Source organism: Mesoplodon mirus (genome assembly GCF_964341445.2).
Source record: "Mesoplodon mirus genome assembly, chromosome: 2".
Lineage (NCBI taxonomy): Eukaryota > Metazoa > Chordata > Mammalia > Artiodactyla > Ziphiidae > Mesoplodon > Mesoplodon mirus.
In genome coordinates this window covers 196,032,973-196,105,061 of record NC_138977.1, presented here as the reverse complement: position 1 = coordinate 196,105,061, position 72,089 = coordinate 196,032,973, and the positions used below count along the sequence as shown (strand labels likewise).

Below are 72,089 nucleotides of genomic sequence, written 5' to 3'. Positions count from 1 at the left end.
AGATTTTTAATCACAGTTTCAATTTCATTACTTGTGGTTTGTCTGTTCATATTTTCTATTTCTTCCTGGTTCAGTCTTGGAAGGCTATACCTTCCTAAGAATTTGTCCATTTCTTCCAAGTTGTCCATTTTATTGGCACAGAGTTGCTTGTAGTAGTCTCTTAGGATGCTTTGTATTTCTGCGGTGTCTGTTGTAACTTCTCCTTTTTCATTTCTAATTTTATTGATTTGAGTCTTCTCCCTCTTTTTCTTGATGAGTCTGGCTAGTGTTTTATCAATTTTGTTTACCTTCTCAAAGAACCAGCTTTTAGTTTTATTGATCTTTGCTATTGTTTTGTTTCTATTGCATTTATTTCTGCTCTGATCTTTATGATTTCTTTCCTTCTGCTAACTTTGGGTTTTGTTTGTTGTTCTTTTTCTAGGGCCTTTAGGTGTAAGGTTAGATTGTTTATTTGAGATTTTACTTGTTTCTTGAGGTAGGCATGTATACCTATAAACTTCCCTCTTAGAACTGCTTTTGCTGCATTCCATAGGTTTTGGATCGTCGTGTTTTCATTGTCATTTGTCTCTAGGTATTTTTTGATTTCCTCTTTGATTTCTTCAGTGATCTCTTGGTTATTTAGTAACGTATTGTTTAGCCTCCCTGTGTTTGTGTTTTTTACGTTTTTTCCCCTGTAATTCATTTCTAATCTCATAGCATTGTGGTCAGAAAAGATGCTTGATTTCAATTTTCTTAAATTTACTGAGGCTTGATTTGTGACCCAAGATGTGACCTATCCTGGAAACGTTCCATGCGCACCTGAGAAGTGTAATCTGTTTTTGGATGGAATGTCCTATAAATATCAATTAAATCTATCTGGTCTATTGTGTCATTAAAAGCTTCTGTTTCCTTATTTATTTTCATTTTGGATGATCTGTCCATTGATGTAAGTGAGGTTTTAATGTCCCCCACTGTTATTGTGTTACTGTCAATTTCCTCTTTTATAGCTGTTAGCAGTTGCCTTATGTATTGAGGTGCTCCTATGTGGGGTGCATATATAATTATAATTGTTATATCTAATTCTTGGATTGATACCTTGATCATTATGTAGTGTCCTTCCTTGTCTCCTGTAACATTTATTTTAAAGTCTATTTTATCTGATATGAGTATTGCTACTCCATCTTTCTTTTGATTTCCATTTGCATGGAATATCTTTTTCCATCCCTTCACTTTCAGTCAGTATCTTTTTCTGGTTTTGGCATCAGGGTGATGGTGGCCTCATAGGATGAGTTTGGGAGCTCACGCCAAGGAGTGCTTCCCAGAACTTCTGCTGCCAGTGTCCTTGTCCCCACGGTGAGCCACAGCCACACCTCGCCTCTGCAGGAGACCCTCCAACACTAGCAGGTAGGTCTGGTTCAGTCTCCTCTGGGGTCACTGCTGCTTTACGTGGGTCCCGATATGCACACTACTTTGTGTGTGCCCTCCAACTGTGGAGTCTCTGTTTCCCCCAGTCCTGTCAAAGTCCTGCAATCAAATCCCACTAGCCTTGAAAGTCTGATTCTCTAGGAATTCCTCCTCCTGTTGCTGGATCCCCAGGTTGGGAAGCCTGATGTGGGGCTCAGAACCTTCACTCCAGTGGGTGGACTTCTGTGGTATAATTGTTCTCCAGTCTGTGAGTCACCCACCCAGCAGTTATGGGATTTGATTTTACTGTGATTGCGCCCCTCCTACTGTCTCATTGTGGCTTCTCCTTTGTCTTTGGATGTGGGTATCTTTTTTGGTGAGTTCCAGTGTCTTCCTGTCAATGATTGTCCAGCAGCTAGTTGTGATTCTGTTTTTCTCACAAGAGGGAGTGAGAGCACATCCTTCTACTCCACCATATTGGTTCAGGGCCTTGCAGGCTGAAGCGTAAGGAGGGGCTGAATTTCCTAAAGCACAGGCTGGTGGAGGCTCTTTGGGCTGAGCAGGAGCTGGAGCTGGAGCTGCAGCCAGAGTGGGAGCTGGATCCCGCGCTGGAGACTGTAGCCAGGGCGAGAATATCTGTTTCTGGTGTTGCAGCTGCCCAGGAACTTCTCCGAATTTGCACTAGGTTATTTCAAACTCCATAAATTAAAACTGTTTTGATTACATTTTAATCATCCAATATTGTATTTTAAATAAGTCAAAGACACTTTTTCATACAAAGGATAGAAAATAAGCCCATTATTTATCTTTATAGAAACTTCAAGCAAGTATTATTAGGTTCATGAATTCATGGTCTATTCCCATTGATAAAAAGAAAAATCAGAGTGATTCTAAAAGTGTAGCCTGATTTTGTTTTTGCTCTTCTAATTCTGAGTTATCCAACCAAGTGATTTATAATTCAGTGAGAAATTAACAACAGCCATTTAAAATAATATTTTTAATAAAACCTACGAAATGGTTTTTACCAGTTTCTCTTCTTTCTCTTCCTCTTTGGGGGAAAAAGTACCAAGTGAGATCTGCCACTGATGCTTCTATTGAACCAAAGCCACTTGCTCCAGCATATAATTTGCCACGCAAGGTACAGTAGCAAGGTTTTCAATTTCCTTCAAAACAAAAGCTTTTCAGTACGGAGATTAGGTTAAACCTAACAGGATATCAGATCAAATTCTTTTTTTTTTTTTTTTTTGGCTGCATTGGGTCTTCGTTTCTGCACATGGGCTTTCTCTAGTTGCGGTGAGGGGGTGCTACTCTTCGTTGCAGCGCGCAGACTTCTCATTGCGGTGGCTTCTCTTGTTGCAGAGCATGAGCTCTAGGCACACAGCCTTCAGTAGTTGTAGTACGCGGGCTCAGTAGTTGTGGCTTGAGGGCTCTAGAGCACAGGCTAAGTAGTTGTGGCTCACAGGCTTAGTTGCTCCGTGGCATTTGGGAACTTCCTGGACCAGGGATCAAACCCGTGTCCCCTGCATTGGCAGGCAAATTCTTAACCAGGGAAGTCCCAGATCAAATTCTTATATGCTCAGGACTTTTCAAGTACACATTGAGGAAGTATCTTTGAAGGCACGGGTGGTGACCATAAAAACTGAGAAAGACTCAGCTGGTAAGGGGCTGGAAGAAATAATAAGTAAACATATAACAATTTTGTTTAAAAAGAGTGAAATGGGAACAAAACAGGCACACATTTGAAAAGGAAACCTCTCTTGAAATCAGTCCCACTATTTATCTAACAAGTTAGAAGTTGTTAACAGGAAAGTACACTGGTTCTGCTCCCACCTAGGATGTAGAAAGCTGAAAAGACCATCGTTGCCATTCTAACAAGAAAAAACTAGACAAACCACACAATCATAGCTTTTCTGAACCAATCAGAGAGCTGTCTTAGGACAGCCAAGCAATCTGAGGAAAGAGAGGACTTCCCAGTGAGAGACAGGGATGAGCAGTAGCTGACCTGGGAGGAGGAGACACCAGATACCGTGCAAGCAGGTAAGAAGAATTCAGCTAAAATATTTAACAAATTGCCAAAGGTTTAGTGTGAGCTAGCACGAAAGTATAGAACCCCTGGGAGCTGCAGACACAATGGGAATTGGCACACACTAACAGGCTCTTCACAGACTTTACCAGGTGCTCAAGAAAAACAGAAGCCCAGGCAGGAGACCAGAGAAAGCTGCCATTTTTGATGCATGCTTGGAAAAGAGAGCAGCCACCACTACAAAAAAAGGCATGAAGCTCTGCCCAGACCCTTCTTCCTTACAGACCAAAGCCATAGGGAGAAGGGTAGAAAAACTTGTGGCTCCCAGGGAACAGGTGAAAACCACTGTGACTGAGATCAAGGTAAAAAAACAAACAAAACCCCTCTACTTCTAGGGGAGGAGCAGGAAACTCTCTCCTGCAAAGAACCTGCCAAAATTACTGGCAGAGTTTTGCTACCCCAGGGAGGGACAGGATCACTGAGAAAGCCTAAATCCCCTACCCAGGACACAGGGCCTGCTAGGACTAAAGCTGGACCTGGGCAGCAGAAAACCCTCCCCAATCCCCCACTCCAGGACAGCAAGACCCAAGAACGAGGGAAGGGAACAGCAGCTTTCCCATGGCGTAAGGGCAAAAGTGTGCTCAGAGACCCTTCCCCAGTTCAGGCACACAGGGAAGGCTGAAAGCTGAGGATGGAGTAGGAACACTGAAAAAGCCCTCTAGCAACCTAGCTCCTACCCTAATCCAACTACTGAAAACCAAAGTTAAAGAGAAAAATTTGAAGGCAGCCAGAGAAAGAAGACATTAAATGCAGAAGAACAAAGATAAGAATTACACACCAGGCTTATTAGACACTGTGCAAACCAGAGGACAATGGAGCAACATTTTTAAAGTACTGAGAGAAAATACCTGTCAACCCAGGATTCTACACCCAATGAAATATCTTTCAAAAATGAAGAAATTTTTAGGAAACAAAAATGACAGAATTCATTACCAGCAGGCCTGTACTATAAGAAATATTAAAGGAAGCTCTACAAGCAAGAGGAGTATATCAGAGAATCTGGTATCATACACAAAGAAATAGATCTACAAAACTAAATGAAGATCTCTGGAAATGGTTAAAATAAAAATAAATAGAAAGACATTCTTTCTCTTATTTTTAATCTCTCCAAAAGATCTTTGTCTTTCAAAAAGAAATATAGTACTGGTGTATTGTGGTTTTATTGCAAATATGAAAGTAAAATGAAAACCACAGAGAAGATGAGAGAGAATAATTAGAAGTGTGCTGTTGTTAGGTTCTAAAGCTACATATGACTCAGTATAATTTTTTTTGAAGGCAGACTGTGATTAATTCTATATATATATATATATGTATATATATATATATATATATATATATATATATATATATATAAAGCCTTTGGACAAAAACTAAACAAAAAACTTTTTTTGGGGGGGGGCTTCCCTGGTGGCGCAGTGGTTGAGAGTCCGCCTGCCGATGCAGGGGATACGGGTTCGTGCCCCGGTCTGGGAGGATCCCACGTGCCGCGGAGCGGCTGGGCCCATGAGCCATGGCTGCTGAGCCTGCGCGTCCGGAGCCTGTGCTCCGCAACGGGAGGGGCCACAACAGTGGGAGGCCCGCATACCATAAAAAAAAAAAACAAAAAAAAACTTTTTTTTATTTGGCTGCACTGGGTCTTTAGCTGCAGCATGTGGGATCTTTGGTTGCAGCATGTGGGATCTAATTCCCTGACCAGGGATTAAACCTGGGCCCCCTGCATTGGGAGCATGGAGTCTTAACTGCTGGACCACCAGAGAAGTCCCTAAACAAAATATTTAATGGAGATTAAATGGATTCATAAAAACATTCAATTAATTCTAAAGGAGGAAGAAAAAGAGAAAAAAAGAAAAGAACAAAAGAAATGCAAATCAAAACTACAATGAGGTATCACCTCAGAGTGGTCAGAATGGCATCATAAAAAGTCTACAAATAATAAATGCTGGAGAGGATGTGGAGAAAAAGGAACCTTCCTACACTGTTGGTGGGAATGTAAATTGGTAGAGTCATTATGGAGAACAGTATGGAGGTTCCTTTAAAGACTAAATATAGAGCTACCATATGATCCTGCAATCCCACTCTTGGGCATATATCCAGAGAAAACCATAATTTGAAAAGATACATGCACCCCAGTGTTCATTGCAGCACTATTTACAATAGCCAGAACATGGAAGCAACCTAAATGTTTATCAACAGATGAATGAATAAAGAAGATGTGGTATATTTATACAGTGGAATATTACTCAGCCCTAAAACAGAATAATAAAATGCCATTTGCAGCAACATGGATGGACCTAGAGATTATCATACTAAGTGAAGTAAGCCAGACAGAGAAAGACAAATATATGATATTGCTTATATGTGGAATCTAAAAAAAAATAAAAATAAAAATGAACTTATATACAAAACAGAAACAGACCCATAGAAAACAGACATAGAAAACAAACTTATGGTTACCAAAGGGGAAAGTGGGGAGGAATAAATTAGGAGTTTGGGATTAACATATACACACTACTATATATAAAATAGATAACGAACAAGGACCTACTGTATAACTCAGGGAATTATACTCAATATTTTGTAATAAGCTGAAAGGAAAATGAATCCGAAAAAAATATATGTTTGTATAACTGAATCACTTTGCTGTACACTTGAAACTAACACAACATTGTAAGTTAACTATACTTCAATTTTTTTAAAAAAGAAACCATAAAAAAAGATAAGAAATAAAAAAATTAATTTTTACTGCTAAAAAAACAAAAAGGAACAAAGAACAGAGGGAACAAATAGAAAACTAGCAAGATTATATATTTAAACCCAATAATCACATTAAATATAAGTAGTCCAAATAAATGAATTAAAACATTGTCAGACTGTATAAAGAGCAATTATCTATAAAAAGCTCACTACAAATAGAAAAGATAGACAATTAAAAGAAAAAGAATGGAAAAAGATATATAGGCATACCTCATTTTATTACACTTCACAGATATTGCATTTTTTCCAAATTGAAAGTTCATGGTAAACCCCACATCGAGCAAATCTATTGGCATCCTTTTTCCAACAGCATTTGCTCACTTCATGTCTCTGTCACATTTCGGTAATTCTCTCAGTATTTTAAGCTTCTTCATTATTATTGTTATATTTGTTATGGTGATCTGTGATCAGTGATCTTTGAAGTTGCTATTGTAATTGTTTTGGAGTGCCACAAAACATGCCCATGTAAGATGGCAAAATTAATTGATAAATGTTGCGTGTGTTGACTGCTCCACCCACCAGCCATTCCCCCATCTCTCTCCCTCTCCTTGGGCTCCCCTGTTCCCTGAGACACAACAACATTGAAATTGTTAGACTGACTAATAATCCTACAATGACCTCTAAGTGTTCAAGTGAATAAAAGAGTTGCACATCTCTCACTTTAAATCAAAAGCTAGAAATGATTAAGCCTAGTGAGGAAGGCATGTCGAAAGCTGAGAGAGGCCAAAAGCTAGGCCTCTTGCACCAAACGGCCAAATAGCCAAGTTGTGGATGCAAAGTAAAAGTTCTTGAAGGAAATTGAAAGTGCTACTCCAGTGAACACACAAATGATAAGAAAGAGAAACAGCCTTATTGCTGATATGGAGAAAGTTTTAGTGATCTGGATAGAAGATCAAACCAGCCACAACAGTCACTTCAGCCAAACTTAATTCAGAGCAAGGGCCTAATTCTTTTCAATTCTATGAAGGCTGAGAGAGGTGAGGAAGCTGCAGACGAAAAGCGTGAAGCTAGCAGAGTTTGGTTCATGAGGTTTAAGAAAAGAAGCTGTCTCTACAACATAAACATGCAAGGTGAAACAGCAAGTGCTGATGCAGAAGCTGCTGCAAGTTACCCAGAAGATCGAGCTAAGATAATGAATGAAGGTGGCAACACTAAACAGATGCAATGTAGATGAAACAGCCTTCTGTTGGAAGAAGATGCCAGCTAGGACTTTCATAGCTAGAGAGGAGAAGTCAATGCTTGGCTTCAAAGCTTCAAAAGACGGGCTGATTCTCTTGTTTAGGGCTAATGCAGCTGGTGAAGACATGAAGCCAATGCTCATTTACTATTCCAAAATCCCTAGGGCTTTTAAGAATTATGCTAAATCTATTCTGCCTGTGCTCTACAAATGAAACAACAAAGGCTGGATGACAGTGTGTCATTTTACAACATGATTTACTAAATATTTTAAGCCTACTGTTTGAGAGCTTTGAGAAAATTGACTTCAATTTTGAAAGAAGTACTTCTGTGGGTGAAATGCTATCAAACAGCATTGCATGCTACAGAGAACTAGTTCCTGAAAGAGTCAATAGATGTGGCAAACTTCACTGTTGTCTTATTTTAAGAAATTGCGACAGCCACCGCAGCCTTCAGCAAAGACCACCCTGAACAGTCAGCATCCACCAACATCGAGGTGATACCCTCCACCAGCAAAATGATTATGACTCTCTGAAGGCCCAGATAATGATTAGCATTTTTTAGCAATAAAGTATTTTAAAATTAAGGTTGTACATTATTATTATTATTTATTTATTTTTGGCTGCATTGAGTCTTCGTTGCTGCACGCAGGCTATCTCTAGTTGCGGCGAGCAGGGGCTGCTCTTCACTGCGGTGCGGGACCTTCTCATTTGCGGTGGCTTCTCTTGTTGCGAAGCATGAGCTCTAGGCGCATGGGCTTCAGTAGTTGCAGGACATGGGCTCAGTAGTTGCAGAATGCAGGCTCTAGGACATGTGGGCTTCAGTAGTTGTGGCACACGGGCTTAGCTGCTCCACGGCATGTGGGATCTTCCTGGATCAGGGATCGAACCCATGTCCCCTGCACTGGCAGGCGGATTCTTAACCACTGCGCCACCAGGGAAATCCCTTTTTTTTTAGACATATGCTAATACACATTTAACTCACTACAGTCTATAGTGTAAACATAACTTTTATATGCACTGGGAAACCAAAATATTTGTGTGACTTGCTTTATTATATTCACTTTGTTGTGGTGGCCTGGAACTGATTCCACAGGCTTTCCAAGGTATGCCTGTATCATGCAAACACTAAGAAAGAGAAAGCTGGAGTTGTAAATCAACTATACCTCAATTTTAAAATTAATTTTTTAAAAAGGAAATTAAAAAAAGAGAAAGCTGTGGTATCTACATTAATATAACAGTTAACATTAGAATAAGGAATGTCACAACGGATAAAAAAGGGACAATACTGATAAAGGGGTCGATTCATCAAGAAGTATAACAATTCTAAGGATGTACATCACAACACAGGTGCTAGAAATGGAAAGAACTGAAAGGAGAAATTTAAAAACTCACAGTTGTAGTTAAAGACTTCAATTTTTTTTTTTTCTTTTGCCACACCGCACGGCTTGTGGGATCTTAGTTCCCCAACCAGGGATCAAACGCAGGCCCTCAGCAATGGAAGTATGGAGTCTTAACCAGTGGACTGCCATGGAATTCTCAAGACTTCAACATTTTAATTAATAGAACAACTACACAGAAAAATCAGTAAGATTACAGAAGACCTGACCACCTTATCAATCAACTTGGTCTGACATTTACAGAAAAGTCCATCCAATGATAAAATAGATTCAAGTTTAACATTTTACTTAGACTTTACTTATCAAAGTCTAATATTAGAACCTTTACTACCTCCCAGATAATCAAAGAATCTTTGAATCCTTTAGCTCCTCTTAACCTTCTTCCATCTTTTTTTTTTTTAATATTTATTTATTTATTTTGGCTGCTCTGGGTCTTAGTTCAGGCACACAGGATCTTCGTTGTGGCATACAGATTTCTTAGTTGTGGCATGCAGGCTTCTTAGTTGAGGCATGTGAACTCTTAGTTGCAGCATGCGGGATATAGTCCCCCAACCAGGGATCAAACCCCAGCCCCCTACATTGGGAGTATGGAGTCTTACCCACTGGACCACTAGGGAAATCCCATCCTTCTTCCATGTTATGTGCTATTCTTGAGGGTTTTAACTCCATATATATTTTAGACCCTATAAAACATTGATATTGTTTTATAGTGGTTATTTACCTTTCTGATGCATTTATATTTTCCGTTGTTCTTTATTCTTTCCTGCATCTCTGAGATGCCATTTGGTATCATTTTCTTTTCGCTTAAAGTACACTCTTTAGTGTTTCCTTTAGTGCCAGTTTTTTTTTTTTTTTTTTTTTTTTTTTTTTTTTTTTTTCCGTACGCGGGCCTCTCACTGTTGTGGCCTCTCCCGTTGCGGAGCACAGGCTCCGGATGCGCAGGCTCAGCGGCCATGGCTCACGGGCCCAGCCGCTCCGCGGCATATGGGATCCTCCCAGACCGGGGCACGAACCCGCGTCCCCTGCATCGGCAGGCGGACTCTCAACCACTGCGCCACCAGGGAGGCCCTAGTGCCAGTTTGTTGATGACAAAAATCAATTTTCATTTCTTAGACACATAAGATGATTTTAATGAACCATCATTCCTGAAAAATATTTTCATTAGGTATAGAGTTCTGTGATGGCAATCAGTTATTTTGTTTCAGCAGTTTAATTATCTCTATTGTTTTTACTTATTTCATTTAACCTTTTAGCAGTTTGCCTATGGTGTACCTAGGTGTGATTTTGCATTTATCCTGCTCAGGAATTATAGGGCTTCAGTCCCATTCTCTCTTTTTCCTTATGAGGCACTAATTATATGGATGTTAGATCTCTTCACCACATCCTGTTTCTTTCATATTTCTCATCCTTTTGTCTTGCTATGCTTCAGTGTAACAATTTTCTTCTAACCTATCATCCACTTTTTGAAACTCTTTTTAACTATCTATTCAGCAACTAAACCCATCCCCTGTATTCATAATTTATTGTATATTTCAGTTCTAGAATTTCCATCTGATTCTCTTTTTTTAATTTTAAAAGATCCTGTTTGGGAATTCCACATTTTGTTTGGGAATTACATAAAATTAAACATTTAAAGAATTTCGGTAATTCCCTGGCAGTCCAGTGGTTAAGACTCGGCGCTTTCACTGCCGTAGCCTGGGTTCAATCCCTGGTCGGGGAACTAAGATCCTGCAAGCTGCATGGTGTGGTCAAAAATAAATAAATAAAAGATTTTGTTTGGCAACTCAATTAGCTGTAAATTCTATAATTTGTTTCTGTTGTCTTTTCTGTGGGTTTTTGGTCTGTCTCTTGTTATACTAGGTTATTTTTTTAAATTAATTAATTTATTTATTTATGGCTGCATTTGGTCTTCATTGCTGCGCGCATTTTCTCTAGTTGCAGTGAGTGGGAGCTACTCTTCGTTGCAGTGCGTGGGTTTCTCATTGTGGTGGCTTCTCTTGTTGCAGAGCATGGGCTCTAGGCACTTGGGCTTCAGTAGTTGTGGCACGCAGGCTTAGTTGCTCCACAGCATGTGGAATCTTCCCAGAGCAGGGATCGAACGCGTGTCCCCTGCATTGGCAGAATTCTTAACCACTGTGCCACCAGGGAAGTCCCTAAAATAAATCATTTTAAAGTACATAATTCTGTGGCACTTTGTGTATTCACAACGTTGTACAACCACCACATCTATCTAGTGCCAAAACATTTCCAACATCCCAAAAGAGAACTCGATATTCATTAAGCAGTAATGCCCTTTCCCTCAACTCAAAATAGCCTTGGCAACCACCAATCTGTTTCTATGAATTTACCTATTCTGGATATTTCATACAAATGTAAACATACAATATATGAATTTATACATCTGATTTTTTTCACATAGCATTATATTTTCAAGATTTATCCACACAGTAGCATGTATCAGTGCTTCATTCTTTTTTATGGCTGAGTAATAATCCATTATATGTATATAACACATATTTATCCATTCATATGTTGATGGACACTTGGATTATTTATACCATTTAGCTCATAGTGCTATCATGAACATTTGTGTACAAATTTGTGTGGATAAATTTTTTCTTTTCTCTTGGGTAGATACCTAGGAGTAGAGTTGCTGGGTGAAATGGTAATTCTACATTTAACTTGTTTATGAACCACCAAACTTTTTAAACAGTGGCTGAACCACTTTACATTCCCACAAGCAATATATGAGGGTTCCCATTGAACATCTTCACCATGACTTGTTATTTTCTGTTTTTACTATAGCTATCCTTGTGGATGTAAGGTGATATCTCATTGTGGTTTTGATTTGCATTTTCCTGAAGACTACACTCTTGCTGCTTTCAAGATTCTGTCTTCAGTTTTAACAGTTTGATTGTCTTGTGATCTCTGAGTTCATCCTGTTTGGATTTATTGAGCATCTTGGATGTGTAGATTTGAGTGTTTTAACAAATCTGAGAAGTTTTCAGCCATTATTTCTTCAAGTATTGTCTGCCTCTTTCTTTCTCTCCTATTCTTTTGGTACTCTCTTTTTGTAAATATTGGTGTGCTTCATTGTGCTCCACATGTCTCTTAAGTTCTACTTTTTCCTTCATTGTTTTCCCTTTTTGCTTCTTCAATTGGACAATTTCAATTGACCTAGCTTCAAGTTCACTGGCTTTCTATTGCCTGATCATATCTACTATTGGAAGCCTCTAGTGATTTTTTTCATTTCAGTTATCTTACTTTCCAGCTCTAAATTTGTATGGTTCCTTTTTATGGTTTCTTCATGGATATCCTCTATTCGTTGAGACATTTTCCTAATGGATTCCTTTAGCTCTTTGAGCATATATGAGACAGTTGATTTAAAGTCCAAAATTTGTGCTCCCTCTGGGATGGTTTATGTTCATTTCTTCTGTGAATGAGCCATACTTTCTTTGCATAATTCCTAGTTTTTGTTGAAAACTGAACATTTGAATATTATAATAGGGTAACTTTGGAAATCAGATTCTTCATGCTTCCGGGTTTGTTTTTCTTCCTTGCTGTGGGCTGTAGCAATTTATTTAGTGACTTTTCTAGACTATTTTTTTGTAAAGTCTCAATTCTTTGACTTACGTAGTCTCTAAAGACTATTTTTTTGCTTGTGTTCAGCTAGTGTGTTGACAGATTTCCTTGAATGCTAGTAGCCAAAAAATAAATACATAAAACAAGAATTAAAAGAATAAAAAGGAAAAAAAAAATCCTCCCAGTCTTTGTAGGTTGGCTGTGTTGGAGCACTCCTTTAAGTGCTTAGCTAGGTCATTTTAAATCTGCTTAGCCTTCACTTCCTGCTTGTGCTGAGCCTAGAGTTCAGCCAGCAGTGAACACTTAGGTCTTCTCAGGTCTTTTCTAAGCATGCAACTTGGCCTAACTGATGGCTTTCTCAGTTCCCTAGTATACACTGTTGTTTTCGAGTAGCCTAATTTCCCTAGGAAATTCTCTCCCATTTTTTCCTCTCAGGCTTTAGGCACTCCTTTATTTACCTCCACTGTAATCCTTTGCCAAAGGTGGCAGCAGGTTGTTCATCTGCCTTACAGTATTTTTGAGAAATACCTGCCATTTTTCCACCCTGAGTTCTGAGTTAGATGAAACAAAGGAAAGTGCCTTGCTTCAGTCCTTCAGGTTGGCTTAGACAGGTTTCAACAAACAACTTTCTGAGATTAAGATCTCCTCTGCTCCTTCAAGACCAGGGAACAGGGTCTCACTCTGAGAACGATGGGCTTCTGCATGTCTTCAAGACCACCACAGAGCTGGGAAGGGGAATGGAACAAGGGCAAGTAAAACACCAAAAAGCTTTCCTAGTTTTTTTTAAGTTGTTTTGTTCTTGATTCAACATTTGCTTCCAAGTTCTGACAAAATTGTTTCTGAATGTTTTTGCCTCTGAGGAGGAACGGGTCCTTGAAGCTACCTACTCTGTTTTTGCTGAGGGTTATTTTTTGAGTCCTTGACATTGTATATTAAAATTTACAGAGCTAATTTAAGGCTCTGGATGTTAAAATTCTCCAGATTTATTTTTGCTTCTGTCAGGCGGTTCAACCAGTTGCATTAGCATTCCTAGATAACTTTAAAACTTAGGGAATGAGATGACTTAAAGCTGGACTTCAGGCCCTGTGAGGCCCAATCTGTTTCTCATTAATCTTACACTAAATCATAGCCCCTTTGAGTGCAACTGAAAGCCGGGATGTTTACCAAGGCCCTTCTTCCTTGCTGGTACTTCTGTAGAAGTTTATTTTAGGAATTTTAATACAACTGGCTTAACTCTGTAAACATACCCATTGCCAAATAAGAAGTAATGAGACAAATAAGTTAATGTAGAAACCACATTTATTAATCATGGATTTACTGAGGGTAGCTTATTTTTTTAGATATTATCCATAGTTTATGTTGACATCTGATTTTGCAGAGAAATTATATGATCATTTTTATTAAGATAATTAGTACTCTGCAAGGCAAACTTATTTCCTTGAAGTAGCACATTTTCTAATTCTCCAACAGGGTTTGGTTTTACTTAGCTATCAGAATCAAATCTGAATTTATACACTTAAACTTGATGTGTGCACAAAATTTATTCTTCACATATATTCCTTCTAAGTGCTCTGGTTCTTCATGCTGAAACATCCCAACTTCCAGAAATTTGGCTGCCAGATCAAAATTGTCAGGGCCCTTCTAATAAGGGTTAAGATTTCAATAGCGAAAAATATATACACACATATTTTATTATATACAAAGAACAACAAAAAGTTTCACCAGGTAAACAAAAGAATATAAATGATAGTCATAATTAATAGCTTCAAAAAGCGCTTAAACACTTTGACCTTTTGCACAAGATACAGGCTTCAAAATAGGGTCACACAGCCGTTAATCAGAACTCCAGGTAGTTCTCTCATAATAGCAATCTATATTCTGGAGAAGATGGCTTTTTATGAACTCTGTGGGGACTAATGTGTTAGGCCTCATAAAGGAATGAAATGCTTTCATATCCAGGAGGAAACAAATTAAAATATTGAAGGAAGGGATACTTCTAGGGTTGTGTTTATTGTTGACAGCAATTTTAGAGATAACCACAGAAAAGTGTAAAAGATATCTAGGTAAAATTCTGGCTATCTCATAATAATAATGGATACCATTTTGTAGCTCTACAAATGGTTTGGTAACAAAAAAAAGGGAGAAAGTTTGCTGAGAAGGCAGAATGAAACAGTCTAGGGAAGGAGGTAAGCAAATATAAACATAATTCAATCATACCAAGAAAAGAAAGGATAAGGTCCTTCCTAAAACCATGCGCTGCTGATATTTACCTATATAAGTTCAAGCCTAAAAGAACACTGCAGCTTCTATATATCTGCTATTTAGTAATATACTAGAAAAATATTTTTCATTTGTTATGAAAGAGCTATTTTATATCAAAAGCTAGAAATACATATTTACTCAATGCAAATCCCAAATGAAACCCAACTTAATATACAGTAAACTATAGCAATGACAGAAAAAATGGGTAGATAATAAATTCAACTAAATTTACAGTACTGCCTTGACATTTTCTACTCATTTTTAATCTATACACAAGGCTCAACTTCTGGGGTTACAGGTTTTATTTTTCATTTTTCTTAGAAAGTAAAATTACCTGTCCTCAAGTTAACTAAAAATTGTTCTGGGCTCGTAGAGGTAATCTGCTCTTCATAACAGATTGCTCTGTAGTTTCTTCTACTTTAGACCTCTCCAGCGGATTAATGCCTCTGTTTTCTTTATCTTTTCCGTGTGATTTTTTATGCTGTGGATTTAAGGGGGAAAATTAAGTCAATATAAAGTAACATCTGATACATATTAATCATATTCTATTTTCAAAGTTCTCTGGTTTATAGGCAAGAAATTAGGTGTGGAAAACTTTAGAAAACACTCAGCACAAATTTGAGCCAACAATTTGGCAAGTAGAAATGAATGCCTTCTTCATTTTATCACCAAGAGGGGGTGAAAGAAGTATTAATTTTCTGTATGATTTTCCAAGGAATAATTACATATTTTACTGTAGGGCAGTGGTTCTCAGTAGGGAGATTTTGCACCCCAGGGGACATTTGGTACTGTCTGGAGACATTTTTGGTTGTTAAAACTAGGGGATTGCTACTGGCTTCTAGTGGACAAAAGCCAGGGAAGCTGCTAAACATAATACATAGGACAGGTCACCACAACAAAGAATTATCCAGCTCAAAATGTCAATAGTGTGGCTGCTAGAAATCTTGCTCTAGGGAAACAAAGATTTGTTATTGTACAAAATTGGCAATTCTGGGAATTCTCTGGTGGTCCAGTGGTTAGGAGTCTGTGCTTTCACTGTTGAGGACCTCGGTTCAATCCCTGGTCAGGGAACTAAGATCCTACAAGAGGTGCACTGCAGGTGGAAAAAAAAAAAAAAAAAAAGGCAATTCTATTTTAAGCACAGAATCTGATATACAGGCTACCTCAAGGCACTTTTTATTTAAGTTGTATCTTATCTTTTAAAAAACTTATTTCATATTCCTCATTTGGAAATATTTCATTGGAATCCTTATACTTGCCTGACGACTTTCATTGTAGACCCACTCATCAATTCTTAGACAAATCATAAACCAACTTTAAAGTTTTTAACCCAGAAAATTTCCCCATATCAGACTGCTATCAGAGTAAAAATAATTCCTGGACTTCAGCTAAAGGTCTAAAATCCAATCCCAAGTCTTTTCTGATATTATAGGAACTTCTTTGCCATAGCTGAACCACTAAGCCTGGTCTTCAAACACCATAAACTTTAATAATGAAAGGATTTCCAAACAGGGATTAAGTAGTCACTAAGGTTCTCTTCTCTTTAACTTTCCCCCTTTTCTTAACTTTATAAGATAGAAGAGAGGGTCAATAAATAGAAAGAAATATATCTAGAGTTTTCTAATAGTAAAGAATGAAGCAAAAGGTAGGAAGACTTTGGAGATAAAACTGCCTTGATGCAGACAGAGAGGAATTTAATAAAATCTGAGCTAGAAGTTTTAACAGCTTAAATCAGGGATGGAGAATCTTTAGATCTTGGTGGAAAGACCTGCAGGTCTATTAAAGACAGGTACAAGCATATACATATCAGAAGCAGTACTTCAACTATAAAATGTAGACATCAATGTCCTATGTAAGTAAGGAAATCCTTACCTCACAGACTGTCTAGGCTCATGACTTCAAATTAGAGGGAAAGATGTAGATAGTTTACAGTGCCATACTCCCAACAGTGATGAAAAGGTGATAGGAGAGGGCATGGGATTTAAACACACAAGATCAAGACAGGAGACTACATGGGGGAATAGTGAATAGGAGAAAAGCCTCAAGTTGGAGAATCAGTCATTTAACAGAGAGGCATTCGGTCTCTCAATCTTTTAAACTTCTTAGCCTTCAAAGTCTGATCATAGACAGAGACAGGCTACAGGATTTCCATGTCAAAGTTGGAGGGAAGAGAGAAATGACTGTTTTTAGTATCATTCTGAGAATGTAGGAGGCAGAAAAGGGATAAATATAACAGCAGAATATTACCAGCTAAGGATGGGATTAAGTCATATTTTGCCTTTATTTATCCTACCAAAAACCCCTAATCGATTATCATACTTGTGTAAATAATTTAAATCAGAAAAGTTAACAAGCCATCCCAAAGGAATGACTAAAATATTTTTTCTATTCCACCCACCAAGAGTAATGTCTTTATATTGAATAGCAAATGACTGACTTACATCAGATGTGGAAGGGTTATCTGATAGGATATAATCAGGTACCTGGAAAAATGGAACCCCACCACTTGATGAACAATCCAAACTAGTGTCTACAGATGGCTCTTGACTTAGAGGTTCTTCAACAGTATGCACCAGAACCGCCTTTTCTTCATCCAAGTCCTAAAATAAGAAGCTGATGAGTGATTAAGTCCCAGGGCTTAAAAACCTTCACACAAGTAAAGGCAGTTTTCTTCTTTGAAAATAACACAATGTCCATTACATAAAAGTTAAACCTCAACAAAATCAGTAGGAAGTCTACAAAGTAATGAAAATAATTCCTATTATGTTTTCATATAGAGAAGTACCTATAATAAAATGTTAAATATGGTAATCTCAGAATAAAGAGATTACAGTTTATTTTTTATCTTCTTTGTTACTTTCCAATTTCCCAACTTTTCTATAATTACTATAGTTAAGGGCACAAATTGTGGAGCTAGGTTCTAATTCCAGCTCCATCCTTGTGACTTAGGACAAGGTAATTCTTAGTTTCCTCACCTGTTAAAATGGGGATAGTACTAGCATTCACCTTATAGAGTTATTGAGACAATTAACTGAGTAAATATATATATAAAGTGTTTAGAACAGTGTCGGGCACATAATCAGCATAACATAAACATTGTCTATTATAATTATCTATAAGTCTAATCATAAAAAATGGCCCAAATAAAAGAAGCAGGCTTAGCAGTCAACTATCCTTAATGAGACAGGGTAGGACTGAAGGGCAAAGGATAAAATTCTTCTCGTGAAGAAGAAGACATCAAGAGTTTATGGGAGGGACTTCCCTGGTGGTGCAGTGGATAAGACTCCATGCTCCCAATGCAGGGGGCCAGGGTTCGACCCCTGGTCAGGGAACTAGATCCCACATGCATGCTGCATCTAAGGAGCCCACGAGCCGCAACTAAGGAGGCTGCCTGCCACAGCTAAGACCTAGCACAACCTAAATAAATATATATATATTTTTTAAAGAGTTCATGGGAGAGTTCTAAAATTATGATGCCTAAAATAAATTTTACCTGACTGGTCTCTTCTTTGTTGTTTTCTGAACAGTTTAGCATCATTAACAGCTCAGGCTGTTTCCTTTTCAACTGATCAAGGAGCTGTTCACGTGGCTGAGTTCTCACCAGTGTTGATGGGTATAAATAATTTTTCCTCTGTGGTGTCATACCTTTAGTGGACATAATATAAGTGGTAAAAATTGAAGTGTGGGATATGAGTAAGGTACTTTTTTTAATGCTAGAACTTATACCTCCCAATAAGTCTTTGTCTTCCAAAAATAGAACCACTGCCACATATGAGAATCAGTCTTGCTATCTGTCAGGCATATGTTGCTTAAAATATTTCCTAACTTGACAGCTGATCTTAAATAGACTCAACCATTTTCAAGATTCCACCTACACCAAAACATGAAATTTTCCATCTCTGAGCATGTATAGAAGAGGTATTGTAGGCTCTAAAAGGATTCAGAGTGTTCTGAGGAATGGCAGCATGATCAGTTTGACAGGGATAATCATTTCACTAAATTTGGTGGTAGCTAAATATTAACCAGTTAATTTCTTTATAATAACTCATGCTCTCATAATTTACACAGGCACTTGCCTTTTCACTTAATGTTTATATTCCTAATTTCATTGAAAAGTGGACAATAAATATCAAGAGTCTTGGGGAAAAAATAAATTGACATCCTTTAGTGCCATCCTCTTTTATAATTGCTAAAAAAAAAAAAAAAAAAAAAAGCTTTAAAGTGTAATTTACACACCACAAAATCCACTCAGTGATTTTTACTAAACTTACAGGGTGTGCAACCCCTACCACAATCTAATGAATAACTCAATTACTCATCCTGTGTGAAACAGTTTGTTACACCTTCTTTCATGAAGGCATCCCTGAATCATTACACCTACACTGATCCTTGCCATCTTTGACCTCCCAAAACGGTAATTCCTAAATGCCAATCTAACAGTCATGACAAAATGAGAGGTACACATAAGAAAATGCACAATGTGGTAAGCTCTGCATTAAACTAGATTTATTTAATTACATTCCTCCACTATTTTTGGTGTTAAAATGTCCTTTTATAAACAGTGCTAGCTAGATGGTTTTCTTTTTATTTGCTTTTAAAATGTGCTCTCTTAACCAAAGCCAGTTCCCTGAATGTTTGTAAATTTTTACTGAATTATGATGCCCAAGTGTCTGGGAGTATATGTCATGTGCATCATTTAATGCTTGATCAAAGCTATTTTGGGGTTCTAATTTTTCCACATTTGAGTTGATCAGAGTGAGATGGCAAATTCCTATCAGGCAATGGCAGGACCTAGCTTTTCTGAACATCTAGCACTGTATACAGTTGAATTCAACTTCAAAAAATTTAACAATTCCATTTCCCTTTTAAAGTACCTGTTGGGATATCCAGTTTCAGATCCTGTTGCAGAAAGCAATTAAGCTTAGTCAAACCAATTTTTACGGTTTTATTAAGTTCTTGACTTTGTGTCATTAATTCTTCTTCATCAGTAGTTATCTGACCAAGAAGAATGTTATGCTGGTTCTCATTAGCTGCTTTATGTCCAATTAATTTTTCAGTAATCTCTGAACTTGAAGCCTCACAACCTTGTTGTACAACCTGTAAATGATGCAAATAAGACTTCATTATTAAAATCAAAGTTGTCAGTGCTTTATGCAATATTTAACTTCTCCTTACCTTGAAATTTTCCATGATAAAAGTTTTAGAAACTGCAAAAGTAGAAATAATAATAATAACCCCCTTATATTCACTCCCCAGCCTCAACATTTATTACTATATGGGATATATAGATCAAACAAGATTGGCCTGCTCTCCACCAGGATTATTTTGAAGCAAATCCTACACCATTTCATCCATTTACTTCAGCATACTTCTCTAAGAGTTAAGAGCTTCTTAAGACCACTCTCACTTCTACAAAATTTAACATTGATTTCTTTATATCAAACGTCTAGTCAGTGTTCAAATTTTACCAATTGTCTGTTTTTCAGACTTGTTTTGTTTGAATCAGAATTCATCATTATATTTGGTTGATATGTCTTAATTGACTATATAATTTATCATCCAAACTGAGATATTCTCAGAGTAAAAAGGGCCATTAATAGTAATAACCCCAGTGCAATAGATATAAACAAGGACTATCCCAGGAAAACCGAGGCTTAAGGCCCTCTAGTCTTAACTCTCTCTTGATATAAGTTATCCTTCCTCATACTTTTCTCCTTGAAAAAAATTTTCATTGAAGAAACCAGGTCTTTGTGCTCTACTGAATATCTCAATTTCTGGATTTTGTCGATTGCACCTCTAAGCTGTTATTTTCACATGTTCATTTGTCCTCTGTATTTTCTACAAATTATTTAGATCTAAAGGCTTGATCTAAATAAGGTTTTAACTTTTGGGCAAGAATATTTCATAGGTAGTACTCAAAGCACATAATGCCTGGTCGTGTCTCTCACATTAGGATTAATCAGTGTGGGGAACTCCCTGGTGGTCCAGTGGTTATAGGACTCCACGCTTTCACTACCGAGGCCCTGGGTCGGGGAACTAAAATCCCACAAGCCACGTGGCACAGCCAAAAAAGAAGACTAATCCATGTGTTAGAGTGTGGTCACCCTCTTAATTATAAACATCTCCTTCAGCTTTTGATCAAATGGTGTAAGCAGTCATTAATGTCCACAGGGATTATTTCACTAAGGGTTGCAAAACTGTGATATCCCAATTCTGTCATTTCTTCTGCATTTTATTAGCTGGGATTCTTCTTTGAAACAGTTTTCTTCATCCATTACCCTGCTGAACCAAGATAGAGTTCTTTCAGGAAAGACAGATGGATGCTCAATTGTTTCCCTTTATTTACCACTTCTCAGAATCATTTCTTGCTTCCCTAGCGTGATCCAAAGTAGACTAATGAAATTTTTATGAATTCATCAATTTTAACATATTTGACGTATCTTAATCTATTGTAGCAATTACTCTTTTTGATGCTCAAATTGTACCACCTTTAAACAGGGTAGTGTCATCAAGTTGGCTCCTAAGTCTTTTTGACACAGCCCCACTACTCTTTAACAGCTTCCTTACTTTCTGATATGACAAGATCTGTAGGCTCATCTGGTACACTTCCTGCTCCAAACCTGAAACTACCTATTTCTCCACTAGTCATGGTTCCTTTTAGTGAAAATAGCTTATATAGCTTAAAATACTTAAGTTCTTTTACCTAATTCCTGAGAATATTAGTAAAATCCTTTTATTGCATAGAAGAAAAACCAAGCCACAAAGGGCTCATGCAAATGTTAAGTTCAAGCAAACCCACAAATCTATCAGATATCTTCTGAGTAACCAGAACAATATCCTAAATAATTAAAGCAATAACAGGTTTGAATGTACCCAGAGAAAAGTAAAAAGCATACATAAGTGAAAAGTATTATATATCAAAAGATGGGGTGCTCTTAACTGAAAGAACTAACGAGTCAAAAACCACAGATAGATATAGGACAGATCAGATAAATGTTAAATAATTTGAAGATCTAGGAAACATATGTTAAACAAGATCACATATAAGCATACCAACTGTTACACTTAAAATTTTAAGTCATTAATTATATTTTAAGGGCTTCCCTGGTGGCGCAGTGGTTAAGAATCCGCCTGCCAATGCAGGGGACACGGGTTTGAGCCCTGGGCCAGGAAGATCCCACATGTCGTGGAGCAACTAAGCCCTTGCGCCACAACTACTGAGCCTGCGCTCTAGAGCCCGCGAGCCACAACTACTGAAGCCCACGCTCTGCAACAAGAGACGCCACCACAATGAGAAGCCTGCGCACCGCAACAAAGAGTAGCCCCCACTTGCCGCAACTAGAGAAAGCCTGCACGCAGCATTGAAGACTCAATGCAGCCAAAAAAAAAAAAAAAAAAAAAAACTTATACTTTAAAATATCATGTGTTTTGAAACCAATTCTTAGCCAAGAATATTTAATATTCTGATTATCACTATTCTCCCCAAAGGAGAGAATATAGTGTTATATTCTATTCTATATTCTATTCTATTATATATAGCGTTATATTCCAGTTATAAAGTTATTACCTTCCATAAATTCTGAAGTTCCTCTTCCCTTTTATTTAAGCAAGATACCCACTGTTCAGAAAAATAAAGTGTGCTTGTGTTCAGAGCCTCACATCTCTGTTCAGTCTCTTGAGATATTATTTCAAGGTTGCTACTGAGTTTATCACAGTGCTTCTCAGACTCTTCAACCAGTTTTGTACCTTCCTGGTTAAAATGTCTGAGTTCCGCTGACAAGTCATCAAAATCAGCGCCAAATTTTTCACTGTGAGAAGTTGTTTTGCTGATTATATCTTTAGATTTCCTATAGGAAAAGAGAATAACACTGTTAACTTGAAAAACTAAGACTCAAAGGATATATAACTTGCCCAAGATCACACAGCTCAAAAATGGCATTCAAACCTAAGCAGTCTAATTCCAGAGCCCAAGCCCTTAATTGTCATTTCACAGCAGACTGACATCACATCTACAACTAAATGACCTTTGAAAATATCTCTTTTCTTATAAAACCTTTTCCAGATATGACACTGTACTTTGTACCTCTTAGAATAGTAACTATATGGTTATTAAAATGAACTCTGCCCATGTGTTTTACTCCTCCTACTAGATTATGTTACTTAAGGACACCTCCTACAGCCTCTAGCCTCTAGTTTAACTAGTCCCTAAACTGTCCATAATCAGTTAGTTATTCTGTTCTTACGCAGTTTTGCCTTGCCTATGATACAAAATAAATCATAAATATTATAAATATTATAAAACAAAGTCAACTATAAAGCTATCTAATAATTAAAAGACAATTATATTGGGGTGAGACAAACTACACATAGCACACATAGTACAATGTAACATAACCCTGATACAAAACTAATATCAAAATATACATGTAAAAGTCACTGATGGGGCTTCCCTGGTGGCGCAGTGGTTGAGAGTCCGCCTGCCGATGCAGGGGACGCGGGTTCGTGCCCCGGTCCGGGAAGATCCCACATGCCGCACAGCGGCTGGGCCCGTGAGCCATGGCCGCTGAGCCTGTGCATCTGGAGCCTGTGCTCCACAATGGTAGAGGCCACAACAGAGAGAGGCACGTGTACCGCAAAAAAAAAAAAAAAAATCATTGATGGCTTCCTTCTCTCAGTAAAGTTCCCTGTAATAGCATTCAAAGTCATCTCACAGGAGCAGAGTTAAACTTTGGGGAATGAGGGTTACCCTCTACTACCACTAGATGGTCCACCATGTGAGCAAATCATATGAGGAAGCAAATGTGCTGAAAAAATCAACTACAAATTAAGTGAAAATAATTGAAAAAGGAAAAGAAAATTAAGTGGTAAGCTTGGAGGCTATCAACACAAATCTATCCCCTCAAGGAATCAAAACCTACTGGGAATAAACAGTGGGGAAACACTATCTAGATTCAGAATCTAGAAAGAAGAATTCAGAGTGGAAACATGATATAATGAATAGGACCAACAATAGGATTGAAAAACATATGATAGGAGTTAGGTAGTAGGATAGGTGATAGCCAGAATTCTAGAGCAGAATCATTCAGTAGAAATATAATGTGAGCCACATATGTAATTTAAAAATTTCTAGAAGCCATACTGAAAAAGAAAATAGATAATCAGAGTAACAATGTATTGGGTAAATATAGCATATGTAGAAGTAAAATACATGAAAACAATGCATAAGAGACCAGAAGGAGGAATTGGGAATATACTGTTAAGGTCCTTTAATTACACATGAAACAGCAAATTATTTGAAGGTGGATTAAAATTATTTCAAAATATATATTATTAATCCTAGAAAAAACAGTTTAAATAAGTAATTCTGAAAGTATAAATAAGTCAACAGGAGAGATAAAATGAAAACATAAAAATGCTCAACTTAAATTAGGAAAGGAAAAAAGGAAACAAAGGACAAACGATGCAACAAACAGAAAACAAAATGGTAGACTTTAACCCAACTATATCAATACTTTAAATGAGAATGGCCTAAACACACCAGATAAAAGCCATACATCGTGAAATTTGATAAAAGACCAAGACCCAATTATATGTTACCTACAAGATATCCACTTTAAATATAAACACTTACGCCAAGGGACTTCCCTGGTGGCACAGTGGTTAAGAATCCGCCTGCCAATGCAGGAGAAATGGGTTTGAGCCCTGGTCTGGGAAGATCCCACATGCCGCAGAGCAACTAAGCCCATGCACCACAACTACTGAGCCTGTGCTCTAGAGCCCACGAGCCAAAACTACCGAAGCCCTTGCACCTAGAGCCCCTGCTCTGCAACAAGAGAAGCCACTGCAATGAGAAGCCCCTGATCACCACAACTAGAGAAAGCCTGTGTGCAGCAACAAAGATGCAACGCAGCCAAAAATTTAAAAAAAGACTTATGCCAAAAGTAAAGGAATGGAGAAAGCTATATTATGCAAATAGCAATCAAGGGAAAACTGAAGTTTTTGTATTAATTTCAGACAAAGTAGACTTCAGAATAAGGAAAATTATCAAGGATAAAAAGGGACATTACATAATGATAAAAGGGTCAATTATCAGAGATGTATCAACCCTCATGTGTATACATCTAACAACAGAGCATCACTTATGAGGCAAAAACGGACAGAATTCAGAAGAGAAATAGAGAAATCTACAATTATAGCGGGAGATCTCAACACCCCTCTTATAAGTAACTGATAGAATAAGTAAACAGAAACTCAGTAAGGATATAGGTCACCTGAACAGCACTACCAATTAACTTGACCTAACTCATGTGTTTAGAACACTTCATCCAACAAAAGCAGAATACATATTTTTCACATATGCGTAGCATAGGAACGAAGCATGCCAGAATAAAACTGCTAATGTTCTGGAAATTAAATTGTTATTGGAACCACAGCCCAAAAAAGTGGCCCAGGACCTGCCTACTTAAAAAAGAAGACTTAAACAGGATTCTGAACCTCCTAACATAATAGTCAAAATGTTCAAGATACAATTAAAAAACATTCTGGGGCTTCCCTGGTGGCGCAGTGGTTGAGAGTCCGCCTGCCGATGCAGGGGACACGGGTTCGTGCCCCGATCCCGGAGGATCCCACATGCCGCGGAGCGGCTGGGCCCGCGAGCCATGGCCGCGGAGCCTGTGTGTCCGGAGCCTGTGCTCCGCAACGGGAGAGGCCACAGCAGTGAGAGGCCCGCGTACAGCAAAAAAAAAAAAAAAAAAAAAAAAAAAAAAAATTCTGGAAAATCACAACTTAAATGAATAAAGATAACAGGTACCAACACTGAGATAATTCAAATGTTGGAACAATTTGGCAAGGATTTTAAGTAGCCATCATAAAAATGTTTCAATGAGCAACTAAAACACATCTAAAGGGGAGGAACCAAGATGGCAGAGTAGAAGGATGTGCTCTCACTCCCTCTTGTGAGAACACCAGAATCACAGTTAGCTGCTGGACAATCATCAACAGGAAGACACTGGAACTCACCAAAAAAGATACCCCACATCCAAACACAAAGGAGAAGCCACAATGAGATGGTAGGAGGGGTGCAATCACAGAAAAACAAAATCCCATAACTGCTGGGTGGGTGACTCACAGACTGGAGAACACTTATACCACAGAAGTCCACCCACTGGAATGAAGGTTGTGAGCCCCACGTCAGGCTTCCCAACCTGGGGAATCCAGCAACGGGAGGAGGAATTCCTAGAGAATCAGACTTTGAAGGCTAGTGGGATTTGATTGCAGGACTTCGACAGGACTGGGGGAAACAGAGACTCCACTCTTGGAGGGCACACACAAAGTAGTGTGCACATCGGGACCCAGGGGAAGGAGCAGTGACTCCAGCGGAGACTGAACCAGACCTACCTGCTAGTGTTGGAGGGTCTCCTGGAGAGGCGGGGGATGGCTTTGGCTCACCGTGGGGACAAGGACACTAGCAGTACAAGTTCTGGGAAGCATTCCTTAGTGTGAGCCCTCCCAGAGTCTGTCATTAGCCCCACCAAAGAGCCCAGGTAGGCTCCAGTGTTGGGTTGCCTCAGGTGAAACAACCAATAGGGAGGGAACCCAGTCCCAGCCATCAGCAAACAAGCAGATTAAAGTTTTACTGAGCTCTGCCCACCAGAGCAACAGTCAGCTCTACCCACCACCAGTCCCTCCCATCAGGAAACTTGCACAAGCCTCTTAGATAGCCTCATCCACCAGAGGGCAGACAGCAGAAGCAAGAAGAACTACAATCCTGCAGCCTGTGGAACAAAAACCACATTCACAGAAACACAGACAAGAAGAAAAGGCAGAGGGCTATGTACCAGATGAAGGAACAAGATAAAACCCCAGAAAAACAACTAAATGAAATGGAGATAGGCAACCTTCCAGAAAAAGAATTCAGAATAATGATAGTGAAGATGATCCAGGACCTCGGAAAAAGAATGGAGGCAAAGATCGAGAAGATGCAAGAAATGTTTAACAAAAACCTAGAAGAATTAAAGAACAAACAAACAGAGATGAACAATATAATAAATGAAATGAAAAATACACTAGAAAGAATCAATAGCAGAATAACTGAGGCAGAAGAACAGATAAGTGACCTGGAAGACAGAATGGTGGAATTCGCTGCTGCGGAACAGAATAAAGAAAAACGAATGAAAAGAAATGAAGACAGCCTAAGAGACCTCTGGGACAACATTAAATGCAACAACATTCGCATTATAAGGGTCCCAGAAGAAGAGAGAGCGAGAAAGGACCCGAGAAAATATTTTGGGAAAGGAAATAGCCATCCAAGTCCAGGAAGTGCAGAGAGTCCCAGGAAAGATAAACACAAGGAGAAACATGCTGAGACACATGGTAATCAAATTGGCAAAAATTAAAGACAAAGAAAAATTATTGAAAGCAGCAAGGGAAAAACGACAAATATCATACAAGGGAACTCCTATAAGGTTAACGGCTGATTTCTCAGCAGAAACTCTACAAGCCAGAAGGGAGTGGCATGATATACTTAAAGTGATGAAAGGGAAGAAACTACAACCAACATTACTCTAACCGGCAAGGATCTCATTCAGATTCAATGGAGAAATCAAAAGCTTTACAGACAAGCAAAAGCTAAGAGAATTCAGCACCACCAAACCAGCTCTACAACAAATGCTAAAGGAACTTCTCTAAGTGGGAAACACAAGAGAAGAAAAGGACCTACAAAAAAAAACCCCAAAACAATTAAGAAAATGGCAATAGGAACATACATATTGATAATTACCCTAAATGTAAATGGAGTAAATGCTCCCACCAAAAGACACAGATTGGCTGAATGGATACAAAAACAAGACCCATATATATACTGTCTACAAGAGACCCACTTCAGACCTAGGGACACATACAGACTGAAAGTGAGGGGATGGAAAAAGATATTCCATGCAAATGGAAATCAAAAGAAAGCTGGAGTAGCAATACTCATATCAGATAAAATAATCATATCATTTAAAATAAAGAATGTTGGGCTTCCCTGGTGGCACAGTGGTTGAGAGTCTGCCTGCCAATGCAGGGGACATGGGTTCATACCCCAGTCCGGGAGGATCCCACATGCCGCCGAGCAGCTGGGCCCGTGAGCCATGGCTGCTGGGCCTCCGTGTCCGGAGCCTGTGCTCTGCAATGGGAGAGGCCACAACAGTGAGAGGCCCGTGTACCGCAAAAATTAAGAAAGAAAGAAAAGAATGAAAAGAAAAGGAAAGAAGGAAAGGAAGAAAGGAAGAAAGGAAGAAAGGAAGAAAGAAAGAAAGAAAGAAAGAAAGAAAGTTAGTTAGTTAGTTAGTTACAGGAGACAAGGAAGGACACTACATAATGATCAAGGTATCAATCCAAGAAGAAGATATAACAATTATAATTATATAGGCACCCAACATAGGGGCACCTCAATAAACAAGGCAACTGCTAACAGCTATAAAAGAGGAAACCGACAGTAACACAATAATAGTGGGGGACTTTAACACCTCACTTACACCAATGGGCAGATCATCCAAAATGAAAATAAATAAGGAAACAAGCTTTAAATGACACAATAGACCAGATAGATTTAATTGATATTTATAGGACATTCCATCCAAAAACAGCAGATTACACTTTCTTCTCAAGTGTGCATGACATTCTCCAGGATAGATCACATCTTGGGTCACAAATCAAGCCTCAGTAAATTTAAGAAAATTGAAATGATATCAAGCATCTTTTCTGACTGCAACGCTATGAGATTACAAATGAATTACAGGGAAAAAAAAAGTAAAAAACACAAACACATGGAGGCTAAACAATACGTTACTAAATAACCAAGAGATCACTGAAGAAATCAAAGAGGAAATCAAAAAATACCTAGAGACAAATGACAATGAAAACACGATGACCCAAAACCTATAGGATGAAGCAAAAGCGGTTCTAAGAGGGAAGTTTATAGGTATAGAAGCCTACCTCAAGAAACAGGAAAATTCTCAAATAAATAATCTAACCTTACACGTAAAGGAACTAGAGAAAGAAGAACAAACAATACCCAAAGTTAGCAGAAGGAAAGAAATCATAAAGATCAGATCAGAAATAAATGAAAAAGAAATGAAGGAAACGATAGCAAAGATCAATAAAACTAAAAGCTGGTTCTTTGAGAAGATAAACAAAACTGATAAACCATTAGCCAGACTCACAAAGAAAAAAAGGGAGAAGACTCAAATCAATAGAATTAGAAATGAGAAAGGAGAAGTAACAACTGACACTGCGGAAATATAAAAGATCATGAGAGATTAGTACGAGCAACTCTATGCCAATAAAATGGACAACCTGGAAGAAATGGACAACTTCTTAGAAAGGTATAAGCTTCCAAGACTGAACCAGGAAGAAATAGAAAATATGAACAGACAAACCATAAGTAATGAAATTGAAACTGTGATTAAAAATCTTCCAACAAACAAAAGTCCAAGACCAGGGCCTCCCTGGTGGCGCAGTGGTTGAGAGTCCGCCTGCCGATGCAGGGGATACGGGTTCGTGCCCCGGTCTGGGAGGATCCCATATGCCGCGGAGCGGCTGGGCCCGTGAGCCATGGCCGCTGGGCCTGCGCGTCCGGAGCCTGTGCTCCGCAACGGGGGAGGCCACAACAGTGAGAGGCCCGCATACCACACAAAAAAAAAAAAAAAAAAAAAAAAAAAAAAAAAAAAGTCCAAGACCAGATGGCTTCAGAGGTGAATTCTATCAAACATTTAGAGAACAGCTAACACCCATCCTTCTCAAACTCTTCAAAAAATTGCAGAAGAAGAAACATTCCCAAACTTATTCTAGGAGGCCAGCATCACCCTGATACCAAAACCAGACAAAGATACTACAAAAAAAGAAAATTACAGACCAATATCACTGATGAATATAGATGCAAAAATCCTCAACAAAATACTAGCAAACAGAATCCAACAACACATTAAAAGGATCATACACCATGATCAAGTGGGATTTATCCCACGGATGCAAAGATTCTTCAATATACACAAACCAATCAATGTGATACACAATATTAACAAACTGAAGAATAAAAACCATATGGTCATCGCAATAGATGCAGAAAAAGCTTTTGACAAAATTCAACACTCATTTATGATAAAAACTCTCCAGAAAGTGGGCATAGAGAGAATCTACCTCAATATAATAAAGGCCATATATGACAATACCACAGCAAACACCATTCTCAATGGCGAAAAACTGAAAGCATTTCCTCTAAGATCAGGAACAAGACAAGGAAGTCCACTCTCACCACTATTATTCAACATAGTTTTGCAAGTCCTAGCCACGGCAATCAGAGAAGAAAAGGAATACAAATTGTAAAAGAAGAAGTAACATTGTCACTGTTTGCCCATGACATGATACTATACATAGAGAATCCTAAAAATGCCACCAGAAAAATACTAAAGCTAATCAATGAATTTGGTAAAGGTGCAGGATACAAAATTAATGCACAGAAACCTCTTGCATTCCTATACACTAATGATGAAAAATCTGAAAGAGAAATTAAGGAAACACTCCCATTTACCACTGCAACAAAAAGAATAAAATACCTAGGAATAAACCTACCTAGGGAGACAAAAGACCTGTATGCAGAAAACTATAAGACACTGATGAAAGAAATTAAAGATGATACCAACAGATGGAGAGATATATCATGTTCTTGGATTGGAAGAATCAATATTGTGGAAATGACTATACTACCCAAAGCAATCTACAGATTCAATGCAATCCCAAACAAATTACCAATGGCATTTTTTACGGAACCAGAACAAAAAGTCTTAAAATTTGTATGAAGACACAAAAGACCCTGAATAGCCAAAGCAGTCTTGAGGGAAAAAAATGAGCTGGGAGGCATCAGACTCCCTGACTTCAGACTATACTACAAAGCTACAGTAATCAAGACAATACAGTACTGGCACAAAACAGAAACAAAGATCAATGGAACAACATAGAAAGCCCAGAGATAAACCCACGCACCTATGGTCAATTAATCTATGACAAAGGAGGCAAGGATATACAATGGAGAAAAGACAGTCTCTTCAGTAAGTGGTGCTGGGAAAACTGGACAGCTACATGTAAAAGAATGAAATTAGAACACTTCCTAACACCATACACAAAAATAAACTCAAAATGGACTCGAGACCTAAATGTAAGAACAGATGCTATAAAACTCTTAGAGGAAAACATAGGAAGAGCACCCTTTGACATAAATCACAGCAAGATGTTTTTTGACCCACCTCCTAGAGTAATGGAAATAAGAACAAAAATAAACAAATGGGACCTAATGAAACTTCAAAGCTTTTGCACAGTAGAGGAAACCATAAACAAGACGGAAAGATAACACTCAGAATGGGAGAAAATATTTGCAAACGAATCAATGGACAAAGGATTAATCTGCAAAATATATAAACAGCTCATGCAGCTCAATATTAAAGAAACAAACAACCCAATCCAAATATGGGCAGAAGACCTAAACAGACATTTCTCCAAAGAAGACATACAGATGGCCAAGAAGCACATGAAAAGCTGCTCCACATCACTAATTATTAGAGAAATGCAAATCAAAACTACAATGAGGTATCACCTCACCCCAGTTAGAATGGGCATCATCAGAAAATCTACAAACAACAAATGCTGGAGAGGGTGTGGAGAAAAGGGAAGCTTCTTGCACTGTTGGTGGTAATATAAATTGATACAGCCACTATGGAGAACAGTATGGAGGTTCCTTAAAAAACTAAAAATAGTATTACCATATGACCCAGCAATCCCGCTACTGGGAACATATCCAGAGAAAACCATAATTCAAAAAGACGTATGCACCCCAATGTTCATTGCAGCACTATGTACAATAGCCAGGTCATGGAAGCAACCTAAATGCCCATCGACAGATGAATGGATAAAGAAGATGTGGTACATATATACAATGGAATATTACTCAGCCATTGAAAGGAACGAAATTGGGTCATTTGTTGAGACGTGGATGGATCTAGAGACTGTCATACAGAGTGTAGTAAGTCAGAAAGAGAAAAAGAAATATCATATATTAATGCATATATGTGGAACCTAGAAAAATGGTACAGATGAACCGGTTTGCTGGGCAGAAGTTGAGACACAGATGTAGAGAACAAATGTATGGACACCAAGGAGGGAAAGCCGTGGGGGGATGGGGATGGTGGTGTGATGAATTGGGCGATTGGCATTGATATGTATACACTGATGTGTATAAAATTGATGACTAATAAGAACCTGCTCTATGAAAAAATAAATAAAATAAAAATTCAAAAAAAAAAAACCCCACATCTAAAGGAAATTCCCTGGAGGTCCAGTGGTTAAGACTCCATGCTCTCACTGCCAAGGGCCTGGGTTCAATCCATGGTTGGGGAACTAAGATCCCACAGGCTGCGAGGTGCAGCCAAAAAAAAAAAAAAAAAAAGAAAACACATGTAAAAAAAAAAAAGAGTCTTAACAAGAAATAGAAGAGATTTAAGAAAAAAGAAGCAAATGAAAATTATAAACTGAAAAAAGCGGTAACTGAAATAAAACACCTTACTGAATGCGTTCAATATTAGGTTAGAGATGACAAAGGAAGGGTCAGTGGACATAAAGACAAAGACAGATTACAGGATATACTCAATCAACGAAGAGAAAACAGACTAGTATCTATAGCCTCAGAGACCTATGGGACCATAATAAAAGATCTAACATTTGTGTCATCATAGTTCTAGAAGCAGAGGAGAAAAATATAGGGCTTAAAAAATGTTCAAAGAAATAATGAAGGGAGTTCCCTGGTGGTCCAGTGGTTAGGACTCAGTGCTTTCACTGCTGTGGCCCGGGTTAAATCCCTGGTTAGGGAACTAAGATCCCACAAGCCAAGCAGTGCCACCAAAAAACAAACAAACAGACAAACAATTCTTGGTTTAAAAAAAAAAAATGAAAAGAAAGAATGGATGAAAATTTACAAGTTTGGTGAAAGGCATAAGTCTACAGATTCAAGAAGCTGAGCAAACCCAAATTGGATTAACTCAAAGAAATACATAAGAAGACACAATATAGGGGCTTCCCTGGTGGCGCAGTGGTTGACAGTCCGCCTGCCGATGCAGGGGACATGGGTTCCTGCCCCAGTCCGGGAAGATCCCACATGCCGCGGAGCGGCTGGGCCCATGAACCATGGCCACTGAGCCTTCACGTCTGGAGCCTGTGGTCCGCAATGGGAGAGGCCACAACAGTGAGAGGCCTGCGTACCACCAAAAAAAAAAAAAAAAGAAGAAGACACAATATAATCAAACTTCTAAAAACTAAGGACAAAGAAAAAATGTTGAAACCAGCTACAGAGAAACTACCTATAGGTGAACAATCATTTGAATGACATGGATTCAAATGATTGGATTTCTCATCTCATGGAGACCAAAAGGAAATGCAACAACATATTCCAGGTGCTGAAAGAAAAGACCTGTCAACCCAGAATTCTATAGCCAGTGAAATTATTTTTCAGGAATGAAAGGAAAGTCAAGATATTCTCAGACAAAGGAAAATAGCATTTGTGACCAGCAGACCTGTTTGGAACTTCAGAAAGGAACAATTTAATGGGCAAAAATAGGGGTAAATATCAGAATACCCTTATCCTCATGAGTTTAGAATATCTATAGATATTCTATAGATGAATCTATAGATGAATCTTGAGAAACCCCATACCTTATACAAAAAATTAAAAATAGATCATGTCTTTAAATCTTTCTTCTAAAAGAAATCATAAGGCTGATCAGAATATATGATAAGGATGTGAGACTGGCAAGCAATGAGGCTATAAAGCAACACTAAACACTAGTGCAGGAATCAGCTTTTCTTAAAAACTTTTTCTTAGAAATCCAGATAGCAAATATTTTAGGTTTACAGGTATATAGTCTTTGATGTAACCTTTGCAGTGCAAAGGCAGTCAAAGATAGCTAAAGGCAACACATAAACAAACAGGCAGATTGAGTAAACCAACATGACTGTGTCCAATAAAATTACTTGAAGTAGCAGGCATCCGGCCCAGCAGCCAGTTTGCCAAACCCTACTCTAATTAGTAAGTATATATTTCATCATGGATATGGGTTAGAAATTGTGAAATTACTTAATGTGTATTCTAAAATTGAGCAAATAGGTAGATATATTGTGGATGAGAGCCAGGTTTCTGTCTGAAAAGGGAGCACAAATACAGAAAAGAAAGATATTTAAGTGCACGTATATATACACATTCACACATGTATTTCTAGCTATGTCCACCTGGGGAACCTCAGAAGAAATGACACCACAGTAGCAATAAGAACACCTAGTGCCCAGATCTTGGTTTATATTAATATGATTTTAGAGCTGGGGCTGAGAAAGTACAAGATACCTGGAATATCTTGCTATATCAGAAAGTAAGAAAATGCTCAAAAAGGACAGGTCATATCAAAAGGACACAGGAGACAAGTTGAAGAGGCTCTCACTAGCCAAAACTGGGATAATTTGAACATCAGAATAAATAATAGTGGACTATACCCAGAGGATAAAAGAATGCATGAGTACTTGCTAACATAAATAAATGAATAAGAATAAATGGCAAGGGGCTCCCCTGGTGGTGCAGTGGTTGAGAATCCACCTGCCAATGCAGGGAACACAGGTTTGAGCCCTGGTCTGGGAGGATCCCACATGCCGTGGAGCAACTAAGCCCGTGCGCCACAGCTACTGAGCCTGCGCTCTAGAGCCCGTGAGCTGTAGCTACTGAGCCCGTGTGCCACAACTTCTGAAGCGAGTGCACCTAGAGCCTGTGCTCCGCAACAAGAGAAGCCACTGCAATGAGAAGCCCATGCACTGCAAGGAAGAGTAGCCCCCGCTTGCTGCAACTAGAGAAAGCCTGCATGCAGCAACAAAGACCCAACACAGTCAAAAATAAATAAATTAAAAAAAAAAAGAATAAATGGCAGGACAAGGGGAAAATTCTTCCTCTCAGTAGAATGCCAACTAACAAATGTTGAAGGAATGATGGGATCAGAAATACATATCAAGGGCTCCCCTGGTGGCGCAGTGGTTAGGAGTCCGCCTGCCGATGCAGGGGACACGGGTTCGTGCCCTGGTCCAGGAGGATTCCACATGCCGCGGAGCAGCTGGGCCCGTGAGCCATGGCCGCTGGGCCTGCGCGTCCAGAGCCTGTGCTCCACAACGGGAGAGGCCGCAGCAGTGAGAGGCCCGCGTACCACCCCCCCAAAAAAGAAATACATATCAATAGATTCTAAGAGGAACAGGATACTTATATAGTTTCAAAGTATCTCCCCTTATGTTCTTTATTAATGGCAAAGGAAATCTAGAGGACAACATTACAACCAAATTATCAAAGTTAAACCTCTTGATATCTGAGATGCACTAAGAACATACCACCTTTGTGGTTTTCTTGATAACTGCAACTAATCATGAAAGCCAACCCCAACTGAGGGACATTGTACTAAATAAATATTCTATGCTCTTTGAAAAAAAAGGCTATAAAAGACAAAAACTAAGGAACTGCTCCATATTAAAGAAGACTCAAGAGACATGACAATTAGGGCTTCCCTGGTGGCGCAGTGGTTGGGAGTCCGCCTGCCGATGCAGGGGACACAGGTTCGTGCCCTGGTCTGGGAAGATCCCACATGCCGCAGAGCAGCTAGGCCTGTGAGCCTTGGCTGCTGAGCCTGCGCGTCCGGAGCCTGTGCTCCGCAATGGGAGAGGCTACAACAGTGAGAGGCCCGCGTACCGCAAAACAAAAAACAAAAAACAAAACAAAACAAACAAAAAAAAAGAGACATGACAATTAAATGCAATGTGTGATCCTGAATTAAATCCTGGACCAGGAGGAAAATCTTTTTCTTTTCTTATAAAGAACATTAGTGAGAGAATTGGCAAAATTTGAATTAGGTCTGCATATTAGATAATAGTAGTTCTCAATATTAATTTTCTAATTTAAAATAACTATTATAATAGATAATTAATAAAGACCTACTATATAGTACAGGGAACTCTACTCAATATTCTGTAATAACCTGCATGGGAAAAGAATCTAAAAAAGAACAGATACATGCATATGTATAAGTGATTCACTTTGCTGTACACCTGAAGCTAACACAACATTGTAAATCAACTATACTCCAAAAAAAAATTTTTTTTTAAATTTTTTTAAAGAAAATAATTATTATATAAGATAGTAGCTTATATTTTTAGGATACACACTGAAGTATTTGGGGGAAAGTGGAGATTATAAAGACTGTAACTTATTCAGAAAAGATATATTAAAAAGAATTTTAAAACATCTTACTGCTCTGTATTTTCTTGAACACTGCTAAGTGGTTTCCACATGTTTTCACACTTTTCCTCCAAAGCACAGAATCTCTCCTTCCAAAGATTGATTAACTGGCAAAGTTCCTGTAAGAAAGGTGTGGGGAAGGAAAAGACTGAAATTATAACAGTTCAACTTTTTTTCTATACTGATATAAAGTATTTTCCCATAGGTGAGAATTATAAAAATTCCTGACAAGAGATCTTTAACTCCATCTCTCTCACATACAGGAGATTTCTAGAAGTGATATTAAATGGATAATAATATTACAGGCATTTCTAAGAAAGTAAATAATTAGCAAACTTTCTTCTTTTAACTATAAGTAACAAGTTACTTTCCGAGTACCTCAAAACTAACCAGATACACCAAAATGTCACATTGTGTTTGAGAACCATTTTGACAGATATACATAGTTGCTTCTTAACTGATAACACTACTAGAAGACAAAGTAATGCTGAAAATCTAATGGGTCAAGAAGTCCAAAAATATTATCAGTTAATAGAGCTGAAACATTTTACAGAACTTAGTTGGATCATATTAATAAGATGTAAATAGAGGGAATTCCCTGACAGTTCAGTGGTTGGGACTCTGTGCTTTCACTGCCAAGGGTGCGGGTTCAATCCCTGGTTGGGGAACTAAGATCCCGCAAGCCTCGAGGTGTGGCCAAATAAATAAATAAATAGAGCTTAACCTTTTCTCATACTTGGGATCTTTAAACACATTTCTGAATAACACATCAGCTGACAATATACATCTAACATTTTGATTATGAATAGAGTGTCAGTATTTTTACTAATCTCAAAGTAGAGGGAAATGCAGGTATTTTCAGATTTATCTACATGTAACCAGGTGTTCAGAGTTTACATCATTGGTTTGTTAGCACTAACCTCAAGTTCTAGAATATCTCAGAAATAGCTCAGTTAGTAAACTTGCTTTCTTTAAGCCAGGGAAGTCAAACCACTCATGCTAAAATACTTTTCACGGCACAGGTGGGTTTTTTAAAAAATATTAGGATGTTTTTAAGAGCTTTTTTTTTTTTTTTTTTGGCTGTGTCAGGTCTTAGTTGCGGCATGTAGAATCTTCATTGAGGTATGCAGGATCTTTCATTGCGGCGTGTGGACTCTTCCTTGCCGCATGCAGGCTTCTCTCTAGTTGTGGTGCGACAGTTCCAGACCATGTGGTCTCTGTAGTTTGTGGCACGCAGGCTCCCTAGTTAAGGTGCATGGGCTCAGTAGTTGTGGCGCACGGGCTTAGTTGCCCCGCAGCATGCAGGATCCCAGGTCCCTGACCAGGGATTGAACCCGCGTCCCCCGCATTGTAAGGTGGATTCTTTACCACTGGACCACCAGGGAAGTCCTGTTTTGTTTGTTTTTAAACAGTTGCTTGCCAATTTTAAACATTTCAAAACAGCTAATTAATTAAAAGCTGATCTACATACCTAAAAAGATCTCAGCAGGTTTAAGGTAAACTTGTTGCAATTTCAAACAGCAAGAATATGTTCTAGAAACATATAGAAGAGCCCCTCAAAAATGGATGCCTTTCAGGCAGTATAATCACCACTACGGCTATAAGGGGATCTAACTATTGTAAGATGCCCTTGAGGCCTCAGTTCCCTCATTAGAAAACTAGGCTAGTAATAGAACCTGTATCTATATTGGTGGGAGGAATAAACACATAGGAGTTGCTCAATAAATGTTAACTATCATTTGTACTGATTTCCAATATTAACCTTTTGTCTGAAAAGGTTCATGCTTATCAATTAGGGAAACAAATAATCTTATTTTAAAGTTGCTATCTTTCTTTTTTTTCTTTTTCATTCCATTCAAGAGGGTTTTGTTTTGTTGTTTTTTCAGCCGTGCTGTGCAGCTTGCAGAACCTTAGTTTCCCCACCAGGGATGGAACTGGGCCATGGCAGTGAAAGCACCAAGTCCCAACCACTGGAATGCCAGGGAATTCCCTCAGGAGGGTATTAAATCATTTATTGATTACACATGATAATGGATGATACACAAGCTTCATTCCCATCTAGAACTTTATCTGGTACCATAAGTCAATTTAGATATATTGCATAGGATGTGCCAACAATCATATGAATAACCAAAAAACTCCATTACTTTGCTTGGGTGACCCTTTTTTTTTTTTCCCGTACGCAGGCCTCTCACTGTTGTGGCCTCTCCCGTTGCGGAGCACAGGCTCCAGACGCGCAGGCTCAGCGGCCATGGCTCACGGGCCTAGCAGCTCTGCGACATGTCGGATCTTCCCGGACCGGGGCACGAACCCGTGTCCCCTGCATAGGCAGGCAGACTCTCAACCACTGCGCCACCAGGGAAGCCCTGGGTGACCCTTTTAACTGTGAACTCCAGGTCACAACACAGTAACTGTCAGTTCGACTACACTAAGGTTTCTGAAGACAATGTCTTCTCCACCCAAGCAGGTTGTAAATAAATTTGGAACCTGCCATCACCATGAAGAAATTCTAACTTCACACTGTTGGTGTAGTTTACCAAGATGGCTTCAGAGTAGACTAACTTCACACAGCACATTTTAAAAAAGACATGTATATTCAGTGTCATGATCAGACTATTACATTTAGCAACCAACAGCACGGGTGCAAAAAAAAAAAAAACCTACATTAAAACGCTCTGTTGGAATGCTTTACACTTTCCACAGAACAGAAACTAAAACAGCCTGTTATACAATTAGTCACAAATGCAGTCCTTGAGTTTTTTTTGCCCATATACGAGTATTGTCTAAAACATGTCTTCTTTGTAGCAGTTAGGCCCTGCCACCACTGTGCTTTGCTGAGTTCACAAATCTGTTGACCCTGTAGCTTCCCTGTCACTTCCCTGGCTCTCCTCTCCTGCTAAGCTTTTTTTCCTGGCAGTAATTACAACTTCCTGCCACTGCCATAGCTCCTGCTGCTGCTGGAACAGCCATAGCCACCTTGGTTTCATGGTTTGGCAAAGTACTGACTTCCACCACAATAGGGGCCAGCACTTCTGCCTCCAAAGTTTCCTCCTTTCATGGGTTCAAAATTTGAAGATTGATTGTTATAAATGCCAAAATCATTGTAGCCTTTACCACCTCCAAAAGTGCTCCCATCATTACCAAAGCCATTAGAGCCATCCCCAATGCCACCATAGCCATCACCACCATGGCTGTCACCAAAGCCAGCTCGACCACTGAAGTTTCCTTCACGACCAAAGCTGTCATTCCCACCAAAACTCCCTCCACGACCACCACCAAAGCTTCCAGAACCACTTCGACCTCTTTGGCTGGATGAGGCACTAGCCATCTCTTGCTGAGATAGGGCTTTCCTTACTTCACAGTTGTGGCCATTCAGTGTGGTATTTCTGAATGACAATCCTGTCTATGGAGTCATGGTCATCAAAGGTTACGAAAGCAAAGCCTCTCTTTTTGCCACTGCCTTGGTCAGTCATGATTTCAATCACTTCCATACTGTTCAAAATAATCTCTTAGGTGATGTTCTTCAATGTCTTCTTTAATGCCACCAACAAAAATCTTTTTCACAGTTAAGTGGGCACCAGGTGTTTGAGAATCTTCTCTTGAGACGGCCCTCTTTGGTTCCCCAACTCTTCCATCCACCTCGTGTGGCCTTGCCTTCATGGCCGCATCCACCTCCTCCACAGTGGCATACGTGACAACCCAGAAGCCTCTGAGTGCCTGGTGCTTGGATCCCTTGTTACTACACAGTCTGTGCGCGCTCCTGACTGCTCACAATGGCTCCTCAGGCTCTCATCGGTTGTTTCAAAGCTGAAACCTCTGATGAAGAGCTTCCGCAGCTGGTCGGGCTCTTCGGGTGACTCTGACTTAGACATGAAGGCCCTGGAGTGGGGAGACTTTAACAATGCTTGCTCGGTGGCGTCCACGGGCAGAAAGCTAAAGTTGCTTTAATTCTTATCTAAAAACCTTAGATGTGTTTCCCTTCTCATTTCAGGTGACATGGATATGAATTCCCTTTCCCTCACTTTCCAAAACAAAGAATTCTTTACTGGTCACTAAACCATGTCAACAGTTTCACTGACCAAAGAGTTCCGTCATATAGTAATAGCCTCATTTAACAGAACTTCAGAATTCATTACTAAAGGCTTAAGAATACCAGAAATTATTTTCCATATATCTGATATTTATAGATTATGACTTGCCTGGCTTGAAGGTTTGGTTTTGATTTAAAGCATCATATACTGAGGAATAGTTTACACGAAGCAAGTCATAAATTACATTTATCAATAAAAATTAAGAATTGTATCATTTTACTACAATTTAAATGCCTGATACTGATGAGACAAACATATTAAAAGAAAGCAGGGAACAGTTTGTGAAAGAGGATAACTATCCATGTTACATTAAACACAAAAACAACAAAAATTATCAAGTTAAAATGTAGATACATGTTCATTTTAAATGCTATGACCATTTTCTTCTAATTGTACTCCTGATGGTATATTTCTGTAGTTCATCTTTCTTCTCAATGTGAGGAAAGGACTGTATGTCTTATTGTGCTTTAGAATAGGGCTCTACATGTAGCAAATCATCAAATATTAACTAATCAAGAGAAGTACTCTCAATTATTTCACATTAATTGCTGTTATAAGCAAAAGTGGCTATGGTATTTTCAGGATTCTAATTTAGTTATATAGCTTTCAGTCTGTAACAGGGATTATCAAGTTAAAGATCATAATACTTTCTTTTTACACTCCTTAAATCACCTAAACAAGATACCTGTGAATGGATTTTCTTTATTGTCTTCAGGTCTTCAGTTAAGTTTTCACATAGCTTCTGTGTTTCAGCCAAGGAAGAAATTGTATCTTCTTTTAGTTCGTGTAGATTGTTACACAGTGTACTGAGAAAGCCATCCATTTCCTTCTTCTGATCTTCTATCTTTGAAGAAAAAAAAAAATTAATTTCGAGGAGACCTTCCAGATGGCGGAGGAGTAAGATGTGGAGATCACCTTCCTCCCAACAAATACATCAGAAATACATCTACATGTGGAACAACTCCTACAGAACACCTACTGAATGCTGGCACAAGACCTCAGACTTCCCAAAAGCCATGTGGCCGACAGGGTCTTGGTGCTCCGGCCGGGTGTCAGGCCTGTGCCTCTGAGGTGGGAGAGCCGAGTTCAGGACACTGGACCACCAGAGACCTCCCGGCTCCACGTAATACCAAACAGCGAAAGCTCTCCCAGAGATCTCCAACTCGACGCTAAGACCCAGGTCCACTCAACGACCAGCAAGCTACAGTGCTGGATTCCCTATGCCAAACAACTAGCAAGACAGGAACACAACCCCACCCGTTAGCAGAGAGGCTGCCTAAAATCATAATAAGCTCACAGACACCCCAAAACACACCACCAGACGTGGTCCTAGCCACCAGGAAGACAAGATCCAGCCTCATCCACCAGAACACAGGCACTAGTCCACTCCACGAGGAAGCCTACACAACCCACTGAACCAATCTTAGCCACTGGGGGCAGACACCAAAAACAACGGGAACTACGAACTTGCAGCCTGTGTAAAGCAGACCCCAAACACAGTAAGTTAAGCAAAATGAGAAACACACAGCAGATGAAGGAGCAAGGTAAAAACCCACCAGACCAAACAAATGAAGAGGAAGTAGCCAGTATACCTGAAAAAGAATTCAGAGTAATGATAGTAAAGAAGATCCAAAATCTTGGAAATAGAATGGAGAAAATACAAGAAACGTTTAACAAGGACCTAGAAGAACTAAAAAGCAAACAAACAATGATGAACAACACAATAAATGAAATTTCACAATTAATGAAATTTAAAATTCTCTAGAAGGAATCAGTAGCAGAATAACTGAGGCAGAAGAACAGATAAGTGACCTGGAAGATAAAACAGTGGAAATAACTACTACGGAGCAGAATAAAGAAAAAAGAATGAAAAGAATCGAAGACAGTCTCAGAGACATCTGGGACAACACTAAACACACCAACATTTGAATCATAGGGGTCCCAGAAGAAGAAGAGAAAAAGAAAGGGACAGAGAAAATATTTGAAGAGATTATAGTTGAAAACTTCCCTAATATGGGAAGGAAATAATCAATCAAGTCCAGGAAGCACAGAGGGTCCCATACAGAATAAATCCAAGGAGAAACATGCCAAGACACATATTAATCAAATGATCAAAACTTAAATACAAAGAAAAAATATTAAAAGCAGCAAGGGAAAAACGACAAATAACATACAAGGGAATCTCCATAAGGTTAACAGCTGATCTTTCAGCAGAAACTCTGCAAGCCAGAAGGGAGTGGCAGGACATATTTAAAGTGATAAAAGGGAAAAACCTACAACCAAGAATACTCTACCCAGCAGGGATCTCATTCAGATTCAACGGAAAAATTAAAACTTTTTCAGACAAGCAAAAGCTAAGAGAATTCAGCACCACCAAACCAGCTTTACAACAAATGCTAAAGGAACTTCCCTAGGCAGGAAACACAAAAGAAGGAAAAGACCTACAATAACAAACCCAGGACAATTAAGAAAATGATAATAGGAACATACATATCCATAACTACCTTAAATGTAAATGGATTAAATGCTCCAACCAAAAGGCACAGACTGGCTGAATGGATACAGAAACAAGACCTGTATATATGCTGTCTACAAGAGACCCATTTCAGACCTAGGGACACATACAGACTGAAAGTGAGGGGATGGAAAAACGATATACCATGCAAATGAAAATCAAATGAAAGCTAGAGTAGCAATTCTCATATCAGACAAAATAGACTTTAAAATAAAGACTATTACAAGAGACATAGAAGGACACTACATAATGATCAAGGGATCAATCCAAGAAGAAGATATAACAATTGTAAATAGTTATGCACCCAACATAGGAGCACCTCAATACATAAGGCAAATACTAACAGCCATAAAACGGGAATCGACAGTGACACGATCTAGTAGGGGACTTTAACACCCCACTTTCACCAATGGACAGATCATCCAAAATGAAAATAAATAAGGAAACACAAGCTTTAAATGATACATTAAACAAGATGGACTTAATTGATATTTATAGGACATTCCATCCAAAACAACAGAATACACTTCCTTCTCAAGTGCTCATGGAACATTCTCCAGGATAGATCATATCTTGGGTCACAAATCAAGCCTTGGTAAGTTTAAGAAAATCGAAATCATATCACGTATCTTTTCCGACCACAACACTATGAGACTAGATATCAATTAGAGGAAAAAAATCTGTAAAAAGTACAAACATGTGGAGGCTAAACAATACACTACTAAATAACCAAGAGATCACTGAAGAAATCAAAGAGGAAATCAAAAAATACCTAGAAACAAATGACAATGAAAACACGATGACCAAAACCAATGGGATGCAGCAAAAGCAGTTCTAAGAGGGAAGTTTATAGCAATACAAGCCTACCTCAAGAAACAAGAAACATCTCAAATAAACAACCTAACCTTACACCTAAAGCAATTAAAGAAAGAAGAACAAAAAAACCCCAAAGTTAGCAAAAGGAAAGAAATCATAAAGATCAGAGCAGAAATAAATGAAAAAGAAATAAAGGAAACAATAACAAAGATCAATAAAACTAAAAGCTGGTTCTTTGAGAAGATAAACAAAATTGATAAACCATTAGCCAGACTCATCAAGAAAAAAAGGGAGAAGACTCAAATCAACAGAATTAGAAATGAAAACGTAGAAGTTAACAACTGACACTGCAGAAATACAAAGGATCATGAGAGATTACTACGAGCAACCCTATGCCAATAAAATGGAAAACCTGGAAGAAATGAACAAATTCTTAGAAAAGCACAACCTTCCGAGACTGAGCCAGGAAGAAATAGAAAATATCAACAGACCAGTCACAAGCACTGATATTGAGACTGTGATTAAAAATCTTCCAACACGCCAATAAGGATGTTAAAAAAAAAATCTTCCAACAAAGAAAGCCCAAGGCAAGATGGCTTCACAGGTGAATTCTATCAAACATTTAGAGAAGAGCTAACATCTATCCTTCTCAAACTCTTCCAAAATACAGCAGAGGGAGGAACACTCCCAAACTCATTCTATGAGGCCACCATCACCCTGATACCAAAACCAGACAAAGATGTCACAAAGAAAGAAAACTACAGGCCAATATCACTGATGAACATAGATACAAAAATCCTTAGCAAAATACTAGCAAACAGAATCCAGCAGCACATTAAAAGGATCATACACCATGATCAAGTGGGGTTTATCCCAGTAATGCAGGGATTCTTCAGTATACGCAAATCAATCAATGTGATAAACCATATTAACAAACTGAAGGAGAAAGACCATATGATCATCTCAATAGATGTAGAAAAAGCTTTTGACAAAATTCAACACCCATTTATGATAAAAACCCTCCAGAAGGTAGGCCTAGAGGGAATTACCTCAACATACTAAAGGCTATATATGACAAACCCACAGCCAACATCGTTCTCAGTGGTGAAAAACTGAAACCACTTCCTCTAAGATCAGGAACAAGACAAGGCTGTCCACTCTCACTGCTATTATTCAACATAGTTTTGGAAGTTTTAGCCACAACAATCAGAGAAGAAAAAGAAATAAAAGGAATATAAATTGGAAAAGAAGAAGCAAAGCTGTCACTGTTTGCAGAGACATGACACTATAAAGAATCCTAAAGATGCTACCAGAAAACTACTAGAGCTAATCAATGAACCTGGTAAAGTTGCAGGATACAAAATTAATGCACAGAAATCTCTTGCATTCCTATACACTAATGATGAAAAATCTGAAAGAGAAATTAAGGAAACACTCCCATTTACCACTGCAGCAAAAAGAATAAAATACCTAGGAATAAACCCTAAGGAGACAAAAAACATGTACTCAGAAAACTATAAGACACTGATGAAAGAAATTAAAGATGATACAAATAGATGGAGAGATATACCATGTTCTTGGATTGGAAGATCAACATTGAGAAAATGACTCTACTACCGAAAGCAATCTACAGATTCAGTGCAATCCCTACCAAACTACCACTGGCATTTTTCACAGAGCTAGAACAAAAAATATACGGGTATACGTTCATATGTATTTCTTCCTCACCCACCATATGATAGTCCGCAATATATGTTACTATGTGAAGTTAAATATTTATCTTGAAGATCATTCCCTCTCATTTTTCTTCACCATGATTCTGCTGACCACATCAATGGCAGAGCATCCTATCTCCTCCCTCTTCCAGATTCCTTCTCACAACCCATGGGTTTTACATGTAGACATCTCTCTAGATGTGGCCACAGATAGAGTTTCTTTCTTAAACAACAATTTGAGATAATAAGAATATTTGTTACCTTATTAGCCAGTATCAATGAAGTCTTGAAAATATGCTTTAGTTGACTATTGATTTCCAGTATAGATACCACAGCGGGGGATAAAACTGTTTCCAGTGAACTGAGGAGGTCACTCTTAAGTACATTCTGGTTTTGAAAATAAACAAACAACTCTTTAAAAAGAATATTTTCACTTCCATAAATCTGGCTGGTTAAATGATAATATCTTAAATACTGTGTTAACTAAACACATGCATATTAAAATCCTAAGTATCCATTCTCTATTCTGTATACCCTACAGAGCCTATTTATTACTTGAGTTTATATTCATCATAAATCACTTAATCCTGCATACAGTAATTATGAAAATGGTCGCTTGATGTACAATAGATTTTTAAAGTCTACTGCAACAGAAGTCAGAAGAATTTAGATGAAGGGAAAATGACAGTCATTTGATAAGATTTCAGCATTGCAAACAAAGGAAGAAAAAAAAACACCTACAACTATATTTTAACGAAATAAATTTCAAACAAGTTTAGATTACTAAGTCAAAAAGGCTGAAACCAAATAGTCTTCAAAAGTACGCTTTGGGCTGGAGGTATTTAAATTTGAAGACCTGGCGACTTATATCCTATTGTATCAGAAGAACTTGTCAAGGTTCTTGTTCTTGTCAAGTTACATAGAAAAGTTGAGAAAGTACTGTAGACTGGGAATTTTTATAAAAAGAAGAAAAAATTCTGAACCAAGCTCCTTTTACTAGGGCAAGCATGAGGAACTATAACAGAAATAATTAGTAAATACTTAAAAGGGTACTGGTTTTCTTTTGAAAGAAGAGTGAGCATACTAATTTCAACTCATTCTGTGGGAGCAGCAATCATCTCTTCAGACTCAAGCTTGCCTTATAGCTTGATAGGAAGACATCAATACAGACTACCATTTAGCAAATGAATCAATTTCCAAAAAGTTAGTACCAACAGAGTATCTTTTAACTTTGTTAAATTTGGGTGACTGAAGAAATCTACCAAATAATGTCATACAGCACTGAATTTAGGCAGTGTCAGTGAACATTTGCAGTATTCACTTGGAAAATGTTCAACAAATATTGTTAAACTCAAAAAGGGAGGCAGAGATCCTGTACAAAGAAAAAAAAGTGAGATGACCAAGAACTTCCTAGACAAATGATACAATTACAAAATAAAGGGTATATACAAATCAAGTATGGAAAAGGTAAACAACATTGTGTAATTAGATGGCTGGCTTCTATAGAATTATGAAAAACAGCCTCACAGTTAAAGGCCAGAAGGGCTTTATCACACATATCTGACCCCACAAATTATTATATACGTTCTCCAAATTCTGTAAGTCATTTTTCTTGCAAATTTTTCTGTATTTCTGTAGTTTTAAAATTAACTACCTAATATCTCCTGGTTGGGTCAGTGTAACATTAGCATGACTATTCCAGGACCCTTGAGGAAAAGAATGACCAATTTCTGAGCCAGCTAACAAGACATGGGTCCCTTGAATTCATGTGGAGCTAAACCTACTCTTTCTAGTTATTAAAAGGCTTACTAACTCCTACTCTTTATGTTATAGGATGTAAGTGAAAAAAGTTTCAAAAGTTGTATATATGTGTTTGGAAATTAATCTTTCTGGGAGAAAGAACAGTGAAGAGATTTGCCTTTAAAAATATAAACCTACTCTCTTAAAGTGATATGTTTACCATTGTGTCTAATAAAGCTTAAGATGAAAGAATAGCAGTTAACATTGTTTTTGAAGACTTATCAAATGTAACCCTTTAAAAATAAGAGATTTACTAACAATCAATTTCTGAAGTACAGTTTTACTTTCTGCTGCTAATGATTGTTCTTTTAATATCACATTAGAAATCTGAGAAACAAGTGTAGACACATTTTCTGGAATAGATGTGAGAGATCCAAGTGCTGTTGTAGTAATCGTGTCTAATGCAGAGACACTGGAAGACAGCAGGTTACCTATACCAAAAAGAAAAAGAAAAAGAAGATTTAAACTTGGCAATAAATATATTTAAATACAACCACAACCTTCAAAGAGGTTGGCAAAATTCTATCCTTGTTGTGGAAATTTGTAATAACAAATAAGCTTAAAATAATTGGATCATTACATAAGCATGGAATTATTGTAAATATAAATTAAATACGTTCCTGCAGTACTCAGTAAGCACTTGGCACATCTGTAGATGTATCAGACCCAAAACTGTAACTCAGTGTAAATCAAGAGTTAGAATATTCTAAAAACTAATCTCTAACTGAAGGTAATACACAGTATTACTGTAGATAAAAGAGGTTAAAGAAGAGAAACTAGAAATCAATAAACAAAATTTTTAGTGGTTAGCTTAGAGTGACTAGACTCTAGGTGATTTTTAAAATTTTTTACATTTCTGCGTCTTCCAACTTTTCTATAGTGAAGACAATACTTTAATAATAAACAAATGGGGGACTTCCCTGGTGGCGCAGTGGTTAAGAATCCGCCTGCCAACGCAGGGGACACAGGTTCGAGCCCTTGTCCGGGAAGATCCCACATGCCAGGGAGCAACTCAGCCTGTGCACCACAACTACTGAGCCTGTGCTCTAGAGCCCGCGAGCCACAACTACTGAGCCCGTGTGCCACAACTACGGAAGCCCAGGAGCCTAGAGCCCACGCTCCACAATAAGAAAAGCCACCACAACGAGAAGCCCACACACGGCAATGAAGAGTAGCCCCGGCTTGCCACAACTAGAGAAAGCCCGCACGCAGCAATGAAGACCCAACACAGCCATATATACATACATACATACATACATAAATTTAAAATAATAATAATAATAAACGAATGGATACTTACTTTCCTAAATGGAGATAACAACAATGGTTATGGTTAAAAATAATACCCACATATTCTGACAATATAGCAAACGTTCAAAATACACATTCTCAAAGGAAAAAAAAGTTAGAGAATGTTTATGCGCAGAAAATTTCAATAAGGAAACCCAAGATCTGTAACAAGGTATGTAATATGAGTTTTATAGAAAAAACTCAACTAACATTTGTTTTAATTCAAAGGCATTAATCCCTAGTCTGAATAGATAGTGTGTGCATTGGAGGGGACTACCGACACTGTCACCTGAGTCTTTATGTTATTTAATTATCAGTTTTGAAATTAGTCTCACACTAAACACACAAAGATTAGAATTAGAAATGCCTGAACTTACCAAACAAGGTTTTATGAACTTCTAGCATGGCCTTTTGTTTTGTGCTGCCATCCTTAATTAATTCTTCCATACTATTAAACAGACTATTCAGGTTTTTGCCAAAAATATCCTGAGCTTCTGCATTGTGCTGATCAACTGCCTTCTTACGATCCAGTTTAGAATGGAGACCAGATACATCTTTTGTAGCTTCTTCAACTGTGTTAAGCAACTATATATGATTTTTAAAAATAAGTGTTGATAAGATGGATATGACAAAAGCAGTCTAATGAAAATATCTGTGCTTCATAAGGATTTCTCCTGATAAGAACTAGTAAATTTTATATATTGTATCAGAAGAAAAATTTAAACTTATGCTAATTTATCCAAGAATGTTTATTTCCCCTCCCCTAGCCATCTAGACAAGGAAAACTGATTTTGCCAATCTATTTTAGTAATTATGCTCCCTTACAAATTTTTTTCCCCATTATGTGTTACTAATTCCTAGAAAAAGTACACCTAATAAAAAATTGAATACTCATTAGAAGATACTAAATTCTTGAAAACTGATTAATCTCAACCATGACCACAGGTAAAGCATTACAACACCATTATTCTAAACATCCAAAAAGTATATTAAAGTCATGTTCTATTTTCAAAACTTTAGGAATAGTTTTTTCTTAAATTAACATCTCTAGTGAAGAAAATTTAGACGAAAGAGTAAAATAATGTTTCTTAAATGGATGGAATATCATTTGGGGTGAATAAATAGAATTTCACAATTAACGCTTCAGCTAAGAGTTACTTCTACCCATTCTTTACTTTCTTTAATGCAAGTACAAATTAAAACAAAGGACAAACCCTGCTGGCAGTATCATGAAGTTTCTCCTCAGTATTTTCCAAAGCTGACGTGAAATATTCTTCTTCAACAAGCTGTAATTTAGTTTCTTGTAAATGTCTTTGAGTGGTTTCAAGTTCCTGTGTCTTATTTTGCAGGTCAGATTTATACTGGTCAAGTTCATTTTTGTTATCCATAAACAATTCTGTAACCTATATATAACACATTAAACATTTTTTTTAAGAATTAAAAAATGCTGAACTGGTTTTTGAGATACCTGGCTAGTTTACAATATAATATTAGAAGAACCAAACAAATTATTTCCATGTAAAAGTTGTAACAAGTTACCAGGTAGGTTAGAACATTTTATATCGCATCTAGTTTCTTCCTATAAATTCATTAAAAACAAGTAACAGGGTAGTTCCCTGGCAGTCCAGGGTTAGGACTCTGCGCTTCCAGTGCAGGGGGCACAGGTTTGATCCCTGGTTAGGGAACTAAGATCGCACAAGCCATGCAACAAACAAACAGACAAAAAACACGTAATAGGTATAATAGAGTGGTGTTAATTCTTCAAATTCCTTCCAACACTGCCAGTGTGAGGGTGACACTGAAGGGTCAGGTCTTTCTACCTTAGTTATTTAACATCTGGTTTCTCCCAACATCTGCATTTCCTCAGCTGATAAACATGTTGATGAAAATGTCTCAGCATTCACTATTTAGCTTTAACATTAAATTGTACAATTCAGTTAATTTCTTAAAATGTTGCATTAATATAAGTGTCAAAATAGTCAGCTTCTTCATTATCATTGATGATAGTAAAAAAATTGTGATACAACTTACTTTTAGTTTAAAGGTCAGCAAGAAAAAAAAATCTTAAAGAAAAAATATCAGGTCCCTCACCTTCTGAAATTGTCTTTTAATACTTGCTTTTTGCATGACATTCAATACAGTTTTGAATGCTTACCCTACTTAGTTCTTCCTCAACAGCAGCAATTTTTTCAAGCAATTCTACAATTTGTTCTTCTTGAACAGTTAGTTTTCCACTCATGGCTCTAAAATAAAATTTAAAAGGAGTTTGACAGTTAATATTTTTTCCTAATTCTTATAAAATTTATTCTAACACAATTGAGGCAGTTACATATAATCTCTACCATTTATCACTATCATGACAATGTGCCTAAGTGTCAAGCGATAGATACTAAGTGCAGAAAACAAATGTATTCTTTGTCCTTGGTTTATAAATAGGCTTTCTTGTTTTCTCCATTTTGAAACTGAGAATCCCTACCTATGAGGGGGAAAAATCATGTGTGTATATATAATTTGAGAAGCTACAAAGATGACAGAAGATTATAACCCACATTAAAAAAGTAGAGGTGGGACATACAGCTAGGTGTCTATCAGGAATCAGGAGTATGAAGTATAAACAAGACACAGAGAATCCAGGAGAGGCTTGTGATGTGAAGGCATCAGGTGTCACAGGAGGAAGGGGTGAGATAAGGGGTGAAAACCTGGGAAACTAAAGTATGTATATAGAGCAATTACACTCCCCTGCCCCCAGCACCCGTACCCCAATACACACCCCAACACACATATCACTGTCACACCACCGCAAAAGTCCTCATGAGATAAACGATTATTCTCTAAAGCACAGTTCCTCAGCCTTAGCACTACTGACATTTTGGACCAGATCTGGTCTGCTTTAATGGGGCTCTCTGATTTTTTGAGCATTAGCAAGTTTCAGAAGTCAGTGCTATCTTTTGCCTTCTTCTAGTTCCCTCATAACTACCAATCATTTTCTATTCCACACTGTGCTTAAATGGCAAAGAATTTTAAGAATGTAGATTTCCTCAAATTATTAGCTAGAGATATTGTTAATTAAAGGAAAAGACAGAACTGAAATATAAGAAGAGAGTTAATTCTAACAGTCTTTTGATAACTATATTAGTTCTTTATTGGAAATAGCTCTTTAAAGTAGAATGGGATATTTGAAATGCTTTTCCTATACTGAATATACAAGAGGGATGCAACATTGTTATTTAATGAATGACATAGTTTTGATAAATAATTTTTAATTGAAGTATAATTGACTTATAATATTATATTAGTTTCAGGTGTACAACATAGTGATTTGATATTTTTATACATCACAAAATGGTCACCACAATAAGTCTAGTTACCATCTGTCATCATATAAAGTTATTACAATATTGTTGACTATATTCCCTATGCTTTACATTACATCCCTGTGACTGACTTATATAACTGGAATTTTGTACCCCTTAATCCCCTTCACCTCTTTTGCCCACTCCCTCACCACCTTCCTCACTGGGAACCACCAATTTGTCCTCTGTATCTATGAGTCTGTTTCTGTTTTATTATGTTTGTTCATTTGTTTGGTTTTTTAGATTCGACATATAAGTGAAATCATAAATTTGTTTTTATCTGACTCATTTCACTTAGCATAATACCCTCTAGATCTATCCATGGTGTCATTAATGGCAAGATTTCATTCTTTTTCATGGCTGTGTAGTATTTCATTATTTATGTATCACATCTTCTTTATTCATCTGTCAATGGACACTTAGGTTGATTCCACATCTTAACTATTAAAAATGGTGCTGCAATGAACATATGGGAACATATATCTTTTCAAATTAGTATACTACCTCTCCCAGGCTTAAAGGCATGGATGGCCTTGTATAGACACATCCCCTGTGCAGACAGCGTGTGCTGGCTGGCTATGGCAGGCCAGCTGGAGTAGGCAGAGGCTGGAGGGAATGATATAATTTTGATATAGTTTTAAAAGGTCTATTAAACTTGGGATAAATGTTTAAACGTTGGCTGCCGCTTTTGTGATCCTTCTCTGACTTATGGTATAATAATTCTAAGAGCTTTTTCAGAATTAACTTTATTTCAGATCATGCCTCATGCCTATTATGAGTAAACACTGTCCTTAAAATAATGTGATGGACAAACTAAAGTTATTTCTTAATGTAAACTACATCAAAGAGATGAACAGAAGATAAGAAAATTAGTCTGCAGTGTCCAATGTTTAACTATTAACAGCAGAAGATACCATATTAGCAAATCAAGGGACAAAACCACTTGTAGATATCCAATGGTTGCCTACTAAGCACCTATTTCCAGCACCCAGATTTCCTCTGGGAAATTACTCTTCCCTGACTGTACAGCAGCCAACCTGTATGGCGGGGTGGGGGTGGGGGGGCGCTAAATCCATCCCTAAATCCAGGGAATAAGCCTGACTGGCTCAAGACAATCAGAGAAATTCAACTCCTTTGCCTTTGTATTGGTTCATACAAGGACATAACTGAGGACTAAACTAATCAACAAGTGATGTTCCCCTGGCCAGTTTTGATGGTTAAAGGACAGGCAGCCTCTCATCCACATGAGACATGAACGACAGAAGGTAGCTGTTCTGCTGCTGACCATCTTCCCTGGAAACGGCTAGCCCTAGAAGAAAGTTACCACTCAGGACAGGAAACAGGATCCTTGAGTTACTGGACTAAATATCCTTGCTGTTTTAAGTCAGTTTAAGTTGGGTTTTCTAGCATTCTGATACCAAACTTAAAATATAAAATGTTTTTATTGAATAAGATATAACATATAAAAAATATTAAAATGATAGAAATAGGGGCACCTGTAAAGTGAACACTTGAAAAAAAATAATGCAGCACTAGTGTGTATGGTAGAGGAGTATATCTGAAAACCAGAGAAACAGAAAAAAGAAAACATTTTAAAATATCAAGTTTAAGAATTAAGTGCAAACTTACAAAAGATTTTTGTAAAAATGTTTTTGCCAACTGAGTATGGGCCATGAAAGGAACAAACAAAACTAAAGTCACATAGGAAGAATAAAAGGAGAATTATTGTTTAATACCCTACAATACACAATATAAATTTGAGCATTTCTAAAACTAACATATGAGCAACAATCAGGAGGATATAGCACATTATGGTAATTGAAAATAAATGGAAAAAATGAGTTTATTAAATAATTTATATACCATTAGAATGATCATGTAATGTAACATCTATAAAAGAGTAAAAGGTTATATTAAAATGCTTTTGGTTATTATCAAAAATGCCCTGTGAAAGTCACCCTCCTTAGTATCTTCAAGGATAAACGCATTCAGGAATTTTCAAGTTATAATCCTTAGCATCCCACTTGTCTTCTGCCTCTGTTATTATTGTTGTTTCTACATAAAGCTTCAGTAGAAGCTTTCCTTGAAACAAACTACTCCAGGGTTAAAAAGTGAACAGAGAGCCTTCCCTGGTGGTCCAGCGGTTAAGAATCTGCCTTCCAATGCAGGGGACACGGGTTCGAGCCCTGGTTGGGGAACTAAGATCCCACATGCTGCAGGGCAACTAAGCCTGCATGCCACAACTACTGAGCCTGCGTGCCACAACTAGAGAGAAGCCCATGTGCTGCAACTAAGATCCTGCGTGCCGCAACGAAGACCCGACGCAGCCAAATAAATAAATAAATAAATATTTTTTTAAAAAGTGAACAGATTAGTGGTTGCCAGGGGTTAGGAATCATTGGGGAAGAAGGGTTAATGAATATGACTATAGAGGGGTAGCAAGAGCAAGATGTTTGTAATGATAGGATAAATCTGCATCTTAACTGTAGAACTATAGCAAATCTACAAATGTGATAAAATGAGGTAGAATTATACACACACACTGTACTAGTGTCAGTTTCCCAGTTTTGATACTGTACAGTTACTTAAGATGTGGGAAACTGGGTGAAAAATACATGGGACCTCTGTACTCTTCTTACAACTTCATATGAATCTATCATTATCTACAAATAAAGTTACATAAAAAGAGTTTTAAACTGTTTCATAACTACTTGTTAATGTCAAAATGAAAAGAAGCATCTATAGGAGGCACTTCAACAGCCTATTACCAGAAAGTGCTTACTCTTAGAAATTAATTCCCATAGCCAAGGGCTTACCTGAAATTTTCTTCAGAAATGTACACTCCATTTTTTTCACGGGCTGCAGCAAGATCTCGTTTCAGACGCTCTATCTCTTCTGTATACTCCTATGTAAGAAGAATGTCATATCAATTTAGCACTTCAGTTTGGGGAGGATATGCAATAAATAAAACAAAGTTAGCCCTCCTATGTTTTTTAAAGCATAAAAATGTATAAAAAGTCATAACCATACTTTTCATTCAATATTAATCTGTTTAGAATAAAGTGTTTCAACAGCTTCCAAAACTCCTTTAAATGCACTCATTATAAAAATACAGGCTTCTGAAGAAAAAACACAACCTCCAGTACCCAGGTTGGTCTCTAAACAGCATCTCACATTAAAAGGAACCAGGATTTCTTAGAGAAGTGTCTGATTCTAGGACTGGGGCAAAAAACATTCAGGATGAACCTACAACATCTTGTCAAACAAAATAGGAAGAAAGCCAAAGAAGCCTAGGCTAGTGAAAAGGACTCAAAAACCCACTTAAGAGGTACCCACTGACCAAAGACGGGACAGTTTGAACATCAGTGAGGATATTAACTACAATTGGTAAGCACAAATATTTTAAGTCCATGAGTTTATAATGATATTGAGAAAGCTGGGAAACCAACTCGTTACTCTCAAAACTGTCAAAGGAAATGAATCAAGCATTTGTCCTGCCTTTCCTATAAGAATTATACCCTTGGGTAGCTGAGGGAAAGTTCCTCTTTATAGAGGTAGTCCAGCAATCAACTAAGAAAGAATAATTGAATTAGGAAATTATCATTTTGTGATCGTTAAAGAACTAAGGGATCAAGTCACTTGAATATAATCAATTCCCCTCAAAAAGAGAAAGAACCACATTCTGTGCTTCCTAGTGGGAGGACATACCACCACCTATGAACTAGTGTGGCCAAAAATATATAAATAAATAAAACCTGAATCTATCAAGCCTCAAAATCCAACTACCAATTTATAGAAAATATGAAGATTAGAACATGTCAAGATAGTACAGGAAACTTCTACAGGACAATAATACAGATACTTCCACAAATACATTATATGAGGGAAAGTAGATGGAAGAAGACCAATGTATTCAAACCTAAAGATAGATCCAAAAGTTGCAAAGGGTAAACCTTAATTGGATCCTAAAACAAACTATTAAAAATATACACTGAAACAATTGAAATTTTTAAAATGACCAAATATTTTATCATCTTAAAGAATTACTGTTAAATATTCTAGATTTAATAATAACATTAGGGTTCAAAAATTCAAGTGTCTAAATAAAATTAATGCTTATAAAAGAGCCTGGCATTTTAAAAACAATGAATATAAAATCACTGTAGTTTTTCTCAGGTCCTGACAATTTTGAGGCTCTTTATGAAAAAAGAGGTTTTCTCAAATAAACTTCCTTTAAACTGTCTACCTGATTCCAAGAGGTATTACACTGCTGTACAACTGAAATTAACACAACATTGTAAATCAACTATACTCCAATAAAAATTTTTTTTAAAAAGCTACGGTAATTAAAACTGTATATTAGTGGAGGGACAGACATAAATCAATGGAACAGAATAGAAAGCCCAGACATATGCCCACACAAATATACCCAACTGATTTTTCACAATGGTGCAAAATCAGTTTAATGGAGAAAACATAGCTTTTTCAACAAAGAATGCTAAAGCCATCCAGGCACCCCATAGGTGAAAAAAATGTACCTTGATCTAAGTCTTACGCCTTATACAGAAATCAACTCAAAATGGATCATGAAATTAAATGTGAGATGTAGAAATACAAAACCTTCATTTAAAAAAAAAAAAAAGGAAAAAATCTTCAGGATCTAGAGGTAGGCAAAGAGTTCTTGCAACTGACACCAAAAACACAATGCATAAAAGAAAATAACTGACAAATTAGACCACATCGAAATTATAAACACTTGCTCTGCAAAAGCCCATAAGAAGAGGATGAGAAGACAAGTACAGCCTGGGGGATAATAACTGCAAACCACGTTTGTGACAAAGGACTAGTATGTAGAATATATTAAAAACTTTCAAACCACCACCACAACAACAAATAATCCAATTAGAAAATGGGCCTAAAAACATGAACAGACATTTCACCAAAGAGGGTAACAAACAGCAAATAAGGACATGAAAAGACGTTCAACATCATTAGCCAGTACAGAAATGTAAGTTAAAACCACAGTGAGATATTATTTATTACCTATCATACTCATCAGAATGATTAAAATAAAAAATAGTTACAACACCAAATGCTGGTAAGGATGTGGAGAAACTAGATGACTCATACATTGCTAGTGGGAATGTAAAATGGTATAGCCGCTCTGGAAAACAGCTTGGCAGTTCCTTAAAAACTTATCATTCAATTACCATAGAACACAACAATTATACCCTTGGGCAATCATCCCAGAAAAATGAAAATTTATGTGTACACAAATTACTGTAAACAAATGATCAACGCAGTTTTATTTATAATTGTGAAAAATGGAAATCAGCCCTTATGTCTTTCAACAGGTGAATCTGACAACAAACCGTATGTATGGTATACACATACCATGGAATATTCCTCAGCACTAAAAAGGAAAATCTATTGATATGCACAAGTCAGGTGAACCTCCAGGGAATTATGCTGAGTGAAAAAAAGGCAATCCCAAAAGTTTGCATACTATATGATTCCATTCAATAACACTTTTGAAATGGCAAAGGTTTAGAAATAGAGTACAGATAGTAGATAGCAGAGATTAGGGAGGGGAGGTGAAAGTGGGAAGGAAAAGATTATAAAAGGGCAATGAAGAATCCTTATTGTGATGGAACTGTTCAGTATCTTGACTGTGGTAGTGGCTCCATGAACCTACACATGTGACAAAACTGTATAGCATTAACTAAACACACACACGTGAATACAAGGAAAATTGGGGAATAAGATCAGTGAGTTGTTATTAATGTCAATATCCCTGTGGTGATTTTTTACTATATTGTTTGATAAAAGGTACAAAGGCTCTCTCTGTATTATTTCTTTCAACTGCATGTGAATCTACAGTTACCTCAATAAAATCTTCAATTAAAAAAAAAAAGAAAACCATTACCAAGAAAAGGAAAAGACAAGCCAGACTGCGAGGAAATATTTACAAATAATCTCATAAAGGGCTTTACCAAGAAGATATGAACAACTCTTTACAACTTAATAAAAAGACAACCCAATTAAAAATTGGGCAAAGGATTTAGTAGACATTTCACATAAAAGATATACAGATGGATAATAAACATGTGAAAAGATGCTCAATATCATTATTCATTAGGGAACTGCTAATTAAAACTTCCTTGAAGCACCATTATATACTTAAATTTTGCTGACTTGATAGAGCTGGTAAAGTCAACATATTAGCATTAGAAAAAACATTTTAACACATAGGGTATTTAGTTCAAATCATTAGATGAAAAGCCTTACCACAGGCAATTTAATAAATTTTTTTTAACAATTATCTATTTCAGCTCATTTCCACATTTGTCAAACAAGATTACATTACTCCACAAAAATTCACAAATACCTTAATCAGAGCTTTTTTGGTGAGTTTCTGGTTAACTTCAGGCTTATTGAGTATGTTCTTTGCTCTGTGAGCATATTCCAATGTACTCAGAGTTTCCTGTGATGAAAAGAAAAGGCCAATTACTGAAAATACTAATTTTCAACAAGAGAAGCCACTGCAATGAGAAGCCCACGCACCACAACAAAGAGGAGTCCCGGCTCACCGCAACTAGAGAAAGCCTGCGTGCAGCAACGAAGACCCAACGCAGCCAAAACTAAATAAATAAAATTAATTAATGAATTTAAAAAAATGTTTAGGCTTAGATTTTGGTGATAGTTGCACAGCTCTGTGAATATAGTAAAATCACTGAATTATATACTTTTAATGGGTGAATTTTATGGTATGTGAATTATATCCCAATAAAGATATTTTTTAAATGAAAGGGGAGTTAGAGACCTTATAAAAGCTTTTCCTAATTCCATTTAAAGCACATAACCCAATAAAAGATTTTACCATCTTTGTTGTTTCTCTTGGTTTTCCTACCTGTTCCCACACATCCAACCCCATCTTCAGTGCTCTCTAAGCAGCCTCTAAAACAGTAGCATTCACTTAACCCACTTCTAAGTCCTCAATTAGACCATCCACTGCTAATGACCACAGCAATTTTCTTTGAAGACTGTGTGGAAAAATGCAATTAAGTAACTAGTTTATTTTTTTTAATTGGGGTATAACTGCTTTACAAAGTTGTGTCAGTTTCTGCTGTACAGCAAAGTGAATCAGCTATATGTATACATATATCCCCTCTTTTTTGGATTTCCTTCCCATTTAGGTCACCAGAGAGCACTGAGTAGAGTTCCCTGCGCTATACAGTAGGTTCTCATTAGTTATCTATTTTATACACAGTAGTGTATATATGCCAATCCCAATCTCCCAATTCATCCCACCACCACCCTTAAGTAACTATTTATTTATTTATTTATTTTTAATATTTGGCTGCATTGGGTCTTCGTTGCCACATGCGGGCTTTCTCTAGTTGCGGCGAGCGGGGGTTACTCTTCGTTGCAGTGTGTGAGCTTCTCATTGCGGTGGCTTCCCTTGTTGCAGGGCACGGGCTCTAGGTGCGCAGGCTTCATTAGTTGTGGCACGCAGGCTCAGTAGCTGTGGCTCACAGGCTGTAGAGCACAGGCTCAGTAGTTGTGGCGCATAGGCTTAGTTGCTCCGTGACATGTGGGATCTTCCCAGACCAGGGCTCAAACCCATGTCCCCTGCATTGGCAGGCGGATTCTTAACCACCATGCCCAGGAAGTCCCAGTAAGTAGTTTTTTAAGATTAAAAACTGCCAGAAAGGAGAAAGACAATTTTTCCAGTGTTGTCCTCCTCTACATGTCCACATGCAATGTCCAGATTCTTTTTACTGTAGTATAGAATGAATGAAGCCAATTGATGAACTTAAAAAATATGTGATATTAAATAAGAATTATAGCTACTGTACTTCCGGATACCTTTCAAAGAGCTTACCTCAAGATTGAGAGATGCAGGAGAAATTGTTGCAATTATAGATGTTCTTGTACGTCCCCCAAGAGAGTCCTGGAGGATTCTAGTTAGTTTAGATTCTCGATAAGGAACATGAGGTGTTCTTTCTACAAGAGCAGTAATAACCCTTCCCAAAGTCAACAGGGATTGATTGATATTTCCAGCTTCCCGAGCTCTCTTGTCAACTGCTCCAGAACGTCCAATGTTTTCACTTCCTGCAAGATCAACCTTAAATTTTAAAAATAAAAGTAAGTTCTCAGTCTATTGGATTTGGAATAGAAGACTTTCATTCTTGTATTGTACATAAATATATTAAATAGCCAGTAATTTTTCTATAATTAACAATCCCCTACAAACCTAATAACCCAGTGACTACAAAAATATTGTCTATAAATACAAACCTTCAAGCTGCTTTATGAGGTGATAAAGAATGAAACATTGGAATAAAACTACCATCTGACCTAGCAATCCCACTTCTGGGTATGTATCCAAAGGAAATGAAATCACTATCTCAAAGAAGTATCTGCACTCCCACATTCATTGCATTATTCACAATAACCAAGGTATGAAACAGCCTAAGTACCCATTGATGAATGAACAGATAAAGAAGATGTGATGTGATACACACACACACACTTGAATATTATTCAGCCATGAGAAAGGATATCCTGCCATGCTGTACATTTTAAATACTTAATTTTATTTGGCAATCATGCCTCAATAAAACTAGAAAAAAAAAAGAAAGAATGAAACAGTGGTATTAAGGTTGATGCTTACCAAGTTCAACTTTCCAATTTTAACAAGCTCCTCTCCATCAATTGTAGTTTCTTTCATATGTATGGTAACAGAGAAAACTGAGTGGGAACGACTAGAAAACAAGACCAAGTTGCCCAGTCATTATAATACAAAACATTATTTGCTTTCTATAAAATATTGAAAACAGCAAAGAAAGATCTAAATCCACCAGGGTAGAAAAAGATAGTATCAGAGAAGATACCAATAAGATTTTGGAAGACAGTGGATGAATAGAATGCTAGGTTTTTGTTTTCTTGTACCTGCCCCCCACATGGGAGATCCCAAAAGGGAAGGCTTGCAATCGATCTTTCTATTTATAATAACCACTTGAGGGGCTTCCATGGTGGCGCAGTGGTTAAGAATCCGCCTGCCAATGCAGGGGATACGGGTTTGAGCCCTGGTCCAGGAAAATCCCACATGCTGCGGAGCAACTAAGCCCGTGCACCACAACTACTGAGCCTGCGCTCTAGAGCCCTAGAGCCACAACTACTGAGCCCGCGCGCCTAGAGCCCGTGCTCCGCAACAAGAGAAGCCACTGCAATGAGAAGCCCCGCGCACCGCAACGAAGAGTAGCTCCCCCCTCGCAACTAGAGAAAAGCCCGCGCACAGCAATTAAGACCCAACGCAGCCAAAAATAAAAAAAAATAAAAAAAAGAACCACTTGAAATATGTCATTACCATAAATTCAAACAGCACCAGGCAAGCCATCTGATTACTCCCCTTCAAAGTCAATTGTTCTAAAAGTACATTGCTCTGCTTTGAGAATGTCATCAGAGATGGGTAGCTCCTTCCACTGAACAGCAGAAATTAGTAAACAGCAGTGTTTACCAAAACACTACAAGATAATCACTGCTAGACTATAAAGTTTTCCAAAGTCTGTCTTATGCTGTATATTGACATTCAACTTTTATCTGAGCGATATCAAAATCATATAGACAAACAAAGACATCATTCCTTTCTGCATCAATGACATTTGGTAAATGACATTATGTTTGTTAATGTCATTGATGGTTGGCATATGGTAATTTTTAATTTCCTCATTTGTACTTTTCACGTTACTTGGAAAATTTTACAGTAAGTATCATTTTTACAAAATTATTTGAATTATTTTATATAACAGAAAAGAGGAAGGGCACATGGAAAAATATAAACTATAGATGTGAATTATAATATGCATCTCATGTTTTCCTACCATAATTTACCCATTCCTAACTGAAGATTATGGAATTAATGCAATTAAACACAAAAGTCAACTCTGATTTTGGAAAAGTGAATTACATTTTCCTTCTCTTTATCACATACATTTATAAGAAGAGATCTTTATTCCAGTCTATGTACAAAAAAGGGAATCCTTAATTATTCAGATTTATAGAATAATAGGAATTCTATATTTCAGAGAAAAGTATTTAGAGAAAAGAAATTTTCTTAAGTTCATTCCTCCAAATTCTAAATAAAGTTATAAACCAATCATTTAATGAAAATGGAAATTTCATTCTATGATTGGTTTATAACTTAAGTTTTTAAATGGAAAGCTATTATAGGAAAATTTAATTAAAATTGTAAAAGCACCCATAATTCCATGATCTTAATTACTTTCATCTTATGCTATTTTTCTTCTTTCTTTAAATGCATACATATTTTTACAGAGTTGCAATTATAATCGTTATAGCATATTATAGAAATGTCCAACTATAAGAGAGCAAAGAAATGAGAGTTAGCCCTAAAAGTCATTTTGTAGCTCAGGGAAAATGATATTCAGATAAGTTTAACTACCTGAAGTAACATATTTAGTTAACTGCAGAACTGGAACTAAACACAAATATCTAATTCCTAATCCATAGCTCTTTCAATTACATTCTGATGTTTCCTTCAAAGACTAGCAGAAAAAAAATCACCTCTGACTTGGTGAACTGCATTTGGAGAGTTTGGGATGCATCCTATAAGGGGTACTACCAAATATGTCCCTTTCTCCTCTTAAAAGCCAGTGTTAGTGACCATTTGTCTTCCTACATTAAAATGAAGCCATTCGGAAAAAAAAAAAAAATCACGTTGCACAACCTAAATATATAAAATTTTTGTCATTTATACCTTAATAAAGCTGGAAAAATATAAAGTCATTTGATCTTCCTCTAATCCTTACTCAAATCAGGGGTTTTCAAACTGTGTTCTCAGTATACTGAGAGGCTCCAGAAAAGTGCTCAGGGCAAAACTTCCTAAGGCTGAGGAGGTTAGCCTCTGAGCATCCGACTGCCAAATCAACTACAGCAGCCACATTTTAATCTGGGCTTCCATGTATAATTTCATTTGGGAAAAGAAATCTTCTCCTTTAAAAGACTTAATACTTCTGCTCAAGTTCAACTTGTCTTTGTTCTTCTTTCAACATTCTCCCAACATCGGTGCTCTCCCTATAAATCTCAAGCCAATTACTAAGGCATACAATCTAGACGTGTGACTCACATACCTTAACTCACCCCACTTTGATTCCCCAAGTTCATAATTCTCCTTAAAAAGGAAATGGAGCGGTGGGGGAAACAATGGCTTTCTCACCTAGAGTAGGCATTCATCAAAGTTGCTGCAGTTGTTCTTTTTGCTGCCCCCTTCTCCAAAATTTGATAGACTTCATCCTTGTTGTGTACTGTAATTTCTTCTAAACCTTTGATTATCACTCCCCTCTGACAAAATATCAAAAAAGAATCCATTAGATTGGTTTAAAAATATACATATATATATACAGAGAGAGAGAAAGAGAGAGAGAGAGAGAGACTTCCCAAAGTATCACACATTAACGTTTGGAGACATTTCATTCTCAAAGACTGAAGTTACCTTGTTACGGGGATCATCAAACATCTGTAGTCTCTCAGAAACATCAGAAGATGGATTAAGGAGATCAAAAAGCTCTTCATTATAGATTTCCAACAGTGACACTTTGACTGAAAATTCAGTACCATTATCAGTAAGTTTCTCAAAAATTTGATGAAGAGTACGTGGAATTATACCAGCCAAAGGATCCTGAAATTGTAACATTAAAGACTTTAAAGAATGCCATTTACTGCAATAGTTAAAACACATATAACAAGGGCCTCCTTTATAGTATATTTAAATATAAGTATGTCAAAACAGGTTTAAAAACAAAACAAAAACTAACCTGTTGGAGAAGCCAAGCCATTTACAACAGTCTGTTTAATAGTAATTATTCTTCCTTACACCTTCCACAAATCTGTCATTCCTGTCAGCCACTTTATGCCTGAGCATTACACAGAAACCAATTGAACCAAGCTACTTATAAAGCCAATTTCAATAATCCTTTCCAAGTTTTCTCATGAGTACATAACACCATCATTTTAATCAGAAGTGGTTCATCTAACAGTATATTCTCTAATTCTGACATAAAACAAAGTTGTTTCTCAAATGTCTAAGTATCCTTAATAAAACTGTTATGACTCTCTGAAACTGTGCTTTAATCCTGTTCCATATCTCCTATGATTACAGTTCCATAACTTTATTATCCATGCATAAAGTAAGTTAATACCTCAGGTATGTAACCACTAGAAAAAAGGATCTACCTAAATGTTGATAATATGGAAAATTAACTTAGTCATTAAACTCATTTAAACACATTTGATAGAAATCTTTGTGAAATGTACTATGTGCTTTCTATAATATCCAATAATACAGCTATCTTAATTTCTTGAACACTCAAAGCCATCATTAATAAAGTACCATACCGCTTCCCCCATACGCTAACTTTATGATACTAACTCCCGCACTGCAAGGTTTTCCCCTTCAAGCCCTACTCACATTCCACTTTCCCACAATAGTCTGCTCCAACTGTTCTCTCCGAAACAGACCCTTCTCTTATCGCTTAACTGTGCCATATGTATTGCTCCTCTCTCTCCCAATAAGAATGTATGTTTCTTAAACAAAAGCCATACCACATACTTTAATTTTACTGTAGTAGTAGTTTATCCTAAATTCATGTTTGACATGGGTACTCTGATCTTTTCCATTTCAAGACAGGCCTTCAACCAAGTTTTATTTGGCTATAATTCAGCCACTTTAGAGACAGAAGTCTGTTATAAACAATAAATACCTCCTCCCAAGTATATTCTTCATTAGGGGACCTTTCACCTTCCATTGTAAAGGTTTTTCCAGTGCCAGTTTGGCCATATCTGTCAAAATTAACAAAAGTGTTAAACAAAAAAACGAATACACGCATCTAAACCTTTTCATCAATTTGAAAAATAGTGTTTCACTCACGCAAAAATAGTGCAGTTATAGCCCATAATAACTTCATCCAGAATTGGACAAACGACACTTCGATAAACGTCAATTTGTTTAGTAGATGCTCCAAAAACCTATCCAAAAAAAAAAAAGGCATTTCTTAAAAAAAAAAAAACTTCAGAATTACTTTAATAATTTTGTTTTTAATAAATTAACTTATTCAGCCCACTAGAAACCATTTGACAACTTAAAGGATTAACTGAAATTTGTAACTGTACACTAGAACCTACAGAAAATATGTGTACTAAGATAACTTTACATTAGTGAATAATAAAGAAGTAGAAGCATTTTAGGAAGTAAGTACCATATCAAAAGTATATGTTTTCCTTGAGCTTTTGTCGGCCAATCCTGCAGTTCGTACACTAACTTCTTTCCGTATGTGATCACATTCTACTACAGAATGGGCATTAGCTTTCCGCTCTGCCAAATTAAATGGTCTGTAAAAAGAAACACACAAGGTTATTCAAGAACTCTTAGTTATCTGGTTACTGATGACATTTTTGTTAATACCTCAGGCAAGAACAATGTGAAGTTTTAACTACACTGTTGGTGATAGAGATTAAATGAGGAGTAAATGACACTGCTAAGGCAGACAGCAGAATTTCAAGGGTTTCAATTCCCAGAAATAAAATTAGTTTTTTTAAAAGTTTTGAAAGACATGTACAATTTTGACAGTTTCTTGGAATAGATGCTAACAGAATTAACTTGTAAAAAATGCCAAACTTATTTTTTAGAATTCTATTTCCAATGTTCTTAGAATCCAGTCAAGTTAGGTTATGATGTAGTAGAAATAACATAACAGATTTGCGTTCAAAATATTAACCTGCCAGTGGATAAATGGCACAAAATAAAAAACAGATTAAAATAATGACTAATACGTTGAGTGCTTACTAGGTGCCAGGTACTCACTGTTCCAAGTGCTTCACATGTATTAACTGTTTGTCCTCACAGCACTGTGAGGTCTAGTGGGGAACAGTGACATAAAACAAGTGATTATAAGAGAGGTGATGTTTAGAAAGGGTACGTAAAAGGTAGGAACATACAGCAAAAGTTTAATGTGGCCTTAATTGGGACAGGGTGGGATAGGGGAGAGGCATGGGTGACGGGAAAGACTCCCGGTGAAGTAATCTAAGATAATAAATGCCTCCTTAGGCATTTCAGTAGAGTGAGGACTCTCCATCCAGTCTGCTTGGGCAATGTGGCCCCCTGTGCCTGTCTCCTCATTTGAAAATTAAGGTTGGTAATAGTACCAACCTCACAGTGTAGGGAAAGAAATCCTGTTTAATTTATTGTTTCCCCAGTGTCTACTACTATGCTTAGCACACAGTAGGCACTCAAATATCTGTTATACTACACTGCTTAATAAATGTCATCCTAAGGGGAATGATGGGAAAGCTAAAAAGAACCATAGTCCACAGAATAGCATCCATAAGATACTGATATACTTAACGCACATCTGGGCCAAAGGGAAAGGCGTACTCTTGACCTGAGTTCATTTTTCCCATTCATTATCACATACTGTGACAGGAAACACCAAATAGGAAATTATCTTTCCCCTCGTTACTAGACGAACCTAGTTGCTATTTACTTTAAGAAGGATACCTCAGTGTCCTCTGGCATGCCCCACCACCTAGCATGTTTGACTGGTCAGAAGACCAAATTTGTGATCCTGGGAAATTTAACTCAGTAACTTCCAAGTAATATCTGGTCATGCTGTCATTTGTCAAGTGTACTGAAACCTACACAATGCACATAAGTCACAGTATGCAGTATTATTAAAAGTTCAAAAAAATTAAGTCAAAACCAACTTGTACTGAGGTAGGACAAAAGTATCAAGTGGAATGAATTCCTCTCATGTGGTTAAAGCTTTTCCAATTGGTCTAACCTCTTGCCTGGATGTGTGATTAAGTTACCAAATGAATATCATTCAAGCTGTCAGGGCAGAGTAGTAGAAATTCACACAAATCACACATTCCTAAGAGTTATCAAAGCTCCCAGAGAGCAGCTTAAGGGACTGTTTGCACTGCAATAAAGAGTGTTGCTAAGCAACTATTTTCCTATCCAGACTTCTTTAATTAGATATTGCAAGGTTTCTGCTGATGACATTAGCAAACCCATCAATTTTAGTTGGCCTCGATACGGTATATTAAAACTCAAACAACCAAAATGGTAGAGAAAGACTGAGGATTTAAAAAAAAAAGTCGTGTCCAGCGGACTTTTTGAATGAATTGCTAAATCCATTCATTCATCCCATAAATATTCATATAGTTGTTGTACAAGTAAAGAACATCATAAAGACTGTATTCATTGTAATCAAGTAATGAAGTCATCTCTCTTCAAATTTTGCTGATCTCTTAGGCTACAATAAACTGTGCCAATTAAAAGTTTAAAACTGGGGGAAAAAGGCTTCCCTGGTGGCGCAGTGGTTAAGAATCTGCCTCCCAATGCAAGAGACACAGGTTCGAACCCTGGTCCAGGAAGATTCCACATGACACGGAGCAACTAAGCCCGTGCACCACAACTACTGAGCCTGCACTCTGGAGCCCGTGAGCCACAACTACTGAGCCCGTGAGCCACAACTACTGAAGCCTGCGCACCTACAGTCCGTGCTCCACAACAAGAGAAGCCACCACAATGAGAAGCCCGCACACCGCAATGAAGTGTAGCCCCCGCTCACCGCAACTAGAGAAGGCCTGTGGGCTCAGCAGTGAAGACCCAACGCAGCCAAAAATAAATAAATTTAATAAATTAAAAAAAAAAAAAAAGGGGGGGGGGAAATCAGAGAAGAGTATGTGACAGAAACCACATATGGCCTGCAAAGCCTAAAATATTTACTATCTGGGCCCTTTACAGAAAAGATTTGACAACCTCTGAGGGCCTCATAAGTTGTTTATTTAGTAAAGTTTAAGGACATATTTGCATTAGGAAGGCTATTTGAAAAAGAAAAGGCTAACTTGAAAAGAAAAACATCTCTTTATACTAAAGTTATTGTAAACATTAGACACAACCTAAGCACTTTTCATTAGTGATAAAGTAAAAGAAATCTCTTTTAAGTTAAGCCTTGAAATGTATGGAGATAATAAACATGAAGTTCAGGATAATGTTTAACTCTTGAGGTAGAGAAAAGGGATGCGGAGGGATACGCTGGGACTCTAGATGTAATGACTGTTGTTTCTAATCTGGGTGATGGATACACAGATGTCTGTTTCATTGTTCTCTATTAACTTTTTATAGGTCTGACATATTCTGTAACTAACAATAAAAATGAAATCAAAGAAAATAAAGCCACACAGAAAAGGTAATACCACTTGACTTTACTAAACGATCAAAATCATCTAAAAATTTGCATTTGAATATAGGCTGTTTTTCTAATCTTCAAAACAAGTAACTATTAGCAGAAGCCCTAGAGTGCAACTAGAATGTAATTGGCTAGACTTAAGGTTACCACCAAATGTCTTCTCTGGTGCCTACTTTAGAAAGTTAGCTATTACCTTTGATATCTACAACTCAAGTCACCAAAGCTGTGTAGGCAATAACCTAAGAAAGTTTGTTAATACACTTTTTAAATAACCTTTTAATTTTAGAATACGTTTGGATTTACAGAAAAGTTTCTGATAGTTGGTAGTTTTTAAAACAACAGCAGCAAAAACAGACATACAAAACACACAAATACCAGTAAACTGTGGAGGGCCTCAAGTATGTTCAAGTATGTCCTTCCTCTCCTAGCTCATTTTAAAATTGGGAAGTCATATGGAAACCACTGGGAAATGTAGCAGAACTTAAGTTTTCTCCTTGATCTTAAAAACATAAACTCACTCTACAACTTAATTTTTAAAAATTAAATACAGTGATGTTTACTTGTTTAGTAGGGATTAAGGAAATACTGCATCTAGAATAAAGAGAAGAGGGGAATGATTACGTTTTTAGAGGTGATGGAGAGGATGGTAATCCCAACGTAAGTGTTAAAACATCTGTAAAGTAGGTGTGCAGTCATCTCCAAACGGACCAACTGCAAGGAGTGACACCTAAATCTTTGTCGACAGTAGTTTTTTTAGAAAAGAACACACTTCACTAAAGAACGGCGACCAAATTCTCCTTCTCAATAGCAGTTTAAACTATAAACTCAGATATAAATTCCTTTCTTCTGAAAAAAAAAAGAAAAAATACTAATTTACTCCTCACAGCAACCTGGTGTCATTTTATCAAACAGAACGCAGATAACTATGAAACAGGAAGGTCTGGTCCCTTCAGAAATTGCAAACAAAAGCCCTCTCCTCGGACCGCGCAGGAAGGAGCCCTGCAGCAAAGCCCGGGGCTCGGACTCCTGCCAAGCTCGGCCTACCTGCATCTCACCACCACTTGGATGTTCTTCCCCTTCTCATCTTTCTTCTTCGCAGATGAATTCGGCTGAGACGCCATGACGGTCCCCGCCGAAAAATCAAGGCCTGGTCGCGGACTCGGGCGCCGTGGGGCGTGGAGCGGCTCGGCGGCCGGCGCGGACCCGGGTGCCCTCCTCCCCTGTCAGGTACTGGCGTGGCCGGGGAAATCGCTCTCCACCAGGGACTGTGACTGGCCCCTGCCTCTGTCCTCCACCCGCCCGAGCCTTCGAATCACCAACCAAGTATCCGCCCGAAGCCCAGGAAACCAAGCAACGACTCGGCGCCTCAATTTGAAAAAGGAGCCGAGCCTCCGGGCCAATTGCAGCGCAGGCGCGCAAGGCACCATGGGATGCGGTGTCATCGCCAGATTCCGCTCCCGGGGCGTGGCCCGCGGGAAAGTAAATAGCAGATCCGACCATGCCCTCCTGGAACTCGTAGTCTCGTGGGAGAGACGGCGGACTTAGTAATGTCACACTTCAACTTGCTCAATTTGGTCAATTACATCGCGTCTCTAAACCAAAATTTTCTCATCTTCAAAATGGGAATAATAGCAACCGTCTCAGAGAGCTGTGTGAGAGTTAATGAGGTGGTGCGGGTAAATAGCTTAGACTAGAACATGGAAGCGCTCAGGAAGGCTGGCCGTGATTGTAATTGTTATTAGAGAATTGTAAGAGAGTGCTGTGGAAGCACAGAAGAGAGAGGTCCAAAGCAAGCCCCTTTCTCGGAGGAAACGTCCAGACTAGTCTTGAAGAATAATTAGGAAGTGTTAAGGCTACCACGGGTACGAAATCGTGATGAAAAGGACACTGAATGTTACTTTAGGACTAGGAATTTATCCTTTAACTGATGAGAAATCGTCCTCCCCAAATGATTCCAAGAAAGAAAACAAGTCAGTTTTGCGCTTTCCGACAGCCATCCTGCAGTAACTGCTGCAGGCTCAGGGCGCGCTTCCCCCTGTCTACGTGGCGCAGCGTCGGGCAGGGTCTCAAGGAGGTTCCGCAAACGCCCGCCCCAGTCAGCCTACAAATCCCGGCAGCCCGCGCACCCTGGTCCGGCTCGCACGCAGTGACCGCTGGCTTCCGTAAGGGTACTCTGGGCGTTTTGGCAGTGCTTGGGGTGACTCGACCAGCTTAGATGTGGGTTCTGGACCCAGGAAATAATGAATAATGGGCCTGTGCCATAGTCGGCTCTGGGAACTGCGCTTCTGGGCCACACTTAGGTCACGGGAACATAGATATCGTAGTTTCTTTTTTTTTTAATTAATTTTATTTTTGCCTGCGTTGGGTTTTCGTTGCTGCGTGCGGGTTTTATCTAGTTGCGTTGAGCGGGGGCTACTATTCGTTGTGGTGCACGGGCTTCTCATCGCAGTGGCTTCTCGTTGCGGAGCACGGGGTCTAGGTGTGTGGGCTTCAGTAGTTGTGGCGTGCGGGCTCAGTAGTTGTGGCTCATGGGCTCTAGAGCGCAGGCTCAGTCGTTGTGGCGCATGGGCTTAGTTGCTCTGTGGCATGTGGGATCTTCCCAGACCAGGGCTGGAACCCGTGTCCCCTGCATTGGCAGGCGGATTCTTAACTACTGTACCACCAGGTAAGTCCCAAGATACGTTGTAGTTTCTTAAGTGACAGCCAGGTGGGGTGGAAAGCTCTCAGGCCCCTTTAAGTGTTCCTCTGCTTATTAACCTCCTACATTCCCCCAAGGAAACATCTACATCTACAGCTTAGATGGATGGTCCTCTCCATCCTGCATAGCCAGGTGTCTACTGATACCTCCTCTTAGATGCCTCACCAGCATCTCACAATGGACCTGTCCAAAACAGAACTCTTTACCCCCCTTACCACCACCCTAATCTTTCTCATTTAGACGCGTGGTGCTAACCAGACCTTTGATTCCTTTCTTCTCCCTGTCCAGTGCAGTCCTGTTGCTTTTATCACCTCTGCCCTCCAGTCTATTCCAAGTCTCTTTTATCTCTTCCCTGAATAACTGTCCTTAACAACCTCCTTAACAGGTCTCGCTGCTTCTGCTCTTTTCCATTCCCACTGCATTCACTCAGCAAAGGGAAGGCTATTTTTAAAAACGAACAGATTATGCCCTTCATGTACTTTATAACCTTACATTAGCTTCTCATTGTATACCTAGGATAAAATCCAAACTCTTTACCATGTTCTGTAAGGCCCTTGTCAGGAGGGGAAAAATTTCTCCCTTTACCCATGCTGAATTCTTGTTGCTGGACTAATAATGAAATTGACACAAGACAGATTAACAGGCAGAAAAAACTAATTTTAATTGGAGCACAAGGAGGTCTCATAGAAATGGGACCTAGGAAGTGGCCAAAGCAGGAAGCTTGTAATTTTTAGACAAACAATAAATTTATGAGAAATTGACAGGACAGAGAAACTTAGTTTGGGGTGCTCAATTAGCAAATAATCTAAACAGAGTTTAGGCTTGGGGTAGCAAATTAAAGAAGTCACAGGATCTGTTTATATAGGCTTCTTGCCTGAATTCCCTGTCTCTGGCGATAAGGGTGTCCTTTTACCTCTAGATGCAGGGAGTGCACCTTTCACATGAGAGGTTTATTTCCTGCTCGCAGGGAGACAGAAGGGTCAAAGTGCCCCTGTGGCAGTGACCCTTTCTTAAGTAACTTTATTTCCAAATCACCAATATGCCACTGAGGTACATTTTTGGGGCAGCCTATCATGGGCTTCAACACCCTCATGATCTGGCCTGGGCCTATACAAACAACTCCAGCCTCTATCCACACAGCTTACTACCATGCTCCAGAACTCCTAAGCTCTTTTCTGCAGCTAGACCTTTGTATTTGCTGTACCATCTCCCTACAACTCTCTAGTTTGGCTCCTTGCATGGCTTACCCATTCTCATCCTTCAGATCTCAACTCAACTTTCTCTTTAAAAATGCTGTTCTTGGGCTTCCCTCGTGGCGCAGTGGTTGAGCGTCCGGCTGCCGATGCAGGGGACACGGGTTCGTTCCCCGGTCCGGGAAGATCCCACATGCCGCGGAGCGGCTGGGCCCGTGAGCCATGGCCGCTGAGCTTGCGCGTCCGGAGCCTGTGCTCCGCAACGGGAGAGGCCACATACCGCAAAAAAAAAAAAAAAAAAAAAAAATGCCGTTCTTGACCATTCTATCTAAAACATATTCCTCCTTTAATTTTCTGTCTCA

General features: G+C 38.0%; 1 protein-coding gene across 1 annotated transcript; it reads right to left on the bottom strand.

Moving 5' to 3' along the window:
* Positions 1 to 13,658: 13,658 nt before the first annotated feature.
* Positions 13,659 to 69,208, bottom strand: KIF11 (kinesin family member 11). Its single transcript, XM_082633297.1, has 22 exons — positions 68,881 to 69,208; positions 64,843 to 64,975; positions 64,515 to 64,612; positions 64,348 to 64,426; positions 63,081 to 63,266; positions 62,805 to 62,929; positions 60,240 to 60,330; positions 59,448 to 59,690; positions 57,951 to 58,046; positions 54,379 to 54,467; positions 50,365 to 50,452; positions 49,424 to 49,612; positions 48,587 to 48,794; positions 47,178 to 47,350; positions 45,381 to 45,506; positions 40,759 to 40,917; positions 35,995 to 36,101; positions 22,207 to 22,486; positions 19,514 to 19,736; positions 18,133 to 18,284; positions 17,123 to 17,239; positions 13,659 to 15,120 (listed from the first exon to the last, which is right to left on the bottom strand). Exons 1-22 carry the CDS (start codon positions 68,955 to 68,957, stop codon positions 14,989 to 14,991), a joined length of 3,171 nt encoding a protein of 1,056 aa, XP_082489423.1. The 5' UTR covers positions 68,958 to 69,208; the 3' UTR covers positions 13,659 to 14,988.
* Positions 69,209 to 72,089: the final 2,881 nt, after the last annotated feature.

What these genes read in the sequence shown, in the direction of transcription:
- KIF11 (XM_082633297.1), bottom strand. Translation starts at nt 68,957, where the DNA reads ATGGCGTCTCAGCCGAATTCATCTGCGAAGAAGAAAGATGAGAAGGGG. An exon ending in GAAACTGGATATCCCAACAG is followed by an intron (nt 18,285 to 19,513) that starts GTACTTTAAAAG and finishes TGTCCACTAAAG; the next exon opens with GTATGACACCACAGAGGAAA. An exon ending in GTGGGGTTCCATTTTTCCAG is followed by an intron (nt 15,121 to 17,122) that starts GTACCTGATTAT and finishes TTAAATCCACAG; the next exon opens with CATAAAAAATCACACGGAAA.